The 63979-nt window shown below is 38.6% G+C and overlaps 4 protein-coding genes across 4 annotated transcripts; all 4 read left to right on the top strand.

The window, feature by feature from the left end:
• The first annotated feature begins 15297 nt into the window (after positions 1-15297).
• On the top strand, positions 15298-16691 carry LOC126692548 (non-specific lipid-transfer protein 3-like). The gene is made up of 2 exons (XM_050388178.1): positions 15298-15733; positions 16408-16691. Exons 1-2 carry the CDS (start codon positions 15378-15380, stop codon positions 16415-16417), a joined length of 366 nt encoding a protein of 121 aa, XP_050244135.1. The 5' UTR covers positions 15298-15377; the 3' UTR covers positions 16418-16691.
• A 6741-nt stretch (positions 16692-23432) lies between these two features.
• On the top strand, positions 23433-25011 carry LOC126692549 (RING-H2 finger protein ATL74-like). The gene is made up of 2 exons (XM_050388179.1): positions 23433-23767; positions 23881-25011. Exon 2 carries the CDS (start codon positions 24203-24205, stop codon positions 24806-24808), a length of 606 nt encoding a protein of 201 aa, XP_050244136.1. The 5' UTR covers positions 23433-23767; positions 23881-24202; the 3' UTR covers positions 24809-25011.
• A 3340-nt stretch (positions 25012-28351) lies between these two features.
• LOC126692551 (uncharacterized) lies at positions 28352-30042 on the top strand. Its single transcript, XM_050388180.1, has 3 exons — positions 28352-28847; positions 29118-29397; positions 29499-30042. The coding sequence occupies exons 1-3, from the start codon at positions 28500-28502 to the stop codon at positions 29537-29539; spliced, it is 669 nt and encodes a 222-aa protein (XP_050244137.1). The 5' UTR covers positions 28352-28499; the 3' UTR covers positions 29540-30042.
• Positions 30043-37366: 7324 nt separating this feature from the next.
• Positions 37367-41554, top strand: LOC126692552 (probable serine/threonine-protein kinase PBL1). Its single transcript, XM_050388181.1, has 5 exons — positions 37367-37600; positions 38619-39281; positions 39954-40211; positions 40353-40472; positions 40682-41554. Exons 2-5 carry the CDS (start codon positions 38664-38666, stop codon positions 41312-41314), a joined length of 1629 nt encoding a protein of 542 aa, XP_050244138.1. The 5' UTR covers positions 37367-37600; positions 38619-38663; the 3' UTR covers positions 41315-41554.
• Positions 41555-63979: the final 22425 nt, after the last annotated feature.

Raw genomic sequence — 63979 nt, forward strand, 5'->3', positions numbered from 1 at the left:
ATTATATTTAAAAGTTAATACAGTGAAGAATTAAATTAAGAGAAGATAAGAATGATTTTTTTTTTTTTTGAGATTTTTTTTTTGTGATTTAACAAATAAGGATATGGTATCGAATAAATCTTGATTTGAATGTTAAGAGGAAAAAAAATGTAAATACGTTATTTTATTATTATATCAATTAATCTATTATTCATATTATTATTATTATTATTATTATTATTATTATTATTATTATTATTGAAAAATAGTAATTCATTTAAAGAAATAGGTAAATGGAATGGAACATTTTCTCTCTTCTTTTCTATTACTCCTCTTGCTCACCAGTCACCATCTATGTTTCTGGATGTTTGTTTTGGATTATTATTAGACCATGTGTACAGATGGCAGGGAATGTAGCTGGGGAATTGCGAGTGATATGATTTCATAAATTTTTCAATAATAATCTACGCCAATTTAGGATATACTTCTTTTTTCTTTTTTCTTTTTTAATTAGAAAGTCTTTAGATACAATAAAAAAAAAAACCTCAAATTTTAACAAAAATCTTGTTTTGTGGTATATATATATATTGATTTGTAGTGGGATGATACCTAATTTTTTATGAAAATATTGTAAGACTAGTATTATATCCGTGCGATGCACGACTTAATAAAAAATATTTTGATAATATAATTAAATTTAATAACAAATAAAATGAAAAAAGAATTAATTCAAAATTTAGTATTAAAAATAAATTGTGCTTGTACACTTGAAAGAAATTTAATTTTTATTTCTTATTTTGATATTTAAATTATTTGTTTTAGTATTGATTTCATTCAAATGGATATAAGTTATATCAACCCTAATTTAAAGTAATGTTTGTAATTGTATTGTGTTTTAGCCTTTAAGAACACATATATTATTTTCTTTATCATAAAAAAAACACAGATACATGAAAAAATAATTAATTCAATAATTGAAATGGTTGAAAACAAAATTAAGCCAAAACCTCAATCATTAATGAAAAAATATCAAAATTTTTGAACTTAAAAAAGAAAAAAAAAAGGAGTTAAGTAAAGATAGACTTACATAGAAATTTGGACGAATAGATTTTCTCGTATCCAATTTCAACCTATCTGAAAAACTTGTTGATAAAAATTATATTATATATAATAAAAAGGCAACAAATACACAAAATCTATTCAATTTGATAAAAAAAAAAAAAAAATTACTTGCAAGGTTGTAGGTATGGCAAAGAGGAGAAGGGAAGAATATAGCAAATAATTGTAAAATACGTAATAGAAATAATGAAACACCAAAAAACTGTGTGTATGTATTGGAAATTTTAGGTTGTGAAGAAGATAATATGAACATAAGTAGTTTAGGTGAAACTCAAATATATATATATATATATTTTTTTACTTTCTTATTAGGAAAAAGATGACATAAGATGCAAATTTACCCATTAAAAAAAAAAAAAAGTAGGAAAAAAAAATGCAAGTTCTATTTGTTTTTCCTTTTACGTTTTTTAAAGAAGCGTAGGAAACAAAATGCAAATTCGATCTTTTTTTTTTCTTTTATGTTTTTTTTATCTCTTTTTTATTTAAATTCTATCCTTAGGTAATTCTATTCTATTGATTTTAGGCTTTGTTGATAACATTTTAGATAAACATAACTGTTATTGTTGTAAATCAAATACTACTTTTTTTCTTTACTTGATTTGTCATTTTTATCCAAAAAATATGTATATATCTATTCTTAAAATCTAAAAATTTAAACTTTTATTATATATAATATGATATGATATAGATTATTAGATTACAAAACACCATAAATCTAGCAATTTTTTTCTCTAATTAATCTAAAATTGTCGCATCTAATTCTAAAAAATAATATAATAATAATAAACCCAAAAATGAAAGAACTTTTGTTACATAACTTCTACAGACTCATAGAAATAGCTCTCTTTTCATCTAATAAGAAAGAAAAAAATACACAAAAAAAAAAAAAAACACCAGAGAATAAAACCTACATAACCATTCCAAAATCATAGTTTCCTTAACATGACAGTCCTCTACAAATCAAATCTCACTACATCAAAACGACCGTCATCATTTTCTAATAATTTTTTTTTTTAAATGTCATATTAGAAATTTTACCGTAGACAGTGTTGTTGGGATTCACAAAATCATATTATATATAATCAAAAGGCAACAAATAAAAAGGCAATTGTAAGAACCAAGTACAAGAATTCTGGGCCTTAGATCACTTGGGCTCACAATTTATTTGTAGTGGGTTTAAGGATTTCCTACAATGGGTCGTTCTCGGCAGAGAGACTCAAAGCAACACTCAGTTGATACTCTCTCCTTGACTATTTTCTCTCAATTTTTCTGAACTCCTTCTTCTCCCAACTTTCTTCTATTTATAGCCAAGGTTAGTGGGGAGATCATGATTACAGTCACCGTTAGTGCTATTGAAGGTCCAGTATTATCTGGTTAAAGTGGTTGTTTAGGTGAAAGGGCGGTGCAGCATTTATGATCTTGGAACTTGGTTCCATTTTCACCGATTATGTTCGGCAACTCACGTTCCCGTGCATATCATGACCTTCCCGGATATGACTCATGCGCTCTACCGGGAAAGATTAATCGGTCAACCCCGGGAACTTAATACCCAAAACTTGTTTTTGCTCTAAGGCAGTTTCAAGAAGGGCATAAGGTAACTGGAACTTTCTGCTGGGCCTGCGCCCAAGGCCGGTATGGGCTTGGGCCCGGGGCCTAGATGGGTCTGGGCCCAAGGCCAGTATGGGCTTTGGGAGCTCGGTGCCGTACAATAGCCCCCCTTTGATTCATACTCGGTCGCCGAGGAGAATCAAGGAGCTGCCTGGGCCTTTTGACCTCGGGAATCTTCTAGTCTGGGATTTCTGGCTGTCACTTCTCATTAATAGTCATCTCAAAAGACGCGCCGTTTCGCGGCGCCAGGCGCAGTCGTCATTATTGCCTGACGGTTTGTGAACCGAAGCGGCGCGCAAATCGGTTACGCTTGGCATTTGTTGGGTCGCTCGTAGGCTGTGCCCATTTATTGCTTGATTAAGCGTTTCTTCTTTCCCCATTTCTTCTGGCTCTATAAATAGTCCTTCTCCAAACATCATTCCATTTTTCCTTCGCCTCTGATCTTTAGAGCCTACTCTCTGCCGACCACATTTCTGTGCGCTTGCTTGCTCAGCGTTCTTTTCCTCCTTAGAACCCAAAGTAAGTCTTTCTTCCCCTTCCTGTTCCTTCAGCTTTGTTTCTTTGAGTTCATTCTTGTGGTTTTAGGCTTTATAGATGGGTTATTCTTACCTTCTAGATACCCCGGCTGCTTTGGCCACCTTTAGGAGTAAATTTAGTATTCCCAATGACGTGGACGTAGCTTACTGCCATGAGAGTGATATGGAACTCCACCGAGGGCAGGGTACAGCCTTCTTTCCTTTGATGTCCATTTTAGAAGGTGGGGTTAGGTTCCCGGTAGATCCCCTCCTGATAAGCACACTCACCTACTATGGGCTGTGCCCCGACCAGCTTCCCCCCAATTTTTACCGGGTAGTTAGTTGTGTCGGCCAGTTGAACCATACCTTTGACTTACAATTAGACCACCATGATATTAACCAAATGTACAGCCTCTGTGGGAGCAAATCCACAAATTATTACTTAAAGACGAGAGATGCTCGGGTACGGCTGATATCGTGCCTACCCGATTCGAACAGGAACTCCGCCGGGGAGTTCGTCAGGGTGCGCGGCAATTGGTTTGCCGGGGAGATCCCTTGCCCCCTCACACGGCGTGAAGTGGGTTCGTACCATCCCCTTCTCATAATTGTTTGAGTAAAAGAAATTTTTTATTGTTAAAAGCTAATGCGTTATCTGTTCTTTTGCAGACGGCAAAGTGTTTGTTCAGGACCTCAGAGCTGTCCACATCAGGGACTTAAACTTCGTCCTCCGTTCCGAGATCTACGTGCATTGGGACGGGCAACTCCGGGCCTCACACCTGATCCTCGGCGTGGAACCGGTTTACTCTACTTGGCAGCCTTTCAAGCAGGCGTTGATAGTTGACAGCCCCCTGCTATCGTACATAGACGTCTGGTACGTGAATTTCTTGCCGTCGAAGCTTACAACCGGGGAAGCGAGGGAATTTGGTCGGCGGTTCACTGCCGCGGACGAACTAGTTCCCCTGCGAGACGATTCCGCGGAACAGGTATCTCGGCACCTTAGAGAGAGAGCTCACGAAGCCATACAACAAGGGGACCAAGCCCAAGAGCAGCCCCATCCCGAGGATCCGCCCGTCGAGCATCAACAGCAAGTGACAGACGCGGCTAACTTGCTAGCTGAAGCGATCCAGCCCGGTGCAAGAATGGTGGCAAGGAGAGTAATGACCCTTGACAGGTTCGTGCCTGGTGCCCGGCCGACCAACCAGCCCCCGCCTACTCAGGGTCGGGGTCCAGTTTCTCAACCTCCTCCCCCCTCGCAGTCCGGACGTGCCCGGAAGAAACAGAAAGTAACCGAGCAACATTCCACGGGCCCGGGGGATGCCGCTGTCCAGACTCCTCCCCGACCAACAGGGGGAATTGTTATCCGCGAGCCGCCAACCGAAGCCGGCACGGGGGGCGCGTCCTCCTCCCAAGTGGCTCCAGCGTGGGAGCCAAAGTTTCTTCTGGACGGCAAGCCATTGCCATCGACGGCCTCTGTTCGGATGTGGGATAAGGGCGAGGGCGGCCGTATTGCCCAAACCTTGGCTGGAGCTCTCCAACTTCCCGAGGACGTGCACGCCTTTGATGATGGGTCCGAGGAGTCCGTGGGGCGCCGGTTAGAGTGGCACGCCATTGCGGTAATTCTTTTGTCTATTTGCTCCATGTAGATTTCCTTTTGTCACTTTGCTAACCTTCGTGCTTGCTAGGCCGCTCAACTGGCTCACATTGTGGCTGCCCGGGCACGGGAGCTTGATGAGGAAAATGAGCGCGAGAAGGGGGCGCGGGAGTCAGCAGTAAAAACGGATAAGGAAAAGGCAAAGATTGCTGAGGCTGCCGAGAAGAAGGCTGTTGCCGCGGAGAAGTTCCGCATCGGCTGAAAAGAGGTGTGCAGACCTCCTGGCAAGGCAAAATGAGACGGAACTCAAACTAGCTGAAGCCCTCAGCCTCAACACTTCCCATGCCGACGAGATAGCTGATTTCAGGGCAGGCTTGGCGGCCGCGGAGCAAAAGTGGTATGACGTAGGCTTTGCCGACGCCGAGAACTCCGCAGAGCTGGTGGTGGCTCGGGCTCGGCATATGGGTTTCGAGGCCGGGTGGTTTGCTGCTCTTCAGGCAATGGGCGTTCCTGAAGACTCGCCGCTGAGAGACCCCGGCCAGATTCCATTCCCGAACCCTGTACCTGCCGTCCAGAACGCCCCGGCTGCTTTTGATGAGGAGGAGACGACCAGTATGAGAGAGTTGGTTGAGCAAATCGACTCTCATGCCGAGCCCAAGGATATGGAGGCCACGAGCATACCTACCGTGCAGGAGCTTCTTGGTGAGGGCCAGCCTTTTCCTCTGACCGTCCAGCAGGAAGTGCCAACACCGACTCAACCTCCCAGCTGATTTTATTTTTACTTGTTAGCTTATTTTTATTTTGTTTTTATTTGCCTATGTCACCGGGATGTGGTGATTGAACAATTGCTTTAGTTTGTCGGTTTTATTTGCCCATGTCACCGGGATATGGTGATTGAACAATTGCTTTTGCCTGTTTAATTAGTAGTCCGTTTTCTGCTTCCGTTTCAATTTGTTGAATGAAATTATCTTTGTTTTGTGTTTTGCTTGAATTATACCAGTACTATAGCCGCTTAATAGAATGGTACCCCCGAAAACCTGTTATGCGGCGCTGTGGGAAATTTGAGAGCGCTATTGGACTTAGTTTTTGCAAAAAGGGTTAGGTTTTTATCAGGATTTGGTTTAACCGAGGATTGTGCTTTCGTCCTTATAGATTTGATTGTAAGGTTCTCACCTGTTCGGCGATATTGATCGAGCCGAGGATCAATTTTCTGTCCTTAAGATTTACTCGTAAGGTTTTCACCTGCTCGGTGACATTGATCGAGCCGAGGGTCAGGTTTCTGTCCTTAGGTTTTATTCGTAAGGTTTTCACCTGCTCGGCGATGTTGATCGAGCCGAGGGTCAGGTTTCTGTCCTTAGGATTTATTCGTAAGGTTTTCACCTGCTCGGCGATGTTGATCGAGCCGAGGGTCAGGTTTCTGTCCTTAGGATTTATTCGTAAGGTTTTCACCTGCTCGGCGATGTTGATCGAGCCGAGGGTCAGGCTTCTGTCCTTAGGATTTATTCGTAAGGTTTTCACCTGCTCGGCGATATTGATCGAGCCGAGGGTCAGTCCTTAGGATTTATTCGTAAGGTTTTCACCTGCTCGGCGATGTTGATCGAGCCGAGGGTCAGGTTTCTGTCCTTAGGATTTATTCGTAAGGTTTTCACCTGCTCGGCGATGTTGATCGAGCCGAGGGTCAGGTTTCTGTCCTTAGGATTTATTCGTAAGGTTTTCACCTGCTCGGCGATGTTGATCGAGCCGAGGGTCAGGTTTCTGTCCTTAGGATTTATTCGTAAGGTTTTCACCTGCTCGGCGATGTTGATCGAGCCGAGGGTCAGGTTTCTGTCCTTAGGTTTTATTCGTAAGGTTTTCACCTGCTCGGATGTTGATCGAGCCGAGGGTCAGGTTTCTGTCCTTAGGATTTATTCGTAAGGTTTTCACCTGCTCGGCGATGTTGATCGAGCCGAGGGTCAGGTTTCTGTCCTTAGGCTTTATTGGCGATTCTCTTGGTGTGGTTACAGGGTCAAAAAAACAGCACAGACAAAAAAGTTCATCATGCTCTTAATCTTAATAGAATACAAGTTTTGGCTTACATCGATGGTTACGCGTAGAATTTCTTCAGGTTGTTGGCGTTCCATGGTCGGGGGAGCGGCCTCTTGTCCAGGTCCTCCAAGTGGTAGGCCCCTGCACCTGCGACGGCTGTGACTCTGTATGGTCCCTCCCAACTCTGAGCAAGCTTCCCTGCAGCCATGTCCCGCATGTGCCCCACTACCCTTCTTAACACTAATTCCCCGGCACTGAATTCCCTGGTCTTTACATGTGCCCCACTATGGTCCCTCCCTGCACTCTTCTAGCCAATCCAAATGCTCCATCATAAGGTCGGCGTTCTGTACGGGGTCAAACCCGGCGACCCGTGCACTGCATAAGCTCACCTCGGTTGGTATCACTGCTTCTGCTCCGTATGCCAGAGAAAATGGGGTTTCCCCCGTGGATCTCCTGGGGGTCGTGCGGTAGGCCCATAAAACACTGGGTAGTTCTTCTGCCCATCTTACTTTCGCTCCATCCAACCTTCTCTTGAGCCCGTTCAAAATAGTCTTGTCTACTGCTTCAGCTTGGCCGTTGCTCTGGGGGTATGCCGGGGTTGAATACTTGTTCTTGATGCCGAGCTCGCTGCAAAAATCCGAAAAGCGTTGCTGTCGAATTGTAGCCCGTTGTCTGTCACTAGTGAATTCGGCACCCCAAACCTTGTAACTATGTTTTTCCACACAAATTTTTTCACGTCAGTATCCCGGATATTGGCCAAGGCTTCAGCTTCAGCCCACTTTGTGAAGTAATCCACAGCCACCAGTACAAAACGGCGGTTCCCCGTTGCTCGGGGGAACGGCCCGAGGATGTCAAGCCCCCATTGTGCAAATGGCCACGGGCTGCTGACAGGATTTAGATGTCCTGCCGGCTGATGGATCATTGGGGCGTGCTTTTGACATTGCTCGCAACTCCGAACGTATTCGGCGGTGTCCTTCTGCATCTGTGGCCACCAAAACCCCTGCGTCATTGCTCTGTGTGCTAAAGATCGCCCCCCAGCATGACCGCCGCATACTCCATCATGCAGCTTGGTTAGAACCTCCTTGACTCTTTCAGGATGCAGGCACAAGAGGTAAGGGCCCGCGAAGGACCTTCTGTACAACTTTCGGTCCGAAGACAACCAGTACCTGGGAGCCATTCGTCGAATCTTGTTGGCCTCGGCCTCATCCTCTGGAACTTTATCTTCGGAAAAAAAGTCTATGATCGGGTTCATCCAGCATGATCCGACCACCGCCACCTGCGTGACCTCTACTCCGGCCTGGTCGAGAGCAGTCTTCACACAGATGCTTGGCTCCCTTACAAGTTCAATCGTGATAAGCCTCGGGGTGTCCTCGGTAGCAGATGAGGCTAACGTGGCAAGAGAGTCAGCATGCCTGTTTTGTGACCGGGCTACCTGGGATATCTTCACCGTTCCAAATTGACCGATAATTTGCTTTGCCGTACTTAGATAAGCTTTCATTCGGGGATCCCGAGCCTCGAAGTCCCCAGTGATCTGACAAACAACCAGCCGAGAGTCCGAGTAGATTTCCACGTCCTTGGCGCCCAGATGCAATACTGCCCTCAGTCCGGCCAGCAGGGCTTCATATTCGGCTTCGTTGTTCGAGGCTTTGAACCCCAATCTGAAGGAGTGTTCCAGTCGCATACCTTCAGGGGTGACTATGACAATACCAGCCCCAGCCCCCATAGCATTTGATGCGCCGTCCACAAATAACCTCCACGGGCGAATCTCCGCACTACAGATTACCTTGCCTTCACTCTTAGGTGTAAATTCCGCGATGAAATTAGCGAGAACCTGCCCTTTCACCGAGCTTCTAGGTCGGTATCTTATGTCAAACGATCCCAACCGAGTCCCCCATTTAGCAATCCGTCCTGTGAAATCGGATCTTTTCAACAGTGATTGCAATGGATACTCGGTGAGGACGAACACTGTGTGTGCCTGGAAGTAGTGTGGTAACTTCCTCGTGGCGTGTACCAAGGCCAAAACCAACTTTTCAAGAGGCAGGTACCTTGTCTCGGCATCGACCAAGGTCTTGCTCACGTAATACACCGGCATTTGCACTCCCCGGTCCCTTAGTAACACAGCACTTACGGCATGATTGGTGACTGCAAGGTACATAAACAGATCCTCCCCGGGCTCCGGGGCCGTCAACCTCGGCGCCTTTGCCAAATATTCCTTTAGTTCTCGAAAAGCTTTATCGCAGCTCTCGTCCCACTGAAACCCCTTCCACTTCTTCAGAAGTTGATAGAATGGCTGGCAGCGATCGGCAAACTTGGAGATGAATCGATTCAGGGCGGCCAACATCCCGGTGAGCACTTGCACCTCCTTAGGATTGCTCGGTGGTTTGAGGCGATTGACGGCCTCTATTTGGTCGGGGTTAGCCTCTATTCCCCGAGTGGAGATCAGATAACCCAGGAACTTGCCAGCCCCCACTCCGAAAGTGCACTTTTCGGCATTGAGGCGCAGCCTGTGTCGCCGTAGTATCTCGAATACTCCCCGAAGGTCTTCAGTATGCAGCGACTCTTTTCTGCTTTTTACTACCATGTCGTCGATATAAACTTCAACCGTGCACCCAATTTTTTCCCGGAACATCCTTGTCATCATACGCTGGTAGGTGGCCCCGGCATTCTTCAATCCAAACGGCATGACCTCGTAGTGATAGTTTGCGTTCGGGGATATGAATGCTGTCTTCTCTCGGTCCTCGGGCGCCAAGGCAATCTGGTGGTAGCCTTGGAAAGCGTCGAGGAAACTCATTCTCGGGTGCCCGTACGTGGCATCCACTAGCTGATCAATCTTGGGCATCGGGAATGGATCCTTGGGACACGCTCTGTTTAGATCGGTGAAGTCCACGCAAACTCTCCATTTCCCGCTCTTCTTCTTCACTACGACAGTGTTTGCTAGCCATCTCGGGAAGAATATTTCTTTTATGACCCCGGCTTCTTTCAGTCGTTGGACCTCCAGGTTTACTGCATCGACGTGTTCCTTTGATGCTCTTCTCGGCTTTTGCTTTTTCGGGGGAAACGATGGGTCCACATTGAGTTTGTGAACAATGAACTCGGGGTCTACGCCGGACACTTCATACGGGTTCCACGCGAAGACATCTATGTTTTGTAACATGAACAACAACATCTCTACCCTTTCCCGGCCATTCATGCTTGTACCTATCTGGAAGTATTTGTCACTATCTGGGAGAATTCTTACCTTCAGCATCTCCTCGGCAACGTCCGCCCCATTTTCCTGGGGTATCTGTAATTGCTATGCAGTCTCTTTCTCGGCGTGCTCAGCTTGGCCGAGCTGTTCCTTTTCCCACTGGACCGCGGCTACGAGGCATTGCTTCGCCACCTGCTGATTCCCCCTTACCTCTACAACTCCGTTCTCAGTAGGAAATTTTACTTTCACGTGAAGGGTGGACGGAACAGCCCCCATGGCGTGAATCCATGGCCTCCCCAGGATTGCGGTGTAAGGTGCGAATGATCGGACTACTATGAACGTAACTACAACTTCCTTGCCCTCCATGTCCACTGGGAGAGAGATTTGCCCCTCGGGAATCACAATTCTCCCGTCAAACGAGACCAATGGCGTGTTATACTTCGCCAAATCTTGGGTTTTTAACCCGAGCCCTTCGAAGAGGTCCGGGTACATGACATCAGCCCCGCTACCCTGATCAATCATCACCCTCTTCACCAGGAATCCGCCTATCCGGGCTGTCACCACCAAAGCGTCGTCGTGAGGTTGGATGGTTCCTTCGAAATCATCTTCTCCGAACGAGATGTCTAGCCGTCCAACTCTCTTTTGCTTTTTGGATGATTCTCCCTCCGCGCAAGCCACTGTCATCACCATCCTTGCCGCTGCTGCCCCTCTCGGTGCGGCATGAATGACGTTGATTACCCCTCGGGGTGGTGGAAGGGGATTCCTTTTCTGTTGGGCACCCTGCTCGGTCTCCCGGTCAGTGGAATCTACTACAAACTCTTTCAGGTGCCCTGCCTTCACTAACTGCCCGAGATGATCTTTCAACACCCTACACTGCTCGGTGGTGTGCCCCTTGTCTCTGTGATAAGTGCAGTATAGGCTTTGGTTCCTCCGAGATGGGTCGCCCCCCATTTTGTTCGGCCATCTGAAGAATGGCTCGTTCCTTATCCGTTCCAGTATCTTGTGCACGGGCTCTTTAAACAACACATTAACCCCTTCGATCTGCACCTCTGGTTCCTGCATTCTGAAGTCCCTTTTCGGCTTTGGCAGCAAGATGCTTTGCCGAGATCTCCCCGTAAAAGGGGCTTTCCCCCTGCTTTGCAGCCGGTCATCCTCCAGGCGTTTGTACTCCTCTATGCGTCTCATCAGTTGCCTCATATCCTCCGGGGGTCTTCTTGTCAGCGACTCCCGCAGTTCAGAATCCTCGGGGAGCCCCATCCTGAAGGTGCTAGCCGCAATTTTCTCGTTTCCCCCACCAATCTCATTGTAGAGTTCCCAGTATCGGCTGGCATAACTCCGAAGGGTTTCCCCGACCCTCATTTTCATGGAAAGTAACGCGTCGACCGGTTGTTGCACTCGGCTGCATGTTACGAACCTGCTGCCGAACTCCTGAATCAGCTCGGCGAAGCTGTGTATAGAACCTTTCCGCAACCCATTGAACCATCTCAGTGCGGTAGAGTCGAGACTAGAGGGGAATACTTTACACATCAATGCATCGTTGTGCGCATGCAACGACATCATGTGGATGTAATGACTGACATGCTCCACGGGGTCTGTCCTCCCCTCATAGGAATTGAATGGTGGACGCGTGAATCTGCTCGGCATGGGTGCCCGTTCAATCTCATCAGAGAATGGAGACCGGGCTGCCATCCGCAAGGCCCTGCTCATAGCGTCCATCGCGGCGTTGTGGTGCCGCCGCTCCTCTGGCGACTCTGACCCTTGGTTATCATATCCATGCGACCGGGAACGGTCCCGTCTACGACGCGTCTCCCGGGAGTGACGACGTGACTCTTGAGAACGTGATCGGTCTCAATGTTGTTGTGTAACAGATCGGCTGGAACCTTCCTCGCCACGGTTCCTCCTGGGTTGGGGGTTGTGGTTCCTTTCGTGGCGCCGACCCCTTGCTTCCAGCTCCAAGTCCATTACCAATCTGCGCAACTGCTCCAGCTCCCGGTCTCTATCATTATGTTGCCGATGTGCTGAGACGTTTGAAATCGTCCGGTGTGTCTGGGCCGATCCTTCTCCCAATCCGGACCTTTCCTCTCCTCTTGGATGCTCCCTATCCTCCAGCCGCTTCTGCCTTCTCTCCCTCCACGTCGATCCCCGAGAAGATCCTGCGGAATTGCTCGGAACGTGCCCTCCCGAACGCTCCTCAAACATCTTCTTTGCTTGAGTCTCACTCGAACCACAGCTTCGTAGGAGAGCCCTACGGTGGGCGCCAATTGTAAGAACCAAGTACAAGAATTCTGGGCCTTAGATCACTTGGGCTCACAATTTATTTGTAGTGGGTTTAAGGATTTCCTACAATGGGTCGTTCTCGGCAGAGAGACTCAAAGTAACACTCAGTTGATACTCTCTCCTTGACTATTTTCTCTCAATTTTTCTGAACCCCTTCTTCTCCCAACTTTCTTCTATTTATAGCCAAGGTTAGTGGGGAGATCATGATTACAGTCACCGTTAGTGCTATTGAAGGTCCAGTATTATCTGGTTAAAGTGGTTGTTTAGGTGAAAGGGCGGTGCAGCATTTATGATCTTGGAACTTGGTTCCATTTTCACCGATTATGTTCGGCAACTCACGTTCCCGTGCATATCATGACCTTCCCGGATATGACTCATGCGCTCTACCGGGAAAGATTAACCGGTCAACCCCGGGAACTTAATACCCAAAACTTGTTTTTGCTCTAAGGCAGTTTCAAGAAGGGCATAAGGTAACTGGAACTTTCTGCTGGGCCTGCGCCCAAGGCCGGTATGGGCTTGGGCCCGGGGCCTAGATGGGTCTGGGCCCAAGGCCAGTATGGGCTTTGGGAGCTCGGTGCCGTACAGCAATAAATACACAAAATCTATTCAATTTGATAAAAGAAAAAAAAATACCTGCAAGGTTGTAGGTAGGGCAGAGAGGAGAAAGGAAAAATATAGAAAATAATTGTAAAATACATAGTAGAAATAATATATATAGTGAGAATTTTAGATTGTGAAGAAGATGATATGAACAAAAAGAAGTAGTTTAGGTAAAACTCAAATACTTTTTTTTTTTTTTTTTAACTTTATTATTAGGAAAAAGATGACATAAGATGCAAATTTATCCATATACATAAAAAAAAAAAAATAAAAAAAAATAAAAAAAAAAAAAAAAAACGTAGGAAAAAAAATGCAAGTTCTATCTTTTTTTTCTTTTATGTTTTTTAAAGAAACGTAGGAAAAAAAATGCAATTTCGATCTTTTTTTTTTATTTTACATTTTTTATCTCTCTCTTTTATTTAAATTCTATCCTTAGGTAATTCTATTCTATTGATTTTAGGCTTTGTTGATATCATTTTAAATAAACACAACTGTTATAGTTGTAAATCAAATATTACTTTCTTTCATTACTTTTTATTTTTTTTTTGAGAAAGTTCTTTCATTACTTGATTTGTCATATTTATCCAAAAAATATGTATATATCTATTCTTAAAATCTAAAAATTTATTAAAATTTCTGCAATTTGGTGCAGCTATTTGGCGCAACCACGGTGTCTAAGCCCAATTATTATTATATATGTACGGCACCGAGCTCCCAAAGCCCATACAGGCCTTGGGCCCAGACCCATCTAGGCCCCGGGCCCAAGCCCATACCAGCCTTGGGCGCAGGCCCAGCAGATAGTTCCCGTTACCTTATGCCCTTCTTAAAACTGCCTTAGGGCCAAAAACAAGTTTTGGTTATTAAGCTCCCGGGGTTGACCGGTTAACATTTCTCGGTAGAGCGCATGAGTCAATACCCGGGAAGGTCATGATATGCACGGGAACGTGAGTCGCCGAACATAATCGGTGAAAATGGAGCCAAGTTCCAAGATCATAAATGCTGCACCGCCCTCTCACCTAAAACAGCCACTTTAACCAGATAATACTGGACCTTCAATAGCACTAACGATGAACATAATCATGGTCTCCCCACTAACCTTGGCTATAAATAGAGGAAAGTTGGGAGAAGAAGGGGTTCAGAAAAATTGAGAGAAAATGAGTGAAAGAGAGAGCTTTTCAGCTGAGTGTTGCTTTGAGTCTCTCTGCCGAGAACGACTCATTGTAGGAAATCCTTAAACCCACTACAAATAAATTGTGAGCCCAAGGGATCTAAGGCCCAGAGTTCTTGTACTTGGTTCTTACAATATATAATAATAATATGATTTTGTTGTGAAAAGCCTTTACCCCTTCACCCCATTTATGTCCAAAAGCGAAGTGCAAACTTCCCATATTAATATTAGATAGCTAAACAATAAGCATACCTTCCTCCTTTCTGTTTTTCTTTACTTTTAACTTGTTCCTTTCACATCATAACGGAGGATGCATGCATGAGAGTAGATTATATGAAGAAGAACACAATTTCCTTCCATTGTGAAATGGTTCGTGAACAAAATATATGTAAATATATTTATTTTGAACAAAATTTAGTTATAATTCAGTACAGTAAAAGTTAACGGATATTCTAAGAGTATTGGTTTATGATATATTTATTTTAGAAAATTTTTATGTAAAAAGAAAAAAGTAATTTAATTATTTGGATAGTTTTTTATATTTCTCATAAAAGTAAAGTCAAATTTTTCTTAAATTGAATTATTAACAATTGACTTTAAGACACCCGTTACCATGACCAGTTATATATATATATATATATATATATATATATGTAGTAACTTAAAAATTTTAATTAATACCAACTATGTCTTATTGTCCAATGAGTTACGTAATTGAATTTAAATGAAAATCTTGTCATTTTTTCCCTTTTGTGTTGAACTCCAATTAAACATAATGAACCGATATAACCGGCCTTATTTCAAATATAAAAATTGGTTGTGCCTTATTAAAAGCTTCTATGATTTAGTCCCTAGTCCATATATTGATGATTAAGAAATTGCGTCTGAAACTTGCTCACCAGTCACCTCCTGTTCTTAAATTTGTCCCCTGATGGGAGTAAATTTTGGTGCAGTTCTCACATGGTAGCAGACTAGCAGAGTAGCAGTTCACTAATTTCTACTTCTGGGTTGATCTAAAAGCTCTTTGCTTCCTTTCCCAAGGGACCCATTTTTTCCTACTTTTATAATAGTAGCAATTAACATGCTCAACTACATCCCAACAAAACACATTAAATAAATGCTCAAAAAAAAAAAAAACACATTAAATAAGCCCAACTACCTATGAAACACACACTAATTACTACAACACTATGCTATGCACACTTTATATATATAAGCACCAACCTAGAAGCTCTCAGACTCCTCAGTAAGTGGCTAAACACTTTGGAAGTTTAATAGGTATATTGTTCTTTGTTCCAATTGGGTATTATGGCTAGCTCTGTTGTGTTTAAGCTGGCATGCTTTGTGTTTGCGTGCATTGTGGTAAGTAGTGCACCAATGGCCGAAGCAGAAATACAATGTGGCCAAGTGGTGAGGTACTTAACCCCATGCATTTCTTATGTAGCCAATGGTGGCACTGTACCAGCTGAATGCTGCAGTGGAATCAAGTCTCTCTACAGCTTGGCTCAGACCACAGCAGACCGCCAAAGCGTTTGCAAGTGTCTAAAGCAAGCTGTGAGTGGGGTTCCATACACTGCTTTCAATCTTGGTCTTGCAGCTGGACTTCCTAACAAATGCGGAGTTAACATTCCTTACAAGATCAGCCCCTCTACTGACTGCAGCAAGTATGACTCTATATCTCTCTCTCCCTTTTGTGTGTTTGTACTTTGTACATCTTATGGATTTAATTATGGTTCAAATTTAATAGTATATTGAGTGTCACGTCATTTAAAATTTTGAATGACGTGACAAATCCAATAAATAAAATCTTAACTTTAAAATTAATAGATTATCTTCATTTTCTATTTCATGAAGAGAGGTAGATATGACACAACTCCATTTTAAAGTTATTTATTTGCATTAAAATAGAAAGAGACTATTTCATAGTTGGATTTAGTAGCTATCAAATCTAAATGTAAATACAGTCACTTCCTCTAAATTAGATACTATTCTTTAGTTAATTAAATGAAGTTTTAAATGATGTCAGACTACATATATTTCCATAATCTTGAAAATTAATTTAAACCATTAAATGGATTCATTCATTTTTCTCGAAATTAAGAGCATTGTGATGCAGGCATGAGAAGAAGATAGCTTATATAACAAGCATGTACCCCATTAGGCCATTACCCTAAAATACATGCAGATCCATATGTTTGGATTCCATGTATATATCAATATATGAGAGGATTGATTCCTAAGATACTTTTTTGCGCATGGGCTCTATGATCAATTACATCTTACCTAATCGAATGCTTCTAACTTTTTTCCATTTCTCTTGCTTTTAACCATGTTGCAGCGTGAAGTGAGGATGATCAAGGAAGAGTAGTTTGCCTATGCAGGATCTAGTAGCGTGAGAATAAATGGGTGCTCTAGCTAGTCCTCCTGTTGCTCTACTGGACTGTGTTTTGTACTGTTTATAATGTCTTTTTCCACTATTTCTATGTCATAAAGTTATAATGCCTTAGTCAGTCTTGCTTTTAGCTTCTAGCTGCTTGGCTTAGCGAGGAGTTGAAGTTGGTGGATGTATTTAATGTCAGTTCTATATATCTATCTAAAGATCCACCCCCACTTTATCCAATATCCGTAAGAATTGCATTTGATTCGATCTCTTACGCTAGATATGTTCAATTGCAAGCACAATCTATGTGGATGACCAAGTGGGTGCATGCTTCAAAATACCAATGACTGAATCACTGAATAGTAGTTTACATCAGCAAAACATGTCAGGTGATTTATGGACTACGCTCTAGTCTAGTGTTACTAATATACAGGCATGCCATCATTCAATTACATCGTGAATTAATTTAATTAGTCTATTGTTATTAAGTGAGGGGACGGAGCATTGAGAAGAACAACATAATAGAGCCTTACGTCAACAAGTTAATACTAAATTTGTTTTTGTGGGTTCATATTTGCCTCAATCAAGAGGATTTTGGAATACAATAAATTAACAAGTAAGAAAATTCACACTCGCAAGAATGAAATTTACTTGCATTAAATTGGTTCCAACAATACAAACTCGATCGAGAAGAGATCCAGCTTGATCTGTTAAGTGCAAGGATCAAACAAACTGCAACGCTGGTCCTAATGCTAAGGATAAACTAAATTAAGGATAATAAAGTATAAATGTTGAATGTTCCTTTTCTCCATCCACCTTTTGTTCTTCTTCTTCCTATCTATCTTCCTTTTATAATCTTTAAATTTCACAAAACTGTTTTGGCTTTATCCAGTTCCATGGGTGATAAACACTCTTTTGAGGTTGTTCCACTTGTCACTTACAAAAGCCATGCTGACGTGGTTTTTATTTTTTGAGTAAAAAGTACAATCAGTGTTTGAAATCTTCATGAGATTAAACTATTTGCTTCCAAGAGATCACATATATAGCTAATCTAATTAACAGGCCATAATGATTCATTTCTGGATTTACAACTGCCAATGAATTTCACTGTGCATGTGATTTCGCCTACATGAATTAAGCTATATATTTACTCTTCCAGAATTAGTCATCATCGATCCTCAATCATAGCAAGCTTAATTGGCTTAAGCCAGTGGGAGCCGCAAGTTTTTGAAAACTCCATGCAAGCCAGAGGAATTGTAGATTTATATAAATTGAGACTAAATACCAAGGCATTAATAATTTTAGCATCCAAAAACATGAGAAAGAAACAAATCAATCTTGTAAACTTCAAAAGAATAGACAACAAATCGATCTCAAGACACTATACTGTAACTAGTTTCATGAGTACTTCAGCATAAAACTTTAAAGAAAAACTAGAACATAGGTTGAACTTTGAATAGTGTTGTAGTAGGTCCCTAACATTTATTCATCGACTACATCAGTTATTTTCTAACCACCCAGAAGTTGATTGGAGCTTCCAAATCACCTTGCATATGAAATATTAGACATAGTTACATCCAGAAGAAAGAAAACTAGCAGTATATATAACACTATAACAGCAGGTTCATACATTCACAAAGGTACTATATGGGGGTTCAAAGTTGAGACACAATAATTAAATACCTTGGCGGCTTTCAGGTTTCAGAATTAAAAAGACAAACAATAACAACCACAACTCCATGTTTTTTTCTTTTCTGTTGGCTTCAATAAACGCATTACTAGATACTGAAGATTGAATAATTACAATGCTAGCTAGCTCAAGGCAGTGCAAATACAAATTAATAACTACCAACATGATACTAGCTAGGAAAAAGAATATCAGAAATAAGAATAACAATTATAGAATGTTGATTCCAAAAAATAAAAAATAAATTTAGAATGCAACCTTCTTTCCAATGTAGCCGGGCTAAATTACCTACATAAACAAATTACATAGATTTTTTTTTTTTTTTTTGTTCATTTTCTCAACAACCAAATAAATGATAAATCATATTCCAACCATAGGGATGAATCGAGAGATTAAAAATAATAATAATAATAATAAAAAATAAAACAGAACAACCGTGCCTAGTCTTTAATTATCTTTCGAATCATTTCATGTATACCAATGGGTATATGGGATTATAAGATTTATAAGAAATTAGTCCTTACATTTGATGTAATATTGTTCCCTTACATATAGGATCCATGGATGAAATTCATCTTTATATGAAAGGATGGCGTAATATATTGGATGCACATGATAATTTCACCAAATTTTAGGAGGGCATTGCTTTCGCTTAGATTTCAAATCAATGCTTCTATCACTCTATGATCATAAGAATGTATATTTAATTTGGAATTTTGTTCATCTTGACCGAAAAATTGTGCAAGTTTCTTCTAGCTTAGGTGGGCATGTCCTTATTGGGTTTATGTAAAATTTGGTAATAGATCGATTATTAGGCTATACATATTATATGAGGACTCTTGAAGCCTACCGTCAATGATTTTGATCCCAACTGGATTTTTAATTTTATACTGTGCGTACCCAAATTCTATTTAATAGAACGGGCTTAGAATTGGGTTTACAATTTACTTGTATAGTGGATTTAGTGTTTCCTACTAAGGGTGGTTCCTTGCCAAGTGACCCAATGACACCCCTTAGCTCCCACGAATTCCCTTTCCTTCCTCTTTGAGTTGCTCCTCCTCTTGGTGGTACCAGCTCTCTCTCTCTCTCTCTCTCTCTCTCTCTCTCTCTCTCTCTCTCTCTCTCTCTCTCTCTCTCTCTCTCTCTGAATTGCCCACCACCAATCAAAAAAACTTCCATTTTATGAAGTCATGCATATAAAATAACATGCAAATTACCTTTAATTAACTCATTCCATGATCTTTTTGTGATCTAAAACCGACTAGTCCATTAAAAATATGACCATTTAGATAATTTGCTACTGCAAGTTTCATTTTTTCACTTAAAACTCATTCAAAAAATATTGAATATGTTAGATCGGACTATCCATGACTATTAGAAGTTAGTAGGTTTATAAACAAATAGTAGGTTGGTAGGGGTTTCATAATTACATTCTGGTCTCACTCATGTGTGTGGGGTCCAATATGATTATTCCTAACAAGGAATATGCCCCATTGGAAGCAATGGTAATGGCATTAAAAATTTGGAACTGATTTCTGCCTCCAAAAGATCGCCCGGCAACGATACTTCCCAAGGCAATACCGAGCTGCTGGGGACGTGGGCCGTTTCGAGCAAACGCACTCCCGAGCAAGTCATAATGGAATAGACACAGGCTTGTCTATCATACACCCATAACGACATGGACTTACTATGAGGCTTGGGCTCAATTTTGGTCCTTGAGAATGTTCAAGCCAAGGCCCAATGAGCCTGAGGTCATACCCCGTACATATCTTTTTGTCCTTTTAATCTAGGAGATCCCAAATTGTGGAGATCTAGTTTTAACATTCTCTCGAATTATGTTATATTATATATAGGTTAATTAACATAAGATAATATTTTCGCCTCACACAATGGAACAAACTTAATTAACGTAGGAAAATAATGACACTAAACTACAGAAAGTCGGTGTTGATATAAAATGTAAGCTATTCAAGTTGAATGTATCTTCTTCATGGTTATGCATTTATGCTAATTTTGATAGAAAAAATGTCTATAGTACTAATAAATGGTCCATTCAAACGTAAATTGCTTTTCTCTTGTTGTGCAAGATATTCTTCCGTTTTCTTGATATATTTAAAGCTTGAGATCACTAACGAATGTTAAGATTATATGATAAAAGCATTAGTCAAATGCATAATGCATGCTAGTTAATTTCTTTCAAAAAGTTCTACAACAGTTGAGCCGTATTGAGAAGCTATCATCATTAAATGCAGCCTAACATTTATTATTTATATTAAATGCAGCCTAACATTTATTATTTATTGTACTCATATATACCATATATTATGAGAATATACAAATAAAATTCTTCTATCTCACTTTGTGTTCTACCAATTATAATCTACCATGTATCTTATTTTTTCTTATAAAATAATCAAAGTTAAATTGAAAATAAAAAATTCAAACAAATGGCGTACTAAAGTTAGTGAAACATAAAATAAAACACTAAGAATGAAACTCATATAATTAATACCAATCAAAAAAATCTTCCATTTTATGAAGTCATGCATATAAAATAACATGCAAATTACCTTTAATTAACTCATTCCATGATCTTTTTGTAATCTTTCTCTAAAACCGACTGGTCCATTAAAAATATGACCACTTAGATAATTTGCTACTGCAAGTTTCATTTTTTCACTTAAAACTCATTCAAAAAATATTGAATATGTTAGATCGGACTATCCATGACTATTAGTAGTTAGTAGGTTTATAAACAAATAGTAGGTTTGAACTCTTTAATACATACATATAGGATAAATCCCACAAATGACTCATATGGCTCACTATTTTAAACACTTTACTACACTTTTGTTAGCTGTGACTTTATATAAGGTGATCCAAGAACTTGACCCAATGACCCTAGTTTCCTTGTTAGCTTATCTGATTTGATCTAAAAGAAAACCAAGCCAGACCTAAACACAAAGCTCACTGGTTTGGTTGTGGTTGCTGAGGCGATTCACATAGTTTAAGCTCTTAAAACCCAACATATCCTAGGATTGTTTCAACTACCAACAGTTTCTTTGTTTTGTCTGATATAGCTTCATAATTCATATAAAAATGAGGTTAGGGGTTGAGTCCAAAAGAATCTAAACCCACCATAGCCATTAATGGAGCACATATCTTTTTTGAGGGCCATTGCTAGTGACATAAGTCACAAGCTAAGTGTAAACACGTAAATACGTAATGCCAACATGATTAGATCCATCAACGTGTCACCCCTTTTGTCACGGTTCAATCCTCTGGCCTCGGATTAGCCATTGTCACCATCTCTCCTTTACATATATAACATGGAGTTAGTGCCTTGTGGGCCTAAAACAAACAACAGGTACTACGACCAAAATACAGTGTTTAGCTTCTCTGATGTACGTTATTATTGCTTGTCAAATTCATCTTCTTAATCTGTCACTAATCATGTGGGTTGGTAGATAATTTGAAAGTTATATTATAAAATTACACGCCTTAACTTTAGACTTATTTTCATCTTTTAATTTTTTTTTTTTTTTGATAAGTATCTTTTAAATTTTACGTTTTACATTTTAATTCTTTAACTTTAATTTGATTTCAATTTACTCAATTTGTTTAGTTCCGTCCAATCAATCTAACCTGTACTTTTCACTTTCCAAAACAACAACATTTTGGTAGACTTAGGTTGGGTTTGGATTGGGATAAAAAGCAACAAAACGCGCATGTACGTTTTTTTATGAGTCTCATATACTGTTTATGGGACCTGCAAGCAAATTCATCTTCTTAATCTCGTCACTAATCATGTGGGTAGATAGATAATTTAAAAGTTATATTATAAAATTACACGCCTTAACTTTTGACTTATTTTCATCTTTTAAATTTTACGTTTTACGTTTTACATTTTAATGCTTTAACTTTAATTTGATTTCAATTTACTCCATTTGTTTAGTTCCGTCCAATCAATCTAACCTGTACTTTTCACTTTCCAAAACAACATCATTTTGATAGACTTAGGTTGGGTTTGGATTGCGATGAAAAGCAACAAAACGCGCGTCTGCATTTTTTCTGTGAGTCCCGTACACTGTTTATGGGACCTGTAAGTACGGATTTCAGTAAATTTTTCTTTAAAACTGGGCCTCACGATACTATTCACATATTTAAAAATTATTTTGTTACAGTATTTTCAGTTTTCAGTTTTTTGCAATTAGCAGTATCCAAACAAACTTAGTGTGTGTTTGGATTAGGATAAAAAATGAAAATAATTTCACTATTCAGCTTATTTTTGTTACTATTTATGACCCCACTGTACTTTTTGGCATTATTCATGAGGTCTACTGTACTATTTCAACTAATTTTTACTTTTATCTGCAGTATTTTCAACAATAATTTTTCAGTTTCAGCAAAATAAACGGTATCCAAATACACCCTTAATGGTGCGGATTATTCGAAAGAACTATGTTAGAAATTAATGGATGTTAAAAGATTAAAACAAAAAAGAAATAGTACTTAAAAGATTGATTGGAAACATGCTAACGTAAAAATGTATCATTTGAAATTTAGGCTATTTTGGGGAGTAATATAATTCATGAAACACTTGATCTTTACAGTAAAATGGATTCTTTCAATTTCAAAAAAAAAAAAAAAAAAAAAGAATTGTAAACATTTTAAAACGAAATGTTTGAAATGAAAAATAAAATAAAACTTAAAAAAATTATTTGAAAACAAATTAAAGTTAAATAATGAAATTTATAATTTAGTCTGTTAAATTATGTGAAATAATTTACCCTTTTAGATCAGTGAAACATTCAATCTTTTCAATCTTTTTCCGTAAATAGATTCTCTCAATTTCAGAACAAAAAGAGAAAATCTTATTAGATAAGATTATTTATGTCTTTGAACCCAACTAAGGGGATATATGTGAGTAGAGTAAGTAAAAGTCACTTTTATAGTTTCTCAAAAAAAAAAAAAAAAAAGTCACTTTTATAGAATGACAGACCACGCCTCCCTCCCATACAAACAAAAAGGATAACAGTAAGTTTACACTGCGTGACCTCAAGTTTTGATCTGTAGCCAGTACAATGGAGAAAAAGTTAGGGAGATTTTTTTGTGGTTGATGAAGATATATTCCCTTTTCTTAACTATGATATATATCTACCTAGCATGATGTCAAAAGCAAGGTATTTCCAAATAAGATTGTGGCAGCAAAACTTCCACTATGCTTTAATTTGCATCTAAATATCTACATAATATTGGTAAATCCAAGCAAATATGAAATCTTGCTTAGCCATGTAACAACTGTACAACTTAGGGATTATGATTAGATTTGGTACAACTGCAAGTAGTAGCATTAATTATAATATAAGCTTCACTTTTAGTAGTTAACCATAATTAGGTAGGCAAAGCTACCCCAATTATATCTTGCTTTTTTGACATGGTATCTTGCGCTCATGTGCATCTCCTAAGCCTTGACTACAGGCCAGAATCATTTGTGTATATATTAGTCTTCCACTCAAATTCCAAAAGGGCATCCTTCAAATATGCAGATAACTCTTCAAAAAAAGAATTCTGATCGATTTAGGCGCCACCGGCGACGACGAAGAATTTTATAGCCATAACAAGTTTAAGGTAAGGGTAAAAGTACTTTTTTTTTTTTTTTTCTATTCCTATATTCTTAATCATCTTTTGCTATAATAAGTGTATAGAGGACCATTTCTGATTAAGAACCGGGATTCTTGCAGAGCAAACGGTCCCCAATTTGGATAACAGTCATCCACAAAGACAATAATACCAAGTCTCTTGCCTTATTGCTGACACAAGGAAAGAATAAAGATGCTCCTTCTATGTCTATTTCCATCTGGAATGTTCACAACATTACTGTAACTCAAAAGAAACAACACCTATGAACCCAAGAAAACAAATCAGTCCCTCTCTCTCTCTCTCTTTTTACTTAACCAAAAAAACACAACCCCATCAAAGAAAAAAACTAGTCCTGTAGGTGTTATTGGCGCAATTCTACAAGACCCTTTTTCATATTTTATCCATTTGTTTTCATAGTAAAACATGCATCGCCACCTTTTGGGGACACAGGTGAGTTTGCCACCGGAAAATTATGGGTTCAAGGTTCGTGATTCTAATAACTACATTAACGAGGCCAATTTTGACACCAACATGGTGATCATATTAGCAGCTTTGTTGTGTGCACTGATTTGTGCACTCGGGCTCAACTCAATCGTGCGGTGTGCCTTGCGTTGTAGTCGAAGGTTTGCGTTGGAAACCCCTGAACAAACCGCTGCAAGATTAGCTGCTACAGGGCTCAAGAAGCGTGATTTGCGTCAGATTCCCATTGCGGTTTATGGGTCCGATTTGAATAGTAGTAATAATGTTTTTAAAGGTACAGAATGTCCCATTTGCCTCGGGGAATTCGAAGATGGTGAGAAAGTTCGAATCTTGCCAAAATGTAATCACGGGTTCCATGTTAGGTGCATAGACACATGGCTTTTGTCACACTCATCGTGCCCAAATTGTCGGCATTCATTGCTTGAGGCTGAGCACAAAACAACAATTACTACTGCTACTTCTTCAGGTGCAAATCAAGCAGCACAGCCAGAACCGTGTACAACTGGGTCTAGGAGCCAAGGTGTCATAGTTGTAAACGAAGCAAGTTAATTAGATTTTGACAATTGGGCAAAGATTTCTGTTAAATATTTTAGGGTCAACATGTTGAAGATTTATTATTATTAGCGTTATGAGGTGGTTCTTTTTTCTCGGAATGTTTAATTATGTAGGGTAGGAGATAAGCTAGGATCAAATATGTATATGTTATTTTAAGGACTTTGTTGAGATATTTAGTGCATTAGTTTTTTTTATGAGTTTATTATGTCATCTAAAGCTAATTTGGTGGTATCAGATTTTGAATGTGGAATTGCCACCAGTGCTTGTGCCCCTCACTACTGTTTGTATTGGTTTATTTATCATTACTATACTATGGGCTAATGGTAGGTTAAACTGTGGTCCGTTTTGTTGTATTTTATAAACAGGGTGGTGCGTTAAACTAAAGCTTTGTCCCTATCTAGCTTTATGCTTGCCAAACTTCAACGGGTTCTCAAAAGGTTCAGCGACCAAGTGGTATCCGTACAAGGTTTAACATGAAATGTGGTGTATTGTGTAACGGTAGTTGCCTAACGTTTTTCTCGAATGAATGGATCTCACATATTTGCGGTGACTACACCTATAGAGAGGGGCTCTGTAAGTAACCGTTTAGTCCGTTACATTAAATAATAAATCCTAACAAGGTTGGTACGTGTTTTTTGTTGGGTGGTAGAAAATTTAGAAAGCAGGGTATTTCATGTATTAAATATATGCATCATCTCTTTTACATAAAATAATAGTTGGTTTGGAATGAAAAGAAATATGTGCGTAGAATTCACGCCTAGAATCGGATCTTAGAATTTACGGATCCATACATCTTATGTGTGCGTTTGAATTAATTTTTTTCTATCTTCAACGGTGGTAAGATTCTTATCAAATTTTTTGTTCTACACTTTGAGCAATCAATGGAGCATTAAGGTCCCCCCATCCTCTATGATGCAATTTTCAGTCAATATGCTATTGCTTGTTGCTATTTTGTTCTTATCATGTATGTGCAATGGGCCTGCAGTCATGATTGGAAAATTGCTAATGGAAAGTCAGTAAGCTAGAGCTTGAAATTAAGCTCTAATTGTTCCAAATTCGAATATATACTTAGTGCCAAGCAAAACTACAATCTCACTTGCACCAATCTTCGCATTTCAAGACAAGAGAATGTTTCATGGGGCTTTGATGATTTGATCACATTCCAAAAGCATTATCATGAAATGGACCTTGGACCACCCACTATCTGCCTCGTTAAGTGGCTGGTCCCTAAAATAATCGTTTCAGATCTTTTTTCAATTGGAGAGTTGGCTTTGAATTTTGCTAGCAAGTTGGGACTTACGGGAGAAAATAAAGGTGTTATTTTTTATTTCTAATAAGGATCCTTCAAGAATGCACCACTTGCACAAAGTTGAATACGAGGTAGGGGGGTTATCACCTATCAGCCTTAAAAATTCATAATATAATTTTGAAAAAAAAGATTTTGATGGGGGGTTTTCCCTTTCCCTTTAAGATTTTAACTTTAATTAAGTGTATGATATGTTGATAACATGGAATATAGAGACAATATGTCTGTTTGATTAGACATTTTGGGAGTTAAGAATGTGTTTTTTAAACTCAAAACTCCGTTTCATGACAATAACTCTTCGTAACTTTTTACAAATGCTCATATTAAACTCAAAACATAGTTTTGCACACTCAATAATTGCACATAAATCACAATATCAGGCAAGTCGATTTTGCGTAAAAGCTAATCTTACAATGTTTTTTTTAAATTGATTTTCTTATGTAATAATTGAAATATAAGATAAAAGACAATCTCACCGCACAAAATGTTGCCGACTTTTATACTCTAGACAAAGGTTTTTGTTACATTTTTTATCTTTTTTCGTAAGCCAAAGGCTTATGTTACTTTCATTTCAGAAAACGATAAGCAAACGAAAGTTCAAAAATAAAGTCCGAGTTCAAACTTCAACCAATATATTAAGCCTACCGAATAAGAGACCCACAATCAAGTAGGGTCAGCCTAAATCAAATCTATTTCCTTTCTTCTTTTTTCAAAACTTCAAATTAAGAGGAATGCCAAAAAGACAACTATTTACGAATTGTTAAGGTGTTACCTTTTTATTTATTTTTTATTAAATTGAGATAAATAGAAGGAACAAATCTTTTTAAGTCTCATTTTTATAGATTCAACTATACTTTTACACAATAAACACTTTAAATAAAATTAGCCTCTTTACACCCGCATAATAAATTGGACATACAATTTTTTTTAAACTTTACCTTTTTAAAAATACTATTATACTTTAACACAAATATAAAAGAATCATTTCTATCTTTAGCTCAATATATATATATATATATATATTGGAGAAACAAATACACATGCAAACTCCACTAAAAAATCACAATAATTGTTAAGAGAATGTGGAGCAAATTATAATACTCACAACCGTGGTTATAAGCACGTGAACACCAACCATATCACTAAATGTAATAAATGTTGTTAGTTGTATTCTAAATAATAATGAATGTAACAAAGTGTAGGGGCCCGAGGACCAAGAAAGGGGTCGTTGAGCTGTTAATATGATCATTGAGGTATCATAAGCCCGAAGAGGGAATCCACCCGCATGAGGAGAGGAGGAGAAGAGACAAAAGACTTTTGGGAGCTTCGATGGGGAAGGACGGAGTGTGGAAAGAGAATCATGGGGGATAGGGGAAGTTTCTAGTGAGAAGTAGTTTACTACCTCCATATTAAATGGTTGGCAACAGCTTTATCAGCTGCATTGATGAGGAAGTAACCTGAACAATGGATTTCACAGCTAAGCAACTCCTTCTATCACCTTCATCAGAAGCTTAAGAGGGTAGGTGGAGATGAGGGGTCAAGATTTGAAGTGCTAAGAAGTATATAAGGGAAGGAAACTTCCAGATAAAAGGGGGAAAGGCATTAGAACAAGAACATTGAGAGAAGAGCATGAACAGTGTATTATTCTGAGTATCATTAGCCTCCTTGGGCGAACCTGTAATATGCCATTTATCTACTCAATCTGTAATCCTTAGTCTTTTTTCCCTGTTTTTATCTTCGGGTTAACCCCTGCTTTTTGTTTAATCCACTCTCTTACAAATATATATTGATTTGGGCCTAGGTGAACTGTTCCAACCTCACTATTCTAAGGGGGCTTGGGCTGTTTGATATTTAAGTCCTTACACAAAGCTTTCCAAGCCATGGTACAGTGTATACAAACTTTATTGGTGAATTTCAATTGTAGCATGCTATGTGTTTTTTTTTTTTTTTTTTTCAATTTTAAACTTAAAAATATATCTAACAAATTGTGATTTGAAGAGTGAAACATAAAAGTGGTATAAATGATTTATATTTAATTAACTCTTACAATACAATATTGTACTGTACCCCAAAAAAAATTCAAGAATCAATGCACATGTTTCACAAAATATATAATAAATCATATTTTGCACCTTTTTTTTCCACTTTTAACTGCACATTTTGAACACGTGGCGTGGCATGGTTACAGTCTAGCTCTTCACATCTCAAAAAAGACGATTTCTTTATTTCAAAATTCTGGTCAATGAGGCAATCCCTTCGGAACTCAACGGCTAGTTCATCTTGGGTCCGCATAAGCCGTAACTACATTTATCATATTCTGCTGAACAGTGTGCCTTATTTATTTATTTATTTTTTTTTTGGCCCATAAATCTGTGCACAATGCAAGCAGAAAAGCAAAAATCATGGAAAATCTACATTCATGCCAAGGCCAAAAGTTTTCATTTCAAGCTCAAAGCAACAAGTATCATACCCACTTGGGAGTTCCATCACTGCTCCATTTTACTAAAGCTTGGCAAATGTATTCTTAGACTGAAGTCCGAATATGGAACACCCATTAATCCCAAGCAACCACAATGCAAAACTTTGAGATCCAAGTTTATTGGATTTCTTAAAAAGTTTCGGTTTCGAAGGAGCAAGAACCGAGCCATTGGCTTTAAGCACAAATCAGATCTCCCACACCCAGAAGCTAGATTTCGAAAATATCATCTGGGATGGCTTGCTTATAAGGTATAAATATGATTTTACTCTTTGATTGGTCATGTTACTCTTGTATAGTATATTTTTCGCTTCCAGTTACTACTGTCTCTTTTTAAACTCTATGAACTGAAAAGGCATCTTGCATATTGGATATATGCACATTTTTCTTACAGGGTGTGAATCTCACACGCCTTTCAGCTAACACATTGTGAGAGGGGTAATACATATATTTGTTATTTTGCTGGATAAGATAATTATTGCTTTGAACTTACTAGAGTGATTTTGTGTATATATTTGTAGGAGCTAATCTGTATGGCCTCTTTGGTGGTTGGGATTTTTGCATTTCTGTCTCAAACAATATGCAACAAAGATTGGTGGGGAATTACCATTCATGGTTGTGTTATCATGTTATACTTTGTTTTGTTATTCAAGAAATATATGACAGGAAAAATCAGTAATTTCTGCATACTTCTAATGGGTACATCAGTGGTTTGTTCACTAGCGTTTGATTTAGACAAATATTTGAAAATTGGTTATATTCAGATGCCATGGAACTATGTTGTTTCCTCCAGCTTGCCAGGTAAAAACATTGTTGTGGTTGTTTTTGTTTGTTTGTTTGTTATTTCAAATGTCAACATGAATGATAATAGGGTTCTTAAGAAAATAAATTGCCATTTTCAGGTATGTTTCAAGGTTTTATCAAACTGTGGGGGTCCAGGTGAGGCTTTTTATTGGATTGCTAAACATCTTAACTATTTAACCAAACCAAGATTTGGGATATGAAACACATTGCAAAAATTATTTGTACCTTCTTATTCCATCTATTCGACTGTTCAAATTGTTGATTGATTGCAATTGTGTTATAAAATCTTTTGTGCTGGTCGTCAATTTTTTCCTCCAAGAGAGATTTTGACAAAGATGCTATGAGATGGTACAGATTTTCATATATGTTTGGGCGCCTCTTTCCCGGTTGGTATATCAGTTTGTACACTTGAAACTTGAAAGAGGTGGGAGGGATTTTACTTTGACGGAAAGAGGAACTTTTTGTTGGATTGGCTTTAGCTTGGAAGGATATGCTTGTGTTAACTTCTTGTTTTTGTTTTGGTTTTGTTTTCTTTTTCTTTTTTCTTTTTTTCTTTTGGGCTATGTATGTATAATAAAATACAATATGCATGTTGCTTTTTTTAAAGAAGAAGACGAAGAAAAAGCTGAAGGGTTCATTTAACTTTTGAGTAACAAAGATGAAATTAGTGGTGAAGCAACTCTTTTGTATAATACTTAGCCTTTGTTTGGATTGCATTAAAAAGGAATTTCAATGCGCATCTGGCGTTTTTATGTGGGTCATGTGTACTGTTCACGGGACCTGCAAGTACAAAAAAGCACATCTTTTATTTTAAAAATGGGTCTTACGGCACTATTCACACATTTAAAAATTATTTTATTACAGTATTTTCAGTTTTTAATTTTTAGCAATAAGCGGTATCCAAAACAAATCTTTAGTGTTAAAGTAAAAAGCAGAAAAATAAAATGAGAGAGAGAGAGAGAGAGAGAGAGAGAGAGAGAGAGAGAGAATTTATGTAGTTTGGCTTATTGATTTATGTCTAGGCATGGCAATGGGCTGAGTTTGGGTCGAGTTTTTTTATACCCGGACTCGACCCACAGGTCCAGACCTGCAACCTAAACCTGACCCGATTATTAAACGGATTTTTTTTTCGAGGCCCAGACTCGCCCTACCAGGCCTCGTGGGCCCTGTTTAGTTACCGAAAATTCATGATTTATTTATAGCTATTAAAAAGAAATACATACACTCAAATACATACACTTCACAAAGATATTTCTTCTCTTTCATTTAAAAGCAAAAGTCAACAAAATTTTCTGCTTCAAAAGCAAAATGGCCAACCATCCAAACATTGCCAAACCCAACAAATACCATAAACCCAATACAAAACAAACAGAATTGAACAGATTGAGTGAGCCAAAAATGAACCAATTGCTACTGAATCGACCCCGAGTCACGGTCTGACTCATCACTGGACACGTCCTGCTACGTGTATGGTACATGTAGCCAATACCAAATACATCAATATCAAAAAAAAAAAAAAAAAAAAAAAAAAAAAAAGAAGAAGAAGAAGAAGAAGAAGAAGAAGTAGAGAACAGAATAGACCGGCAGTGAGAGCTTAGGTAGTTGGGCCGGTGGTGCAATTGTTAGTGAGTGAGAGTGGGAGAGAAGAGAGGCGGCTGTGAGATGAAACTGAGTCCGAGTGAAATGAGAGGGAGAGGCAGCTGTGAGTGAGTGTGAGCTAAACTTTTAGTTTTAGGGTTAATAGATATATATATATATATATATATATATGGGGATTGGAGTATTTTAATAATTTAGGATATAAGTATATAATCGGGTCAGGTTTGGGTCTGGGTTTTAATAAAACCCGACCCTATTCTTTATTGGGCTGAGCCGGGTACTTGCGAGTCGGATAGAAATTGCCATCCCTATTTATGTCCATAGTAATAAGCCTTACTATGGAGCTTTAACTATAGTGCCTATTTAGAGTTAGAACTCCAATGCACATTTTGCATTTTTGTAGGAAATAGTAAGGGTGGCAATTCGTGTTCGCGTGTCGATTGGGTTTGTATCATGTCAACTCGTGAGTATTCAACGATATAGGTTAACACTAACCCAACATGTTTATTAAACGGGTCAAGATTCCTCAACCCTAACATGACCCATTTATTAAACGAGTCAGTCGTGTTGACCTATTTATCACATTTTATCAAAATGAAAAAAAAAATTATGAAAAAACAAACAAATAATTTTTTTTAATATAAAATTCAAAACTAACAAGTAATTGCAATGACAGATTACCATGCTCTCAAGTCTGGACAGCCATAAAAAGAGGTAGGGAGACCTTTAAGAAGGGTAGTTTGATGATGATCAGCAGGGATAGTAATGTTAGTTTTTGGAGGGGCAATTGGCTGAGCAAAGGCCCTCTTCGGAATTTGATTCAAGGGCCTCTAACTCAAGGTGCAACTCACTTGGAAGTTAAGGATGTTCTTACAGATACGGGGTGGGATTGGAGAAAAATTCCTTTTGAATTGCCTTTGGATGTAAAATCCTTGATTCAAGCCATACCTACACCCTTCACTAGTAGAGGAAGGGAGATAATCTCTTGGATGGGCAATCCAAGAGGCACCTTTGATTTAAGGAGTGCTTACTCTATTGCCATGGAAGCGGAAGCTGACTTGGGTGTGCATGATTTTGGGTGGATTTGGAAGTTGAACACTTTGCCCCGCATCAAGACTTTCTTGTGGATGTGTGCTCATGGAAGTATAGGGGTTAAGGTCTGTCTTGTGAAAAGAAGAGTAGTTGAGGAGGAGTCATGCTCAATCTGCCAAAGGGCCTCGGAAACAATACTTTATGCTCTTAGGGACTGCCATAAGGTAAAAGAAGTATGGCGACAGCTGGGAATTCAAAGGACTAACCGAGTTTTTTGGACTAGCAACTTACAAGATTGGATCAAGATCAATAGCAAAGATAGGGGAAGCTATTTTCAAGGTAATCCTCCATGGAATATTTTATTTCCAGTAGCGGTTTGGAACTTATGGAAAAGTAGAAACATGCTTATTTTTAAGAGGAAGAGCCAAAACCCGAATCTTTCCAATGAAATTGTGAACCAAGCTGTGGAGTTTCTATGTTATGTAGCTTCTCCTAGGAGCCCAACCCAAGTAGTGACAAGAAGCATCAGATGGGAGAAGCCAGCAATGGGATGGAAGAAATTGAACACGGATGGATCGGTTTTGGGTAGACTTGGACAAGCAAGCTGTGGTGGTGTTGTTAGAGATGATAATGGGAGTTGGATAGCGGGTTTCACAAGGCATATAGGGACTACTAATTGTTTTGCAGCTGAACTTTGGGGTTTAAGGGATGGTCTTAGCTTGTGCCTTTCTCTAAATATTCCATGCCTTGTTGTAAAGTTGGATGCTAAAGCAGTGGTTGATGTCTTAAGGAACTACAACTATGATAACACTATTATATCTCCTATAATGGATGATTGTAGGAAGCTGGTATCTTGTTTTCAGCAAATTCAGATCAAGCACTGTTATCGGCAAGCTAACAGATGTGCAGACTTGTTGGCCAAAATAAGAGTGGAGCAGGAGATAGATTTTCTTAATTATTTGAGTCCGCCTGTGGATGTTTTGCAAATTCTTCAGGAGGATAGGAATGGATTGTATGTTAATAGGATCTGTCATGATTCTGTTGTTTCTCTTTGAGCTTTAATATATCGCCTCTTTACCAAAAAATAAAAAAAATCATTCAAAACTAAAACACATCACAATATCACAAATAATCAATCACAATATGTTAAAGAACATAAACCACAACAATTAATAAGTTTATATACCTAGAGTTTGAAAGGTATATTGGTAAAGTGTCATTTAATTAAACGGGTCAGATAGGTCAAATGAGTTCTATATGTTCATCACTAACTAAACCCGTTTATTAAACGGGTCAGTCTTATCAATCCGAATATGACATGAACCTGTTAAGTCTGAACCTATAACCTACTAATTTCATGTCATGTCGTGTCAGGTTCGCAGGTCGTATCCAATTTTACCACCCTACGGAAATAGAGCTTTAACTATAAAGTTTAGCTGAATTTTTAGTCTTATGAGTGTTTGGCAAAACTATAATAAATGGTACATTAGAATTATAGATTTACAAAGTATGAACAATGAATTGTAGACCACTTCAAAAAAAACAATGAATTGTAGAACTTTTTCCTAAAGATTCGAATTTTTAGTTTAGTCATAAAACTTTTCGGTAAATTACCAAAAACGTTTAACAATTTCAACAAAAAGAGTTTTTAATCCCCTTACAGCAATTATTGGCCCATCCAAACAGACAGGCCTTTAGTATTATTGGGAGGTAGGTAGGTCCGTAATCAAGACCCAAGATGTTCGTGTTGATGCTAGGAACCTAGGACAAGTAGGTCAATGACTCAATATGTAGTTATGTACTTGCATTGATGAATATTTTTGTACTTGGTTTGCTCCACTTCTTGAAATGGGCTTTTCTCTTTTTGGTTCATGAAAAGATTTAACAGCGCACCAGTCTGGCTATCCATGTGACCTGTTGGATTTTGTGTGTAGATCACAAATCAAAAGGTCCAATTTAGGCCTCAAATATTTATCTTGAAAAGAAAAGTGAGATACGCACCCATTTGAGCAAATTATTAGTGCTTGAAACGTCTTGCAGATTTTTTTTTTTTTTTTTTTTTTTTGAGAGGAAAAGAAATTTTACCTAACAAGTACCCTGAAATTGGTGACATAGGGCACCTCATATGCAATGTTGCATAAACCCATTCAATATGTTGGAATTTTGGGCCCACTCCATAGTATTTAAGTTTTATACCTCAAAGTCGGGATAACTCAACTATATTGGCAAGGTAAGATTGTGCTCTTAGGTTAAATCCATGAAGTGTAGCAATCTTTGCTGCAAATGACACATGGAAGATTTTTTTCTTTTTTTTTTTTCTTTTTTTTGAATCTTTGCTGCAAATGACACATGGAAGAAGAAATTTTGGATTGTCTGAGATAGGGAGAGTCACAGCCCAGATAAGTACTTTTTGTTTTTAGGCCCAATTTCGGGTACTACCTTAAATTGAGTTTAAATATCCAATTGGGAGAAGAACTAAGTTCAAATTTGGGCTGACCAGTCTAGACCTTGATCTGGGTCATCTGGCCTAGTTTATAAATAAAACATTACACTTTAACCTTATACTTTACAATTAGATTTCGAGGAAGATCCACCGAAATCTTGATTGCCGCGGCCGCCGCCACTTCTCTTGATTCGACTTAAACCAACTCCACTTGTGGAATTCTTACTCGATCCGATTTATTGTTGTTCTCCAATTGACAATAGGTCTTGTCTTTGTCAACCAACAAAATTGGGTCGAGATCTTTTTTTTTTTTTTTAATACAAGATAGAAATTCTAGTCTACTCTAATCTAAATATATATGTATGTGAAACTCCTTCCTTGGATCGAGATCTTTTTTTTTAATACAAGATAGAAATTCTAGTCTACTCTAATCTAAATATATATGTATGTGAAGCTCCTTCCTTAGGCCGAGATCTTTTTTTTTTTTTTTAATACAAGATAGAAATTCTAGTCTACTATAATCTAAATATATATGTATGTGAATCTCCTTCCTAGAGACTTGAATCTCGATCCTTACTCCCTACACTTTACAAACACTTATATTTGTGGACCCAAACCTGACAAATGCACACCCTATTTACCATAAAAATAAAAAAACTCAACAACCTTTTTTTTTTTTTTTTTTTTTTGAGAAAAAAGGTAAATCCATATGATTAAGCTAAAGCAGAAAAATAAAAAAGGAATACATCCTCAACAACCTTGTATATTTGTTTATAACCAAAGGCAAAAACGCACATATTATATAGTTTTTCTTCTCTTTGTTTTCTTATCCCCAACCAAAAAAAAAAGCACTCAAAATTGAACAGTATAAAGTGAGAGATGAATAGGACCCACGGTTGCTGCTGATGATGGGAAATTCTGTCCACTCTCAGATGGCGCGTGAAGGACCGACTACTTATTGTCAATAGTATTTCGAATATAATAACTTATGAAGACAAAATTGTTGATGTTTGTTGGGTCCCACGAAGGTTTTGAATGGCAAAATCAGGGCCGTCCATCGCTTGGCCACGCGCAAATCTGACGGGGTAGATTGAGAGTCAAAGACCTGTCTTGATAGGTCTCTTTGACCACACTGGAAACATGATTTAATCTTTTTTAAAATATTAATTTTCCAAACTTTGACTGGCTTGTCACCTCAATCAAGGCGCTCTTCGTTGAAAATCGAGGTGCCCTTTTGAATTTACCATTTTGGTCATCAACCCATTTTATTTTTGCCTTTTTATTTATCTACTCCTCAATGTCCAAAATGTCCCTCTTATCCACCGGCCAAATTTATTTTTTTATTTTTTTATTTTAAAATTCACAATATGAAAATTTCATCCATTCCCTTATTGCCAACCATAACTTCAAGGACCTATGACTTCTATATTAGCAAATTGAAGATGAAGCTTTCCTCAAATGGATACATTCATACTTGGACCTCCCAAAATAGATTAATTTATTCTTGACTTTTTAATTTCCCTCTTTAGATAAAATTATGGTTCATTTTGCAAAGATATTTAATTATTTGATATAAACCTATCCAAATTGAACATTTTGATCTCATTGCACTTTGTTAGGTGGGGAAAATTTTAAGTATAGTTGAGATCTAATAGATATGCAAATAGTAGTGGTATTCTTTGAGGTGCTCTAATGGTGTGGTTCATACTTTACCTCTCCCCTCATCTATTATCTAGTATTTACCATTTTTTTTTTTTAAAAAAAAAGCATGATTCTTTAAGTGTGTATACTAAAATTTTCAATTGAATTAAACTCCACAATTCAAAATGAGCCTTACGACAAGACATGGGCATTTCCCATGCTGATACTAGATGATTGTCTTGACTAATAAAAAAATGATACTAAATTTTTCAAAGATAATAATTCAACTTTATTGTTCATTGGTTTTGCTTATATTATGTTCATGATTTGAATTCATATCAAATAATTTAAAATTAAAAATATGAACTATGTGTTTGTACTTTTCTTTCTTTTATTTTATAGCTTTCCCTTACGTAGCATGTAAGGAAAATAAAAAAGTTGGCTTTTTTTTTTTAATTTTTTTTTTTATATGTTGGTTTATAAAACTTGTCTCTCAAGTCTCAACATTACAAATCTTAGAAATCAAGATATTCTTAATAAAACCAAAATCAAATGTTCTTGCACAATATACACCCTATATTTTATTCCCAAAAAAAAAAAAAAACACACACACACACACCCTATATAAACACTCAATAAATACATTATATAGTTCAAATTTCCAATATCAACAAAAATTTATACAACTCTATAATCTTGTAGGCATGTTGCTTGAATGAAATGATCTGGGGTCAAATTTTTATTCTTTGACCAAAATTTTCGGATTAGAGTACACAAATCTCTTACTAAAAAATGTAAAACACAAACAAACTCTTTTTTTTTTTTTTTTTTTTATTTAAGGAATACCAGTCAAAATGGAACTAATAATTCAAATCCAGCTTGTACACGGTTGGGTTGGGGAGTCTCAAGACACAGAAGATTCCATGTTCAAACATAAGTACAAAAGGGCAGTTTATCAACAAAAAAAAAGTACAAAAGGGCATTCTTTTTTTTTTTTTTTGAGGGTACAAAAGGGCATTCTAAGTCATTTTCAGGATAAGAGAATCTGACATTGATGAATAAAAAAAGAAGAAACTGAATTGTAATATAGAAAAATATTGAGGGTAGAGATGTCAGAAAGTGAAAAAAGAAACAATTTTTCTGTTGTTTTTATATGATAATAATAATGATACTTTCAATGGTTAATTAAATCTGGGTTTTTGGTAGGTTTGACCACTGCTCATTGGGCTCCATTCCTCTTTGGGACTCTCTCTCTCTCTCTCTATTATTCTTAGTATTCCTTCATTTTTGTCTACTTTCTCTCTTTCTCTCTCTCTCTCTCTCTCTCACAAAGATAAAATCTTTCTCACTTCCCCAGCCTTTACCATCTGCTTTCTTTGACTTGAGAAGGGCTTTTTTTTTTCCTGTCATCAAATCAAGACCACAGATTCAAATTAGACCCATTTGGGCAATCTGTTCAGAGTTTCATGAGCTGCAATTTTCCAGGTTTGATTAGTTTTTCTTCTTTTTTGTTTTGTTTTTTTATAAAGTTTTAATTTTTCTAATTGGATTCTTGGGATAATTCTTGGTGGGCATTCAAAGGTTCAGATTTTCTCGAGAGATTTGTGGGATTTTTTTCTTTTTTTTCTTTTTTTGATTTTTAATGGTTTGTTGTGCTTTCAGTTGCACTTATATGGGTATTGTCTAATTGCAGTGATTTATGGGATAGAAGATTATCCTATAATGATATTTTAGGCCTTGTAAATTAATGGTTATTTTTCTTTTGGCAAAATTTGGGGGTGTCATGGATCTGGGTTGCTTTTTATTCAAGTTTAATGGATTCTGATTCATGGGGTTCGTGGCTTTTTAAGGAAGAGGCATTAGTGGATATGGGTTTTTTTTTTAAATATGTATAAATAAATTTTGATCCTTTAGTAGCTAGGATTTATGGTATAGTTCATTACTAAGGTATTGTTGCCAAGTTGGAAGTTTGATAGATTTGTGTATTAGATGATGTGGGAGGGGATTGGAGGGTGGTCTTTCACTGATTGATTAGCAATTTGGTTGCAGAAAGGTTCATTGTATGGAAATGAATTATCAAATTTTAGGTGGAATATCAACCCCTCAAGTGATGAAAAGGTGGACCATGACCCACCCAAAATTTAGGTGGTATTGTTGTGATAAGGGGAATTGAGATTGGCACTGATTTCAGAGGTTTCCTGAGATACATCTATTGAAAATAACATGTATGAGCAACTGTTTGAAATCTTCTATAAAAGGATGTTGGAGGGGGTTAACTGTTGATACTTAGAGTTGGTCATTAGGCAATTTCTTGTTCCTTTTTCTTTTATAAGTTTTTATTCATGTGGTGGTGATATTTTCCAATCCGATCAAATGAATTCTAAGGTGTGTCACCACATGAAATTCTTATCCTTTTATTTTAACTTTTGGTCTTAATGAAGTTCTAAGACCTTACCAAGTTTAAGGGTTTTAATTGATAGTTGCTCTTTATTTTTCTTTGCAGAAAGACAGAAAACCATATAACATCCTTAGATACTTGTATAGTAAGATGGGGTGTTTCACAGTTTTGAAGAGTAAGAAGAAAAAGTCTGAGCACAATGTTTATATGAAACGTGCTAGCCATAACGATCATTCGCCCACTGTGTTGCCGGAACCCCAAATCCAAACCCGGTCCCTACAGTCTGCACCCCCAAGTTTTAGGACCAGAGTGAAACCAATTCAACCAGTTAACAAAATCACCAGTAATAGAACAAGGGCATTATCTGCTCCGTCGACTCTTGATGCTGCAGAGCAAGATGCTCTTTCATCAGTTGAATATGATGAACAGGATGAGTCCAAGTATCGAACTGGATCAATAAAGGAACAACGTTCACCAAGTCCTCAACCTCTTCCTCTACCATCGCAATGCACTGCTGCACTAAAAACTACCGGAAGCTTTAAGTCAGTTACTAGTAGTGGCCCTCTCTTTTCTGGACCATTGCCACTGCCTCCTACAGGAACTCTGAGGAACTTTTCATTTGATGAAATTGCTGCTGCTTGCCATCATTTCTCGTCAGATCGATGTGTTTCAGAAGGTCTTTCTTCCTTTATCTATAAAGCTTCATTTGGAGATGATGGTTCAAAAAAGTTCGAAGCAACTATTACTCGCCTTCACCCATCCACTCAGGTAACTTATGCATATCACGATTATTAGGATGCATGGAGTGAACCCTTTTTTTTTTTTTTTTTTTTTTCATTTTCTTGGTATCTCCCAGGCCAATAATTGTTGGCACTTAGCTAACTTTTAAAAAAGTGGATGAATTCCACCATCATCATTTTGTTATTTTTACAGTTGTATGGAAAACCATGTTGTTTTGCTGCTCTACATAATTGTTAGTGTTTTAATCTTGCATCCCCTTTCTGAATTACCCCAGTGTGCAATGGTATGGCTATATAATATTCTTATAACAAACATAACAAAGTCTAAAAGAAACATGTGATTTTTTAGACAACTCCTAGAATTCAAAATTTTATAGTAATTGGAATTTAGGATATCTCTAGGTTGGTGTTAAAAGCTAGTAAAGTGAATTCAGCCATAGATGCAGTAAATGAAAGTTTACCTATCTGTGAATCTTGCTCTTGGGGTGGACTTGTAACTGCCTTTCTTTAAGTACACATTCTTCCTTTTGTTGTCCATCTTGGTTGCATGTTTAAATGTATATCATAACATCAAACAAGGCATACAAATTATGGTTTCACCTATGTAGGAGAACTTTACGCCTTAGATATTTTGCTTTGTAAATATTAGAAATGCTGGACCGCTTTGTAATATGGTGTCCTTGTGTTTGTTTTCCTCCAGGGTTTAAAGGATTTTATTAACGAGGTAAATACAATTGCATCTTTGCATCATCCTAATCTTTGTAAATTGCTTGGTTACCATGCACGTGATGGTTCCGAACAAAGAATGTTAGTATATGAGAGGCTCATTCATGGAGGCTTAGATCGGCTACTCTATGGGAGATCAGATGGTCCTCCCATTGATTGGAATACAAGAATGAAAATTGCTTTATGCGCTGCACAAGGTCTTACTTTCTTGCATGAAGAAGGGCCTTTCCAGGTAATCATAATTTGACCGCATTAGCAGGGCTTTTTTTTTTCTTTGGACAAGAAAATTAATATTTCAGTTATTTGAACCTTAGAAAATTTAAGGGTACTACGCCTTCTGCGTTTGCTAAAAGCTTCCCTTGTACTTATACAGGCCATGTACAATGAATTTTCAACTTCCAACATACAGATTGACAAAGATTTTAGTGCAAAGCTTTCAGGATATGGTTGTGTTGGCCACATTCCTGAGATGGAGATCTCTAATAATTCTGTTGTAAGTTCTTTTAAGTTGCTTAGTGATAACGTCCCTTTTCCATATTTAAGTTCATCTTATTTGTGTTAACCTTCAAAGAAAGACTCATAGCTAAATAATATGTGCTGTAGTCACATGCACTCATTTGTTCTCTACAAATCCTCCTTTTTTGCATGCCCTGTTTGGGCCAATAGGTTGTTAATTAACATTCTTCTTTCTCATGTGTACAGGCAGTGGCAAACCTTTCAGTGGAAACAGTGGAGAAAGGATTGCTTACCCCAAAAAGCAATGTTTGGAGTTTTGGAGTTGTTCTTCTAGAAATACTTACTGGCCGGAAGAATCTTGATAGCCGTCATCCCAAGGAAGAGAGGAATTTAGTCAAATGGAGCCGGCCTTTCCTAGCTGATGACTGTCGACTATCACTGATCATGGACCCTCATTTGAAAGGCCGTTTCCCAACCAAAGCAGCCAGGACAGTCGCTGACATAGCTCAAAGATGTCTTCTGAAGGATCCATCAGAAAGACCCACCATGAGAGCCATCGTTGAACACCTCAAAATCATACAAGACATGAAGTATTCCTGTCGTTTTCCTCTACAAGAACCTGCAACCATTGCTGGAAAGCAAATGTCAAGGTCACCGAGTCTCAATGGAATCATTATGCCAGCTCCCAGGTCAAGTTTCTCGCCATCTCCGCCATCAAGAGCCCAACCATCGATTTCCCCTACTAGACGACCAGCTCTGCCATTGTCTCTTCCTCCACGTGCGTGTTCCTCCACCCTTTCGTTGGAGGAGCTTGAACGACAGGAAAGCCGAAAATCATCATCATCATCTATCCGGAGAGCTAGTGTTGAAGGTTTTTGATTGTCTATAATGTGCATCTTTTTCTCTTTTAAATTTTTTTTTTTTTTTTTGGTGCTTTTTTTCTTCATTTTTTTGTTGGTGATTCAACACAATATATAGAAGATAAACATGTGGTCCTTCCACCTACACATCCCTCAACATGATGGAAGAGAGGATGCTCTTTTGTAGATAGTGAAAGCCCAGTCTGACTGAGTTCAATTAGTTTTCTCTAATCCAGAATGCAAATTATATTTATAGAAATTTGTATGTTCTTTTCTTCTTTTCCCCTGCCCAAATAAGAAATCATCTCATGCAGGGCATATATATCGTTCTTCTCATAGCATGTGACTCACAAAAGGAAAATGCATACATGCATGAAACAATTATTGCTCTCTAGTGTTTATTCTTTTCTTTTTTGGCTGAAACCCAATGCTCTTTCGAATCTTCTTCTATTCAACCTGTGTATGGTCCATTTGTATTTTAGAGATCAGCATTAAAGCAATGTGAATCGAAAGTATTAAATCTCCATGTCAGCAGAATATATAACAGTCCCAGTACTGGCAAATCTAACATCACACTGCTTTATTATGCTGCGGCTTGTGGTTCTTAATGTTCATATGGTATTTGCACACGTTTGCAAAAATTGAGTACAATGTACTGGCATGGCAGGCAATGCATAGTGAAAATCTGCCTTCATTGAATGCATTTATGGGTAAGACTAGTTTGTCGTCTACAATGAAGAAAAGTCATACTGCCTATTCATGACACATGGACAACATGTCATGATTAACTAGTTTATTATTATATTATATGTGAATTATTATATTTCATTCCTGCCAACTTTGAATTCTACCGATCACGTAGAGTCAAATTAGGAAACATCTTAATTATAAGTTGGAAAAGTAGGGCAGGATGGGTTGGTACTTATTGTTAATTCTTGACTAAATTAAAGAGGCGGCCTTTCAAATTCATCCCTTTGAAGCCCTTAAGTGTTGATGGTATGAGAATGACCTCTCTTTTTTTTTCTTCCTAAACTTTGAATACAATCACTTTACTATCGAGTATGATGTTTTGGATTAACTTTTTATTAATTTACTAAAAGTGAATAGAAGTAACATTGTACCTAAAACAAAAACTGAAGTTTTAAAAAGTTGTTTATAAACTAAGCCATTTGTTAAATGGGTACCAAAGGGTGTTAAGGTTGTTTTAAACATTCTAAACTATTCTTAATTATTATGGGATGGAGAAAACAGAGTAGCAAGTGTACATGTTACAAAAGCATAGAAAAGTGTCTCTGGCAATACTAGAGCAAGTTGCATTAAATGCATTCTTATTAAAATGTCTTAAGATATCTATTAACCAAACCTTTTAAGACATATGTTAACATATACTTAAAGTTGTTAAATTGCATTAAATATACTAAAATACTCTTACTTTTTATGAGATTGAGGAAAAAAGAGTGGCTAGTGCACACTTGTGTCATAAAAATATAGAAAAGTAACAGTAGTTAGTAAAACTAAATTAGGTTGCATTAAATGCTTATTTATTGAATGCTCTAAAACACTCGTTAATTGGATCCATAAACTTATAAGTTACACCAAAAAAGCCAAACCAAAAGCTAGTGTAGCGTAGCTCAAAAAAAAGAGAGGCTAGTGTAGTAAAAATGTTCCTCAATGGAGCTTTGTAACGTTGTGTTATGCCTCACCAATCACCATGGTACTTTAAAAAAAGAAAATGATATTGAGTTTGTTGGTAGGAGATCATATGAAATATGAAGATTGAAGGAACACGCTCTAATGTTATACATAAAAGATTGTCATCGAATGAGTCATATATCCCTTCAAGAATTGAACAGACACAACCACACTAAACCAAATCACTTCTCTTCTTTTGGTTGGCAAGATGATGCCTCTATTTATGTTTAGCTTGCCACTAAAATCTCCTCACGTACTATAGAATGCAGGTTATCACATAAATGCTTTTTACATTTAATGGCAGCCACTGTGTATATTGGCACAACTTATGCAATTGGTTTAATAAGAATTGCCCGACTTCCTCAAGATGAAGATTTCGCTTGCCAATCTCTGAGAGTTTGATTTTTCTTTCCTCAATCCACAATAACAGTCTTACAAGAATGCTAGCTCTACTAAAACTAAGGCAGCATTGTTACATCCTATCTCCACAAGAATAAATTTACAACATCTAAAACTAAAAGCAGTATATTTCACTTCATTGAAAAGATGATTGTAGTTCGCATTTTGGTGGGAATCTGAGTCCAAAGCAGCAATTGCGACACTGTAATTGCTCTAAATCTGCGGTTCCTGAAGTCCTTGCTGATGACAGAAGTGTAGGACATGCCAAAAAAAACTGCAAGGTGAGCTTCCAACCAGCACTAGCACCTGTATCAAATCCACTCTTGCTGCTATAAAATTACCTTTAACATCTTAGATCACTGCACCTATCCCATAACCAGAGTCATCTTGAAGTTTTTGGACAGCAACAATAGACTTGGTAATTCGGGGAGGCTTCAATGATGGACTATATGTTTTCTACAGAAACTCATATATGAACTTGGCTACCAAATTTTTTTGTCTTGTGAGTGTGACAGCTTACCAGAGTGGCTGGTTGTAGCTGCTTTTATCCCATTGGTTTTCCATTCTTGTGCATCCATAACTGGCATGACATGATGAGGAAAAGGTCCATAGAGACAGATTTCCAGGGGAAAAGATTTGTTCTTGAACTTGAAGCCTCTCTTATGGATTTTCCCCCATCAAATAAGAATAAAATGTTCTTCCATGATATTCACATTCTAAATATTAGATATCCAATTCAATTAATGTTTTGATTAAACCATGTTACCACCCGAAATAATCCTAATCATACCACCTTTTTTTTTTAGGGAATTATGAAGTTATTATGACAATATCGTTGAAGCATGAACATTGTCAAATTTTCACAATTATTTTTTTTTTTTTGAAAATGCTAGAAATACAAACTTTTTTACAAACAACTAAGAGCACTAGTAATAATGGTGCTAAATAGGCATATAACTATTTTTAGTACCACTAAAACTCAAAATGTACCCTGCAATAGTGGAGCCAAAGTAATATTTTTTGGCTCCACAACTACAGTGCACAGCTATTTTTGGTTGTGCACGGTAGCTGAAAGGTAAAAAAAAAAAAAATTTATTTTATTTTGCATTCACACTACTTTTCTTATTTTTTTATTCTTTCTTCTACATTTTATTTTGCGTTCACACTACTTTTCTTCTCTCCGTGTCTCTGTGAAATGATTTCAATGGCTTTGATAGTGGTTGTGATTGTGGTTGTGTTTTGATGGTTGAATGAAATATTATTTTATTGTGTTAAAAGTTAAAATAAAACCACTATTGTTGGATGTAAGAAAGTAAAATAGATAAAGTGATTTTTCGTGGTGCTAAAAAGCTAAAAATTGGGCTCCACTGCTGTGGATGCTCTAATGTGGTGAGTGATAGTAATGCTAAATAGGCATATAAATATTTTTAGCACCACTAAAACTCAAAATGTACCCTACAATAGTGGAGCCAAAGCAATATTTTTTGGCTCCACAACTACAGTGCACAGCTATTTTTGGCTGTGCACGGTAGCTGAAAGGTAAAATATATAAATATATATATATATATATATATATATTTTTTTTTTCATTCACACTACTTTTTTTTTATTCTTTCTTCTACATTTTATTTTGCGTTCATACTACTTTTCCTCTCTCCGTGTCTCTGTGCAATGATTTCTATGGCTTTGATGGTGGTTGTGGTTGTGTTTTGATGGTTGAATAAAATATCATTTTATTGTGTTAAAAGTTAAAATAAAACCATTGTTGTTGGATATAAGAAAGTAAAATAGATAAAGTGATTTTTTGTGATGCTAGAAGTGTTAAAAGTTAAAATAAAACCATTGTTGTTGGATATAAGAAAGTAAAATAGATAAAGTGATTTTTTGTGATGCTAGAAAGCTAAAAATTTGGCTCCACTGCTGTAGATGCTCTAATGTGGTGAGTGATTATTGGTAAATAAAAAAGTGATGTTATTAGTAAGCCAAAATGAGAATCAATAAAAAGTTAGCCACAATAACAGTTTGTAAAAATATTACAAAATAGAGATTTATTGAATGGTTATTGATAATTATATTGAATAGTTATTGATAATTATACATGTGAAACATCAGAGTGTAAAAGGTTTAGAGCACTCACATTAAATCTTCCAAAAATTCATATTTATCTTAGTATAAATATCTACTCTTTCTATTTCTATTTTACATAATCACTTTCCAAAAAACCTCACATCAAATTACCTATTCTTAACTCTATTTCATTAAAATATCAATTTTTCTTGAATTTTTAAACTATTTATTTTTTCACACATAATAACCATCATTTTTTTTCTTTTATTCTCAAAATACATAAAAAAATAATAAAAAATAATAGTGTAATAACAGTGCTAGTGTAAATTTACATAATTTCCATAATAATTATGGACAAATTTTATACAATTATACATAAACAAACGTGAGAGATTTTGGGCCTTAAGTTGGTTTATACACTTCAAAAAAAAAAAAAAAAAAGGGTTTATACGCCGGCATAATCTAAGTCTGTCAAAACCATATAAACCAACCCAATGACACTACGGAGTACTGAATCCGAATCCCACTAGTAGTAGATAGGATAAACAACATAATAGCTAAGAAGGTTAAATTTTGGTTAAGTCATTGGTCTATCACTTTATGTGTCAAATGTTATTACTTTTTAGTGTTACTGTTTCCCTTTCCATATATAAAAAGGACCCAAGTTTAAGGTTTTCTAACATTCAGACAATTAAACAAACAAAACAGCAAATAATAAACAGAGAAAACAATTGGCAATGGAGCTCGAGCAGGTTTTATGGTTGAGCAGTTGCGGTGGTGGTGGTGTCTCTACTTCTCAGTTTCAGGGAGGCTATGCCTTTGATCATGGGCTTCAATTCTCGGAAGCCACTAATAACAGTGACATACAAATACAACAACCTATAGAGATTATTGATTTGGAGGTATGTACTGTGTCAACTCTTTGATATACATATATGTCTCCCTATCACGTACCTACTACCTTATTTTATATTTACTTCTCCAATATATATATATATTAGAGAAGTGCTTGCATTGTTGATTTTTGGTGTTTGCCTGGGGTTTTAACCGTTTAAGTACATATAACTAGTAGCCATAATATCTCTCTCTCTCTCTGTTTGGTAATGTCAGGATGTCAGTCCTTATTGTATATTTTAGCTAGAGCGATTGATGTTATTGAATGAATTTTTGTTTCCTGCATGTGCATGAATATTTTAGTACGATGTGTGTAACTGTGCGTTATAACTTTCAAGAGTTTAGATATTAATGTATTTATTTCAAAAATTACTTCCACTTTTTCAGTTTATCGGTTTGAGGCCAATCTATGTGATCTTCTATGTTTTTTTTTATGCATGCATTAATTAATGTTGATTTTTTTTTTCTTTTTTATTCAATACCTAATTTGCAGAATGATTCGAATGGTGAAACTGTTACGAACAATGGTCGTTTTGATCATTTAACAATTACAAAAACCGACTCTTTCTATGAATTGATGGAGGCGATTTTAAGATCTTAAAAAAAAAAAACACTAAATGTATTGATGAGACTGATCATAGTGAAGCTCAAGCCGAAGTTAGAAAGGTCTCTAAGAAGTTGAAGGCTTTAAACAATGTGCGTGACTGTGTGTTATAACTTTCAAAAGTTTAGACATTAAAGCATTGATTTAAAATTATTTCCACTTTTTCGGTGTATCGGTTTAAGGCCTATATATGTATGTGATCTTCTATGTTTTTTATGATGCATGCATTAGTTAATGCTGATTTTTTTTTCTTCTTCTTTGTCAATACCTAATTTGCAGAATGATTCAAATGGTGAAACTGTTACGAACAAGGGTTGTTTTGATCATATAACAATTACAAAGTCCGACACTTTCAATGATTTGATGGAGGCGATTCTAAGATTTGAAAAAAACACTAAATGTATTGATGAGACTAATCATAATGAAGCTCAAGCCGAAGTTAGAAAGGTTTCTAAGAAGTTGAAGGCTTTAAACTTTCGAGCATCATTACTCAAAATTGGCATATGGGAGGTAATATCCATAATCTGAATAGCAATAATAAATATTATGATGATGAAGAAAAACAAATCATAATTAATTTTGATTAAAAATGTGCAGGAAGTTGCTGAACAGGTAGAAGGGTTGATTGTAAGGTGTTACTTTGCAAAGGAAAAACTGGCTTGGGAAATTTCTCGAAAGCAATCTTTGAAGAAAAAAATTGAAATAAAGTGGTCTGATATTTTAGCGATTAGAGCTAAAATTATGGAAGATGGGACTGGAGTTCTAGAAATTGAGGTTAGTTTCTCATTCTTAATTTCATAATTTTTAATGAAATATAGGGTTAGTGAATTGTGATATTTTCCTGAGTCTCAATTGATTAAAACTGATGAATTTTTTTCAGCTTAATAGGCCCCCTTCATTCTATGAAGAGAGTACTCCGATTCCAAGACAGCATACTATATGGAATATTAGTTCAGACTTCACTGGTGGTCAAGCACTTAATTATAGGTTTGTATTTTTTTTTTTTTTTTTTTTAATTTTTGAAACTTCTCTATTGACATTAGATATCTCATGTAGTGTAGTTCTTGTCACTATTTTAATGGTTTTAAATATTTCATCATGAGTAATGAATCTTATTGCTAATAAAGACAATGAATTTTGTGGTTCATGTACTATATATTCTCAGGATGCATTATCTTGAATTTCCTCCAGGAGTCCTTGAAAAATACTACAAGAAGCTCCTAGAAAGCAACGAGTTGTTAATGCTGAGCCAAAACCCTTTCTTAAGTCTAAGTTCTCCCTACTTCAACTGCAATTTCTCGGGTGCAACTATACCACAAGTTCATGAAGCATATCAACCAGCAAAAAGGAAACGTGCAATTAGCAGTAGTACAAACCACATGTACGATGGAGAACATGGGATGGATAATCATGATTACTTGAGTTCAAGTTCCATGCATTCGCAGTCTAGGAGTTGGCAACCTCCTCACCAAGTTTCTTATGGGAATTTGATGATGCATCGACCCCGGGAAGGCTGGAATAACTCATTGTAGAAAGCTTGACGCAGTCTACTCATGGCCGATATATTGCTTGTGTTAACTAGTGCTAGGTCAATAGCTTACATTTGAGATTACCATAGGCATTATCAAATTTATAAACTTATTCATGGGAATATTATGCCTCTCCCTCAATGACTCTTGCCTTTATTCTTTTTTTTTTTTTTTTTAATTAAAATTTTGATATGTTAATATATTTTATTTTGTGTCGTATGTTTCCATTACTTGAAGTGCTATCAGTTTTCTTTTGGGAACAATGTATTTGATTGTGAGGAGCTTTCCATCATTGCACGGTCTCTTATTTAAAATTTATCAGTTTTTTTGGCAAGTCATACTATAGTTAAAGGAATGATATATGATTGGTTAGATAGCAGATTGTTTAACACCATGATTTTTAGCATTTTTAGATTCGAAGCCACGCCACTGAGCTATTAGCTGAGGCGGCAAATGGATGATGAGGAATTGGACTGTATAAGAATGAATGGACTAAAGTGGACAGAATGAACTAAAAGGGAACATACTGTACTAAATAGGACGAAAATGGACATACCAAACCGAAGTGGACCGAATAGAAACAATGTGATCTAAATAGGACCGAGTAGGACCAATGTAGACAAAATGGACCAAATAGGATCAAAGTGGACCGAATGGCTTGAATAGGACTGATCAAAGTGGAGAGAATAGACCGAATTGGACCAATGTGGACCAAAGAGGACGAAATAGAACCAAAGTAGACATAATGGACGAAATAGGACCAAAGTGGACTGAATGGACTGAATAAGACCAAAGTGTATAGAATGGGACTAATGTGGACCAAATGGAGCCGATGTGGACTGAATGGACCGAATAGATCTTTAGCAGACAAAATGGACTAAATAGGACCAAATTGGATTGAAGAGAATAGAATGAACCGAATAGAACCAAAGTAGACTGAATAAGACTTTTATATATTTATCATTTTTAGGCTCATATTTCTAATTTATAATGTTTATTTTAGTATTTTCCTTGTATTTTTAACTCAAAAACTAAAGAGTTTAGCCCAAATACAATAAAATTTCATACTTTTAAACCCAAAAAAATTAAGGAAAAAAATGAAATTTTGAACTAAAATTGAAAATAAAACCTACAAAAGGAATCGATTTTAGGCCCAATTAGTCTAAAATGGACTGAAGGGAGACCGAAATTGACCGAGTTGATCAAATTTGATCAAAATAGACCTAATTAGGCCGAATGGGACTGAAGTAGACATAATTGGACCAATAAAAATGGTTTAATTTTTAGGGAGAACAAATTGTCTTAAAGGAATTTTAGAGAAAAAATTATACATTATATTACAATACAAAATAATTATTTATGCTTATGCATCACGTGAGTATGGGACAAGTCTACACACACACACACACACACACACATATATATATATATATATTAATAGCCAAAACTTAGAGAAAATCCAATTAGATTTTAATTGGATTCTCAATTTTGCGCTATGTGTCCTATTTAATTTTTAATTTTGTACCAAGTCAATTATTGAGTGTAAAAATCAAAAAATCCAAATCCAATTAAATTCAAAATTGGTTTTCAATTGGAGTCCAATTTTTCGCCATGTGTCCATCTAAGTTTTTAATTTTTGTGTCAAGTAAATTATTGAGTGCAAAAATCGAAAAGTTTAAAACCAATTAAATTTTAAATCATATATATATATATATATATATAATATGAGAAAACATTACATATGTTATAAATGTATGGTTTAAAAAAAGTGTAAGCTAAACCATGTATAATATAAACCTCTTCTAAAAAAATTTATAATTTGAACCGTATAATTATAATTATTTTTAATTGTACCCATGCACATATACGAGGTTACACATTAGTTTACATAATTACTGTAACTAGGGGTGTTCATCAAACCACACAAATCGCACCAAAACCACCCGTAAAATGGCATAACAATACCGCACCACAAGTAACAGTGCACCACACCCCATGGTGCAGTGCAGTTTGTGGTTTTATAATAAGAAAATTGCACCGCACCGCACCCTCTTTATATATTAATATATTTATTTTTAATGTTAAATATATTGTAAAGTTGTGATTTACAACTATGTTTTATGTTGGCTTTATTCCATGACAAAAAGTGTTATAATTGTAATAAATTATTTTCTTATATTTTATGAGATTTTATTGTATTAGGTTTAGTATTAAGTTGGTGAAGAATCAAGCATACAATGAAGATCAGTGCAGTTTTGCAACTGTCTCGCAAGAAGCTCGCGAGTAAAGGTTCCCGCGAAAAGGCCACGTGAGAAGTATATGCTGGAAGCTGTAGAATCAAGTGCTAGACTGTATTTCACGAGTACTTCGCGAGGTACCTGCGAAACTCTCTACCTAGAGGATTTTAAGTGTGACTTTTTTACCCTTCACCCATACTATATATACGCTTATTACCCACAAAAGTAAAAGGGGTTATTTATAGAGAAAACCCTAGATAGGTTTCTACAACACAACACACCCACCTTTGAGAGAGGGAGAGAGAGAAAGCTACTCATCCTTTAATGAGAAATCTTTGTAGTCTCTTCTCCTTCCCCTCTCCCATTGTTATACCTTGAGAGGTGATTTTTACCCAAACACAACTCACACCTATTCAAAGTGTAGAGAGTGTTTTGGAACTTGGGAAGCATTTGAAATTTGCCAAAAGAAGCCGATGAGGCTTGGCAGATGCAATCGGGCGGTATTGCGGGATTCGAAAAGCTAGTAAAGATAAGACTCCGAGAAGTCCGTTGGTAGCAAGAGTTTGGAGAGCTCATGTACATTGGGTAGACTAGACTTGGAGGGTCTTTTATTATTTGTGTACTCTTAACTTATTCACTAGTGGATTGATTTCGACTTAGAGGGTCGCGAAGAGGTTTTTCGCCGAATTCTTCGATTTCCTCTTCGATAACATGTAATGATATTATCTTGTGTTTGCATCTCTCTTCCTTTCTCTTTAAGCTTTACTTTTATTGTTCATTGTGGTTGAATATCTCTTAGAGAGTAGTTCTAGTGATTGTGTTTCATTTACTCTCGTTCTTCACTTAGATAAGTTAGAGTACAAGCAATTAAGTCATAATTTAAAATTGGGGGTCTAAACAAGTATTAGTGTTTCACACTAATTGAGCTTTCATATATTATTAATATTTTAATAACCCTAGTTTTCAAAAAAAACAAAAAAAGTTTAATAACTCTAATAAGTGTTAATTAGGAAAGTCAGCCCAAAATAAAGAAAAATTAGCTCAATAATTTAAAACTTGGCCCAAAACAAAGGGAGAAATCAATTTTGGATTGGGCCGGAAAAACCCAAAATTTGAAAAATATACTAGTCTCAAACCACATCTTATACACCACACCATACATGTGATCACAAAAATGAGGTACAATGCGGTTATGGTCTTGACTAAATTTTAAATCGCACCACATCACACATGTGACCAAAAATTAAAGTGCGATACAGTTATGGTTTTAGCTTCATAAACTAATGCGGGAGGTAGGGGCAGCTTGATGCATTTGGGGGCCTACGAAGAATTTTTTCTTTTTTTAGAAATTTTATAGACAGAAAAAATTTGACAAAATTTTTCATACTTGTTGATGTGGTAGATTGATAGTGGTAAGTAAAACAGTGGTGTTAGTAGTAGATTTAGATGAAATCTAGTAAAAGTTTGCTAACTAAACTCTTATTATTATTCTTTTTTTTTTTTAGAAGTACAACATTCACAATATTTTTTACAACAATCCTAGATTTTAAACTGCTTTTTATTTTCTATTTGAAAATATCACTATAATTATTTTTTTGCCATCAACAATAGGCTGTAACAACCTGCTACTTAGCATTAGTTGTAAAAGTGTTATAAAAAATATTGTGGACGTTGCCTTTTTCTCTATTTTTTTATTTGATTTTCATCTGGTAAAAAAAAAAGTTATTTATTGATTATAAATAACCCTATTGGTTAAAATTTGGGGGCCTTTTTTTAACTTGGGACCTTAGATGACTGCATTTTTTGCTCCACCGTTCAGCCGGCTCTGGCGGGAGGTATTGGGCCTTAAGTGGGTTTATACACCAACATAATCTAACTCTATGTCAAAAGTCAAAACCATATAAACCAATCCGACGACACTACGGAGTACTGACTTTGGATCCCACTAGTAATAGTAGATAGGAGAAACAACATTAAAAAAAAAAAAAAAAAAAAAAAAAAAAAAAAAGGATTAAATTTGGATGCCATTTGTCTTATCAGCTTATTTGTCAAACGTTACTATGTCGGCGCTGTTTGCATAAAAAGGACCCAAGTTTAAGGGTTTCTAACATCAGACAGACAAACAAACAAAACAGAAAATAGAAAACAGAGAAAATAATTTGCAATGAAGAAGAAGAATGTGAAACTCAGTGGTGGTGGTGGTTTCATGGAGGTATTCACTTTTTTGGTTTTTCTGTTTAAGGCCACAGTATGTGTTTTTTTTTTTTTTTTTTTTTTTGTCAATACCTCCATATTTTGTAGGATGATTCGAATGGTGAAATTGTCACAAACGAGAATTCTTTTGGTCATTTAACGATTACAAAGACAAACTCTTTATTAGAATTGATAAAGGCGACTTTAGGCCTTGTAAACAATACTGAATGTATTAATAAGACTATTCACAATGAAGTTCAAGCCAAAGTTAGCAAGGATTCTTATTCTAAGAAGTTGAAGAATGCCAAAGTTAGAAAGTAGTACACACACCAAGTTTCTTATGGGAATTTGATCATGCAGTAACTCGGGAACAACTCATTGTAGAAAGCTTGACTGACAATCTAATTGATAAGGATAAAAGAGATTGGTCAAGTAAGATAAGCCAACGGTGTATGTGTGACGGTATCTACTGGGCCGTCAGCCTTTGTTTGATGACTGACGGCAGGATAAAGTTGTGAGCACCATAGGCCGACGGGATAATAAAGCTGAAGGTCATCCTGAAGCTGACGGTATAAAGACCGAAGGCATAATATAGACTGACGGCACTAGTCAAAGAATGCTTGCTAACCACGTTTACGTGTATAAGTAAATGACTTGCCTTCCACGTTTTGTGAAACCTAAGAGGGATTCCTATATGGAAAGGATCCCGCAAAATACGCCCAAGGAGACTCCTATAAGGAAAAAAACTTCTACTCCAAGGAAAATGGGTCAAGCCCTACTACTATAAAAACCAAGCACCCTCACGAACCAAGGTACGCATAATTTACCCTTTCTAGCACTCTAGAGCAGTGAGAATAGTTCTAACTTGACCTTCGGAGGGTATTTGTCCGGTACCACACCAGTGCTCTCTGTTAGGTCCTTTCTTTTTGCTGTGCAGGTGCTATTTGGAGCGCGCGAGGACCGTGTGACTTACTGGTGGTATTTTCGGCATCATCAGTTGGCGCCGTCTGTGGGAAACGTGTAATGTAAAGTCATATTACCGCTTCCCGAACAAAAGTTGCATGGTGCTCACCCGCTCAATGGCAACCACTAACGACATTCAAGAAGAGGAACCACCCACGACCGCTCTCGAGAAGCAAGTTAAGACTCTCGCCGCAGCCGTGGAACGCCTCACCAGACAAAATCGCGAACTGGAAGAGCAGCTACGCCAGAAAAACGCAGCACCGGACAACCAAGGAGCTGATCAGGAAGGAACCAGTGCTGTCAGAAGACACCAAGAGGGACCCCAGGCCAGTAACGCCCCGAGCAAACCGGAGCGGCAGAACGTGAGCATCCCTTCCCTCGTAGATATGGCTCCGCCACCTATTATCGCAGAGATGCAGACAATGAAGGAACAAATGGAAGTTATGATGAACGCTCTCAAGGGGCGAGTGTCCAGTGATCTTGACGACCTTGTCAACCGAACAGACTCGCCGTTCACCGCCTCCGTCAACTCCTTCCCCCTACCGAGTAAGTTCTGCATGCCACAGATAGACAGTTATGACGGGGTCAGGGACTCTCTGGACCACCTAGAGACATTCAAGACCCTGATGCACCTTCAAGGAGTGGTAGACGCGATCATGTGTAGGGCCTTCCCTACAACGCTGAAGGGCGCGGCGAGAATTTGGTTCAGCCGACTGATACCGAACTCCATCAGCACTTTCAAGGAACTTAGCGCTCAATTTACCGCGCACTTCATCGGAGGCTATCGGTACAAGAAGTCTACGGCTTGTTTGATGAGTATCAAGCAGCGAGAGGATGAAACTTTAAGAGCCTACATATCCTGCTTCAATAAGGAGGCACTCTCGATCGACGAAGCCGATGATAAGATACTTGTCGCAGCGTTCACGAATGGGCTAAAGAAGTGTAAGTTTTTGTTCTCCCTGTATAAAAACGACCCAAAAACCATGTCGAAGGTACTTTACCGGGCCACAAAGTATATGAACGCTGAAGACGCGCTGTTAGTGCAAGACGAGAGGCCAAAGAAGAGAGAAAGGCAGGAAGACACTCGGCAAGACCAAGGCCGAATGAAAGCAAGGACAGGAGACCGAAGGGATGAAAGGCGCCTTAAGCCCCTGGGGGGAAGATTCACGAGCTTCACTCCGTTGACAGCCCCGATAGATCAAGTCCTTATGCAAATCAAGGACGAGGAGGCTCTGACGTTCTCGGGAAAGCTGAAGAGTGATCCCAACAAACGTTCTAGGGATAAGTATTGCCGTTTCCACCGCGACCATGGTCACGATATGGCTGATTGCTATGACCTCAAGCAGTAGATTCAGGCCCTTATCAGACAAGGAAAACTATAGAAGTTCGTTCGCAAGGAGAAAACGGATCCATCCGCACAAGACCAACACCCCCGACGAGATAATGAGCGACCGAGGCCCCCGATAGGGGACATAAGGATGATCGTAGGAGGAACGGCTGTCGCCGGGTCATCCAAAAAGGCCCGCAAAACCTACCTTCGGATGGTACAAAATGTTCAGCTAACAGGAGTCGTGCCGAAGATAGCATGAAGAGAAGGCCTTATAATCGGGTTCTCAGAAGAGGACGCACGATGCCTTCACCATCCACATGACGATGCGCTTGTCGTCAGCTTACGGATAGAAGACTACAACATGCACCGGGTGTTGGTCGACAACGGTAGTTCAGCAGATATCTTATACTACCTGGCGTTCTAGCAGATGAGGATCGACAGGGAGCGATTAATTCCGAAAAATGCCCCGTTCATAGGCTTCGGAGGGAGCCAGGTATTCCCCCTGGGTGCGGTCATATTGTCCGTAATGGTAGGCGATTACCCTCAGTAGATAACCAAGGACGTAACATTCTTGGTGGTCAATTGCTCGTCTGCCTACAATGCTATCCTCGGACGACCCACGCTCAATTCATGGGAGGCGGTAACTTCAACCTACCACCTGATGATTAAGTTCCCTATTGACTACGAAGTAGGGGAGCTGCGCGGAAGTCAGATGGCCGCGCGTGAATGCTACATAGCTATGATGGAAATGGAGGATCAAGTTCAGGCTTTGAGTATAGAAGAGCACCGGATGGTAACAGAGCCAGTAGAGAAGTTAGAAGAGATACCCCTTAACAGTTCCGATCCTGGTCGAACGACCAAAATTGGAACACTCGCTAACCCCGCAATCCGTCAGGAGCTCATAACCTTCCTCGGAGGCAATCGAGACGTATTCGCCTGGAGTCATGAAGATATGCCAGGAATAGACCCTTCAGTCATGGTGCACAGGTTGAATGTATCGCCCGCCTTTCCACCTGTCCGACAGAAGAAGAGAGTGTTCGCCCCCGAATGAGATCGAGCCATACAAGAAGAAGTCCGAAAGCTACAGGAAGCAAGCTTCATTAGGGAAGTATACTATCCCGATTGGCTAGCGAACGTAGTAATGGTCAAAAAAGCTAGCGGGAAATGGCAGATGTGTGTGGACTTCACTGACCTTAACAAAGCCTGCCCCAAAGATAGTTACCCCCTTCCAAGGGTCGACGTCCTAGTAGACTCAACGGCCCGACACCAGTTGCTGAGCTTCATGGATGCTTTCTCGGGGTACAACCAAATCCGAATGCACGAAGCTGATCAGGAAAAAACTTCGTTCGTGACCAGCCAAGGCCTCTTCTGTTACAAAGTGATGCCCTTCGGCCTGAAGAACGCAGGCGCAACGTACCAAAGACTAATGAACAAAATGTTCGCACAACAGATTGGGAGGAATGTCCAGGTCTACGTTAACGACATGCTAGTAAAAAGCCGGAGGGAGGAAGATCATCTGGGAGATCTCAAAGAAACATTCAACACCCCTCACTCCTACAACATGAAGCTCAATCCAAGAAAATGTGCCTTTGGAGTGACGGCAGGAAAATTCCTAGGATTTATGGTGTCCCAAAAGGGAATTGAGGCAAATCCAGACAAAATCCGGGCCATTATGGAGATGGCACCACCAAGAAATGTGAAGGAGGTGCAAAGCCTCAATGGAAATATAGCGGCACTGAATAGGTTCGTGTCAAGGGCGACGGACAAGTGTTTGCCCTTCTTCCACACACTGAAGAGATCATTCGAGTGGACTGCCGAACGCCAGCAAGCATTCGAGGAATTGAAGGCTTACCTCTCCTCCCCACCATTGCTGAGCCCGTCGCAGCCAGGAGAAGAGTTTTTTCTCTATCTAGCCGTCTCCCCCGCAGCCATCAGTGCTGCCTTAGTCAGAGAAGAAGAAAAAGTACAAAAGCCTATATACTACGCGAGCCGAGCGCTTCACGGTGCTGAAGAAAGACACCCGCCTATGGAAAAACTTGCCTTTGCATTAGTTACGGCGGCCCGCAAGCTCAAACCGTACTTTCAAGCCCATACAGTGAACGTCCTGACTAACAAGCCCTTACGACGGGTGATGAGCAATCCTGAGGCTGCAGGTCGATTGGCGTTATGGGCTATAGAATTGAGCGAGTTTGATATCCAGTACCGCCCACGGACCGCCATCAAGGGACAGATCGTCGCAGATTTCATAGCCGAATTCACTCATGACGAAGACAAGGGGGCAGAAGAGTCCCCTCATTGAAGCATATATACGGACGGGTCGTCCAATAAACAAGCCGGAGGGGCCGGCATCGTGCTACTATCGCCCGAAGGAGACACCATTTAATGTATGATTCGTCTTGACTCCCCGCTACCAACAATGAATCAGAATATGAAGCATTGATAGCAGGACTCGACCTCGCCAAAGCTACAGGAGTCGCGAGGGTAGTCATCTACTGCGACTCTCAGGTCATTACTAACCAAATAAATGGAGACTACGAATGCAAGGACGAAAGGATGAAAAGGTACCTTGATCAAGTAAGGGCGAGAGTGGATGACCTAGAAGCCAAAATCGTCCAAATTCCCAGAGGAGAAAATGAGCGAGCCGATCGCCTCGCAAAGGCCGCTTCAGCAGAACATATGGTCATCCCTGGTAATGTACTCTCTTTTGTTCAACTTTCTCCACTAATTGACCCCAGCAACGTGCAGGAAATAGGCTCTAACAGTAGCTGGACCACGCCATTAGTTTCATACTTAAAAGACGGGGTCTTACCAGATGAAAAGGAGGCCGCAAGAAAATTGAAGGTCCAGGCGGCGAGATTCGTCCTAATAAAAGACGTCCTGTACAAAAGAGGCTTCTCCCGACCATATTTAAGAGGCTTAGGTACGAAAGAGGCAGACTACGTCATGAGAGAGGTACACGAAGGAATCTACGGAAACCATTCAGGGTTTAGATCATTGGTACACAAGCTTGTGCGAGCGGGGTACTATTGGTCCACCATGCAAAAGGACGCTGAAGCTTATGTCAGGACCTGTGACAAATGCCAAAAGTTCAGCAATATTATTAAACAACCAACCGAAAAGCTGACCCTGATGACGGCCCCATGGCCGTTCGCACAGTGGGGGTTAGATATTATGGGACCATTCCCTACAGCAATACGACAGCTGAAGTTCCTGGTGGTGGGCATTGACTACTTTACAAAATGGGTGGAAGCTGAAGCTTTGGCCATAATTACAGAGAAGAACGTGTGAAGCTTTGTCTGGAGATGCATCATATGCAGGTTTGGCATTCCTAGAGTCTTTGTCTCGGACAACAGGAGACAATTCGACAACGACTCTTTCCGGGATTTTTGCTCACAGTTAGGAATAAAGAACCACTACTCCTCCCCCGCCCACCCTCAAGCTAATGGCCAGGTCGAAGTCACGAACCGATCCTTGCTCAAGATTATCAAGACTCGACTCAAGGGGGCAAAGGGTATATGGCCTGAAGAGTTGCCGAGCATACTATGGGCATATAGGACGACGGCAAGGACACCCACGGGAGAGACACCATTTCGGCTGACGTATGGAAGCGAAGCAGTCATCCCGGCCGAAGTTGGGCTCACGAGCTACAGGGTGCACAACCATGATAAGAACAAAAACGACGAGGCGATGCGACTACAGCTCGACCTAGTGGACGAGATCAGGGCGGCGGCAGAACAAAGGCTCGCTAGGTACCAGGATCGCATGGCCAAACATTACAACTCTCAGGTCCGACACAGAGACTTCCAAGTTGGAGACCTTGTTATTAGAAAGGTCATGGGCTCCACTAGGGACCCTACCCAAGGGAAACTTGGTCCCAATTGAGAAGGACCTTACCGAGTTATGTCGTGGCAGAGGAAAGGTACTTACCACCTAGAGACGTTGGAAGGACAGAAACTGCCACACCCATGGAACACCGAGCACCTACGAAAGTATTACCAGTAGGAGCGGCAGCATGAAGACCAACCTTTTTTTTTTACATTTCAGCAAATTTTAGTCTTACTCCTCAGCTTTATCATTTACTTTAGTTTTTTGCAACAATACCTCTTTTTTGTTTTAAGCCCAAAAGGCAGGATTTGGTTTTAGAATTACTTTTATTTACAAATTCATGACAATAAGAGGAGTTCATTCAAAATTGCTGAAGTATTTATTTTAGAAATTTACGGTTTAAAGTTCACAGAAGTGGACAACTAAGTTCACAAAAGTGAACAACAAAAACTACCAAGTCCATAACACACAGACTAAAAAGCTGACGGTCCCATAGATGAGACTATCATCATATGGACGAGGTCCTAAAACCAACGAGCCTACAAAAGATGACAAGCTCATCAAGCCCATGACAGACCGTAGCTAAAAAGCTGACGGTCCCAATAGATGAGACTATCATCATATAGACGAGGTCCTAAAACTAACGGGCCTACAAAAGATGACAAACTCATCAAGCCCATGACAGACCGAAGCTAAAAAGCTGACGGTCCTAATAGATGAGACTATCATCATATGGACGAGATCCTAAAACCAACGGGCCTACAAAGATGAAAAGTTCATAACAAACTAAAAGCTAAAAAACTGACGGTCCTAATGGATGAGGCTATCATCATATGGACAAGGTTCAAAAACCAACGGGCCTACAAAGGTGACAAGTTCATCAAGCCCATAACAAATTAAAACTGAAAAACTGACGGTCTCACCAAACGAATTGGGCCATTATAGAACCAACGGACTTACATTAAGTCCATAAAGATGACTGGAAATTAGGAAATTGACGGCCATAAAAACGGGGCAACTAACGGGCGAAGCCATAAAGGCCGACAGGCTTCAAGCGACGGAACCAGTACTTGGATAATGCAACTAAGCTGACGGACCATGAAAAAATGATGAACAAGGCCAAAAATCCAAGAGGAAACCCGTGAAACTGACGAGATAAGAAGGATATACACATTAGTCACCAAAAACCTATACCGACGGAGTCTTCCAACCAGTTCAAAAAAACTGACGGGTTTGCAAAACAGACGGGAATGTTTACCAAGACTTCGTATGGCTCAATCACTGATTAAAAGATATGAAAGCGACGGAAATAACATAAATACAGCTGTATACAAACAAAAGCCCGAGAAAACCAAACGAGCACTTAAACAATTGTTTGCAAAATAATTAAAATACAACGATTGTTTGCAAAATAATTGAAATACAAGCTTAAAGTACAAATAAAGAAAACTAAGGAGCAGGAGCGTCAGCAGGGTTCCCGTCAGCTTGCTGATCTTCAACGTTTACAATCGCAGTTGGAGTATTGGAAGCAGGAGGAGAAGGGTTTGCAGCAGGTTGGGCCAGAACAACAACACCGTCAGACTCCGGAGTAGGAGTAGGCTGAGAGGAGCCGTCATCTCCATCATCCATTGTAATTCCAGACAGGTCCAGGTCTGGGAATGCTAACGCGACCTGCTTAAGGAAATCGTCCAAACCAGTGCCATAATACTCGGCGTAAGAGTCAATAAACGATTGCGTTGCTTTAAAGTCTCGAACTGCGTCAGCCCCAGCCGTCTGCAGCCTTTGGCCTAGATCCGTCACCTCCTCCTTGAGCATGTCATTCTGACGGTCAGCCTCCACCAGCTTCTCCCTGACTTCCTTCAGCTCTTGGTTCAGCATACATACGGCATCCTTGTACTGAACTTGCTCATTCATCAGATGCGTATTGTGCTTCCGGACCCGAGTGACGACTCCCTCCTTCGCAACGCAACGATCTTGAAGGGCCGTAACACGCACCAAGGCCTAAGAAAAGAACACAGTCGTCAGTCAAAGTTCATCAAAGCAAAATAAAATCAAGTTCGACCAAAAGGTAGCAAGCATACCCTGGTAAGATCAAAAAGGGCTGACGCCCCTAAATCCTCCGTCCCCAACAGATCACAAGGTTCTATGTCCGACGGTTTTATGAAGGACTTAACCTCCCCGACGGCATAGTCCTTGTGGGTCAGGAGAGGACAGGGGCCCTCGCTGACGGGACCCAAAGAGGTCATTGCCCCTTTACCCACACCATGGCTCGGCTTAAGAGGTGATTTCTCCTTTGCAGCACCGTCCCTAGGAGTGACGGCGGCCTTTTTGGACGAACGGTCGTCACTCCCGTCGGGCTTCCTCTTTGCCTGCTTAGTGACGACCTTAGGGGTTGACGAGGTCTCGCCCCCCGTCTCCTTTGCCCTTTTTTCCTCCTTCTAACAAGCGACGGTAGCCCTTATCCTCTGTTTGGCAGATTCCATCTCTACAATACAAAAAAAGGCTATTAGAATAAGAGACGGAGGAGTAAACTGACAAAGCCAATAAGAAGTCTACTCACGTCGACGTGAAAATTCCTCCAACCTTCGAGCTTCAGCTGACGGCTCTAGACCCCCACAGTATAAATGAATAGTGTCAAGGGTGATCAAATCCCTACACTTACGTTCCTCCAAAGCGATTTTCAATACCCGACAGATGAACTCCTCCTGTTCGTCAGTTATGTAGGGACGGGTATAGGCTGAAAAGGAAGAAGAGGAGTGTTAGTAGTGTCACTTCAAAAATAAAAGGAACATAGTTGACGGGATTAACCTGAATCCTGACAAAAGCCCAAGTGTTGTCAAAATAACATGGGCATCGTCGCCCATTCCTCCTGACGGCAAACTCAATCCGTCCCTTCAACAAAAAAATACCTATTTTTCCAGTTCCTATTGGAATTTGACATATCTATTACTAGCCTCAAATTTTTCTCTCGGGCATTAAAATGGTATGTCCCCTTAGATGAGGCGATATGATAGGGCCTGTAGCAGTAAAAGAATTCGTCTAAGATAAGCTAACGGTTTCCTCCACTTAGACGGCCCCACAAGATCTCAGCTCCTATGAAAGTCCTCCAGGCATTTGGGGCAATTTGAGTGACGGACAGGCCCAGGAAGTCAGCTAGCTGACGGTGTAGGGCCGTCAACGGTAATCTCAAACCCGCAGGAAACATGGCATCATACATGCCCACGTCAGCGGTTCTCCCTGAGTAACAACTCTCATTCTCTTCAGGGAAACGGATCGGGATATGGTCTGGGATTTGGTAACGAGTGCGCAACTCCCTAAAAACCTTATCACTCATCCTAGGTAAAAATTTGTTGACGAACCAATCCTCAGGGAGAATGAAACGACGGTTATCTCTAGGACCCTCTGAAGTTCCTTCACTTGGTCCCTCATCCCCGTCACTATCATCTTCGTCGCTATCATCGCCGTCAACGTTTATATCATCTCCGTCAACATTTATATCACCCCCATCACCTTCATCCTCTCCTCTTCCCTCTTCTACTTCATCCTTATCTCCCTCAGTGTAACTCTCATCACCGTCAGGAGATCGAGCCGACGTCTCTCTCTCTGATGAAGGCGAGAAGTCCTCTGACTCATCACCAGAACCAAAGGTCTCGTCGTAGCCCGCTCCTTCGCGGACTGACGACTCTTCACACGACACGTCACTTGACATCTGACTACCTACAAGTGATGGATCCAATCTAAGTACCTAGAGTGACGTCCTCACTAATGAAATAGGCAAAAATGAAAAAGAAGAGGAGATGGAACTTACTGATAAGATGACCTTCTGGAGAAGAACTGCTTCAAGGATAGTGACGGATAAGTTGACGGAAGTAAAGGTTGCGTTGACGAAAATAAGGGCGACGGTCTCTCTCTCAAAGATCAACAAGAATGAAATAGGGAAAAATGAGGAAGGAGGTGCTACTTATATATGGGATAGAAGGGCTCGGAAGACGAAGCGACGCCCTCGTTAGAAGCAAAGCCAATAAGAACATGCCACCTGTCCAAAGCATTAAGTGCGCGACGGCTCGAGGAGACCCATGTAAATAATTTTCCTGCCTCTTTAAAAATAACACAATTGACAAAAACATGAACTCCATAACCCGTCAGTATAAAAAGTGACGAAGATATGGAGTAGGGGGCAACTAATAAGGATAAAAGAGATTGATCAAGTAAGATAAGCCGATGATGTATGTGTGACGGTATCTACTGGGCCGTCAGCCTTTGTTTGATGACTGACGGCAGGATAAAGTTGTGAGCACCACAGGCCGACGGGATAATAAAGCTAAAGGTCATCTTGAAACTGATGGTATAAAGACCGAAGGCATAATATAGACTGACGGCACTAGTCAAAGAATGCTTGCTAACCACGTTTGCGTGTATAAGTAAATGACTTGCCCTCCATGTTTTGTGAAACCTAAGAGGGATTCCTATATGGAAAGGATCCCACAAAATACGCCCAAAGAGACTCCTATAAGGAAAAGACTTCTACTCCAAGGAAAATGGGTCAAGTCCTACTACTATAAAAACCAAGCACCCTCACAAACCAAGGTACGCATAATTTACCCTCTTTAGCACTCTAGAGTAGTGAGAATAGTTCTGACTTGACCTTCGGAGGGTATTTGGCCGGTACCACACCGGTGCTCTCTGTTAGGTCCTTTCTTTTTGCTATGCAGGTGCTATTTGGAGCGCGCGAGGACCGTGTGACTTACTAGTGGTATTTTTGGCATCATCACTAATAATGTCCGATAGCTTGTTTTAACTAGTGTTAGTACTTTTATTTGTTTGGTTGGATTCATTTTGTTTCAAGTAACGGAGGCTAGGTCAATAGCTTAAATTTGAAATTACTATAGGCATTTTCAAATTTATAAACTTATTCATGGGAATTATGTCTCTCCCTCAATGAATGACTCTT

The sequence above is a fragment of the Quercus robur genome, chromosome 7 (assembly GCF_932294415.1).
Source record: "Quercus robur chromosome 7, dhQueRobu3.1, whole genome shotgun sequence".
In the NCBI taxonomy this organism is placed as follows: domain Eukaryota; kingdom Viridiplantae; phylum Streptophyta; class Magnoliopsida; order Fagales; family Fagaceae; genus Quercus; species Quercus robur.

What these genes read in the sequence shown, in the direction of transcription:
- LOC126692552 (XM_050388181.1), top strand. Translation starts at nt 38,664, where the DNA reads ATGGGGTGTTTCACAGTTTTGAAGAGTAAGAAGAAAAAGTCTGAGCAC. An exon ending in GCCTTCACCCATCCACTCAG is followed by an intron (nt 39,282 to 39,953) that starts GTAACTTATGCA and finishes GTTTTCCTCCAG; the next exon opens with GGTTTAAAGGATTTTATTAA. An exon ending in AGATCTCTAATAATTCTGTT is followed by an intron (nt 40,473 to 40,681) that starts GTAAGTTCTTTT and finishes TCATGTGTACAG; the next exon opens with GCAGTGGCAAACCTTTCAGT.
- LOC126692548 (XM_050388178.1), top strand. Translation starts at nt 15,378, where the DNA reads ATGGCTAGCTCTGTTGTGTTTAAGCTGGCATGCTTTGTGTTTGCGTGC.
- LOC126692551 (XM_050388180.1), top strand. Translation starts at nt 28,500, where the DNA reads ATGCAAGCAGAAAAGCAAAAATCATGGAAAATCTACATTCATGCCAAG. An exon ending in TGGGATGGCTTGCTTATAAG is followed by an intron (nt 28,848 to 29,117) that starts GTATAAATATGA and finishes ATATATTTGTAG; the next exon opens with GAGCTAATCTGTATGGCCTC. An exon ending in TGTTTCCTCCAGCTTGCCAG is followed by an intron (nt 29,398 to 29,498) that starts GTAAAAACATTG and finishes TGCCATTTTCAG; the next exon opens with GTATGTTTCAAGGTTTTATC.
- LOC126692549 (XM_050388179.1), top strand. Translation starts at nt 24,203, where the DNA reads ATGCATCGCCACCTTTTGGGGACACAGGTGAGTTTGCCACCGGAAAAT.